Source organism: Lactuca sativa, chromosome 4 (assembly GCF_002870075.4).
Source record: "Lactuca sativa cultivar Salinas chromosome 4, Lsat_Salinas_v11, whole genome shotgun sequence".
In the NCBI taxonomy this organism is placed as follows: domain Eukaryota; kingdom Viridiplantae; phylum Streptophyta; class Magnoliopsida; order Asterales; family Asteraceae; genus Lactuca; species Lactuca sativa.
In genome coordinates, this window is record NC_056626.2 from 267,711,638 (window position 1) to 267,783,726 (window position 72,089).

General features: G+C 37.9%; 2 protein-coding genes across 2 annotated transcripts; one reads left to right on the plus strand and one right to left on the minus strand.

Moving 5' to 3' along the window:
• Window positions 1-32,447: 32,447 nt before the first annotated feature.
• LOC111911702 (peptidyl-prolyl cis-trans isomerase FKBP43) lies at window positions 32,448-36,447 on the plus strand. The gene is made up of 8 exons (XM_042901906.2): window positions 32,448-32,813; window positions 32,923-33,005; window positions 33,091-33,335; window positions 33,416-33,495; window positions 33,639-33,735; window positions 33,839-33,985; window positions 35,972-36,081; window positions 36,225-36,447. The coding sequence occupies exons 1-8, from the start codon at window positions 32,801-32,803 to the stop codon at window positions 36,245-36,247; spliced, it is 798 nt and encodes a 265-aa protein (XP_042757840.2). The 5' UTR covers window positions 32,448-32,800; the 3' UTR covers window positions 36,248-36,447.
• Window positions 36,448-64,457: 28,010 nt separating this feature from the next.
• LOC111911722 (uncharacterized) lies at window positions 64,458-65,036 on the minus strand. The gene has a single exon (XM_023907476.1). The coding sequence runs from the start codon at window positions 65,034-65,036 to the stop codon at window positions 64,458-64,460; it is 579 nt and encodes a 192-aa protein (XP_023763244.1).
• Between the last annotated feature and the right edge of the window lie 7,053 nt (window positions 65,037-72,089).

Consider the following 72,089-nt stretch of genomic DNA (forward strand, 5'->3'; position numbering starts at 1 on the left):
TCGGTCATGTGCCTCGCACAAACTAGACCTACTCCGCGAACTCAGTAACGTACATTCTACTCTTCGTGTCTCGATCGTGAAACCATGCCTTTCCGTTAGGACTCTAGCAAGTCCACTCGTCAAGATCCTCGCCTTCGTATTAGAACCGTAGTGACCCTCGACCGAGAGGTCAAGCGGACGAAGCAACGCCATCGCCAGTTAGTGAAGATTCGTTGGAATGCCAACCGAGAAACCGATTTCACTTAATTGCGCTAGAACCAATTGATTAGGAAGTTTCCCCCTCACGACTCGATCATTCGTACATACTTCCTTGCTTAAACACTAATTTCGGGAAGAAATTCCCTTCAACAGGGGGATGATGTGACAACCCGAAATTTCTATTCTGAACAAACCATATCAAGCCAATAGATGTAGAACAGTTCAATGTAAACTCAGATTTCGAGTATAAGTTTGGCAGTTTTCAGGATTTTACACTTAAGGAGATATTAGGAGAGTGGATGCACTAGGGTTTTGTGCAACACTATTATTCCAAGACTCTAGGACATTAGAGTTCATTCCAGGAATAAAACTATTTTCTGCCAAAAATATTTCAGGACTATAAATAAATTTCTTAACTAAATTCATTCATTATTCACAATTCCAACTAGAGAAAAGCCGTTTTCTCTCTCACGGATCTTCGGGTTTTCATCCCAAATCGTGAGTACACTTCTCTAGTTGTGTTATAATGCTTGTTTTATGCTTATTAACATAGATTATATGTCAAATATATGAGATCCGGGAGTTTACCGCCCAAGAACGTTCTTGGGGAGTAAACTCCAAAATGAAGCTTAATGGCCATCTAGTCCCATCTCCTTGTTAGGTATCTAGCTTAGGATAATATGTATGAACATTTGAGACTAGAAATCAATCAAGAACACCTAGCTTTAGGAGTTTACGGCCCAAGAGTTTCTTGGACCGTAAACACCAATTTCAAGGGCTTAAATGTGCCCTAATCACCCCCCAAAGGCTTAGGTTTTATTATAGACATGTACCCTAAAGTGATTAGAACCTAGAAAACACATGGAAACACAAGTGTTGAAGAGTTTACGGCCAAGAGTAGTTCTTGGGCGGTAAACTCCTATAAAGGGGTCAAAGGACACCCTAACTCCTTCCTTAAGCCAAGAGACCAATTTGGGCATGTACCGAAATGAGTTTTGGACTAGCTAAAACACTTAGAACACCAAGAGTGAGGGATTTTACGGCCCAAAAGGTTCTATGGCTGTAAACTCCATAAACTGGTGCCAAATGATGCCATAAACTCTTCTAAAGCCAAGTACCAAAGCCTAGTTTAGTTCCTAGAAATGTTTGAGACTTGAAAACACCATAAAAACCCTCCCAAGGGAGTTTACGGCCGTAAACTCCAAGGGAATGTGGTCTATGGGCCGTAAACTCCCCAAAGGAGTTAATATGGCACCCAAACACTTGTATAGCCTTGAAACAATTCCCTACTAGAGTTGTAGTAATTCTAAGCTTCAATTAGGGACCCTAAGGAGAGTTTACGGCCAGGAGTTTACTCCCCTGGGCCGTAAAATCCAAAACATATGGTCATTTGACCATAAACTCCCATTAGGGGCATTGCACTCCTTTGTTGCAACCCATTAGCCTCCGAGCACTTGACCAAAAGTGTTTTCCTCACGTTTAAATGTTTATACTTGTATAATTAGTGTTTTAATCACTATTTATTTATAAACATATGTTTTCATATGTAATTAGGATCATTGTGTGTGTCTAAGTCTCCACTTAACACCAAGCACTTGTCCGATCCTTCCGTACGATAACAGTCCATTCAATTCCAGTCACTTACTGCAGGTGAGTTCATACCCCTTAACTAATGTTGTAAACTATTTTTAAATGTTTTATGGGGGGATACAAGTAGAATCATTCTAGTTATTATATCAATCACATGTGATTAATAAGTAGAAATATGCTAGTTATTACATCAATCACATGTGATTAATATGCAGCATTCAAATGATTTACTACACGTTAGCCGTTTTACCGAACAGTTTTCCTTCAAATGATTTTTATAAACATTTTATATGTTTTAAACTCCTTATTACACTGTACCTTGTACTCAGTATACTACAATTCAAACTTATTTACAATTGTGTTTCAAACAAATGTTTCCTTATACTAAACTGTTTTATCAAACTTATGCCTTCGAATTGTTTTATAGATTGACATCAAGTCGATCTTTTCTTAAAATAATAATTATGTTTCAAAAGTCTTACAAAACTTATTTATGCTTTTGTATTATAAGTTGCATGCCTCTATATGTATAGTTATATAAGAAATGTTTAAAAGACTTAGGAAGGCTATCCACCCTATTTCCTTTTCGCGCTTGAGATGTGGTCTGGTGGGATATCGGGTACTCATCCGAAAGTCGTTTAAATATTAGTTATATGTCATGTATATATATAGTCATTAAAGGTCCTTCCAGTTCATCCTATGCCCTTGGGTAGCAAGGGTATACATCCATGTCCATACGTACCACTTAGATTACTAGTAAGCTACCATATGGGTAGTTTAGGAAGATACTAGAACACGATATCATACAATGAGTCAGTTCATTCATGAGTCAATACTTTCTAGAACATTACAGTACATTACTATACTTTCTAGGTATAGAGCACGTACATTACAGATAGAACAGTTCGTTACATTACACTTACATTAATACGCCAATAAAATTGTGATCCACTGTATGGAAGCATGCCTTAATTGTCATGCCCTGGGTTGTAGCCAGAGTCTCTTGCAGGGAGAGCGTGAGTTTGCGTATAGATCTATACTGGATTGACTATCCTACACCTTGATGCTAGCTACAGCAGGACCGGCAGGTCTGCAGGTGCCAAACGTCATACCTTATTTTCGACTATACGTTGTCGTTGTTACCAGTCTATAGTATGGTGCAATTTATCACATAATGCCTTAATATAAATCCGGTTTAAGGTAGTTAGTACGACTGTAGTTCTTATAGCACTACACCATAGTACTAGTTCATTTTCCCATTTCATTCACATCGTGAACATTCACACGACGCACGGTAATGTAGAGACTATATTTTTGTTAATGATAGTTATACTTGGGAAAATACATACTCTTACACGAGACACACATCCAGACACTAGATGCCTTGGTAGAAGGCTACATTCAGAACAGTTAGGTCTTGGTAGAAGACACCTTCATGTACTAGTAGGAATCATAGGGATTTCTAGGGTTTTTCAAACACTTACAGTTCATATACACTTTCAATACATATACTTACAAATTCTTACATACAAATACTTACATACAAATTGAGACACTAAATACTTATGATCTCACCAGCGTCAAAGCTGATACTCGCTTTCAAAATTACTTGAATCCTCAGGTCATCATAGACAGGTACCGATGCAAGGAGAAAGGAAGATGGAGCTTGTTCAAGACTTATCTTTCATTTTGATTTACGCTTTAGTGTTTATCAAAATTTAACAGAACACATTTGTATAATAATTATATTATTAATGCAATGGATGATGTTGTTGCTTGTTTACTACTTTACATTGTTGTTGATATTATACATGACGTCCTCCGCCCCATAACGTTTCCGCCGTTCTTGGTTTTGGGGTGTGACACTTAGCTTTTCTCTTTACCATTTGGTCAACCGAGTTGACTATGGCCGATCCCTTTCCATTGGGAAGAGAATGCTTTCTTGGATTTCCTATGTCACTATTGTCGATGTCCATCAAGTTTTAAGGAAGTTGATCTGAACAAATAGATAAGATCATTAAGGGTCTTGTCATAGTCTGTTTCATAGGTGTCCCAAAGGAACTCACTATGTGACTTAGAAATTGATTGAACCACCAACTTTCTCAAGACTTTGACACCCAACTCTCCCGGCTTGTCAATATGTGACTACATCTCCAAGATGTGATCATACCTAAACCTTGCCTTGCCAATAGGGCTTGAGTGACCTTAACCTTTTCAAGAACTTGTGGGTTAGGGAGAATAATTGGAGGAGGTGAATGAAGTATGATTTCCATCGGACATCATCTTCATTTAGGAAAGCTTGGTTCAAGAGATTTGGGAAGATCATAAATGTCTAAACCAGACATCTTTTGGGAGATATTCAAGATAGTTGATCTTAAGTCCTTAATATGACACCCAATATGAAATATTAAGGCTAGGACCCAACAAACTATTTTATAACTTAGAAGAGGTATGCCGTAATCCAAGCTATAAAATATTTGAAGGTAGGTGAATGCCGATTCACCAATTTCCACCAAGATAAACAAAATGTATTATTAGGTTTTAATTGTTTTTTGAAACTCCTAGACCTTTGAGATTCATTGAACTGTTCAATGGCATGTTTCAATCTCGAGTGTGCCCTTCAGGTTTTGTGACTGGGATGCTGAGGATCACAAAACAAGGTGTGAAGTAACCATGCAAATTACTTGGTACCCTTAAGTGTTTACCCCTCAATCGATGGGCCGGTTAACCACACACGCTCCATCAATACTATGATAAAACATTAAGTTACCCTTTGCCTACCTTGTTAAATACGAGTTAGTGTGCTGGTTAACCACACACGCTCCACTAACCGACTTAAACAAAGTGCAAAGTGTAATTTCATGGATTAGCACCTTATTCACATTTTCCTAAGTAACTAATATTGGGTATTATTAAGAGTTTAGTTACTTAGTATTTATCATTAATACTTTTAATGAAGGGAGAATTATAGTCCTGTCAAACCTGTTCGGCTAACGACCCTCCACTAGTCAAGCAAGCGGTGGGTGAGAGTGGACACCCATTAAGTTGCCATTTTATAGGCAACAACCTTATACCCACCTTATAGACCGGCTTCGTGAATGAGGTGTACTAGCGGTAAGACTGACTTTACTCTTATATATATATATATATATATATATATATATATATATATATATATATATATATATATATATATATTATTAACTTATAATATTATAAAGTATAAGGGTTGAATTTTAACTCTTTAAAACACTAAGGGCTAACTTGGAATTAAAGTATTCATAAGTGAAAACTTTACAAATTCCAAAACTTGAGGGCAATTTTTGAAACTATACACAACTAACTAATTTCATAACTTATTTGTTTAAAGTAGTTTTAATCCAAAAACTCTTCAAGTTCCATAACTTGAGGAAAAGTTATGGAAGACTTTAAACTAATAAAAGAATTAACTTTTCTTTATCTTATAACTTATGGAATTAATTAATGTTACACTTTTTTTATTTATTTATTATTTAATGAAGAGACTCTTGGTCCTCCATAGCTTGAGGACAAGTTATGAAGTCATAAAACCATTTAATTAGAACTAGACTCTTCATTTTTGTAACCTTTGCCAACTTTTATGAGTTTTATGAAACTTAAATGTGACTTTTCATATAACTTGAGGACAAGTTACACAAACACATTTTAGAATCAACTCTTAGATTAGTTTGGATTGAAACCAACTATTTCACTCAACTTTTCTATTAATCTAAGCAACTCATAAGAACAAGATAATTCAAATCAAACTTTTTCATGTAATTAGTCTAAACCTTAAACTAATACAAAACATGAATCTATTGACAATTATCTTTGAAATTGGATTAGCATGAACATTACCACATCAAAAACAAGTTTATAAGTTCAAAAACATCTTAGGGTAATGTTCCTAGTCCAATTCCAGCCAAAAAAGTCGAATTTATGTTGTCTGGGGGTCCAACTCGTCGAGTACACGAACCAACTCGGCGAATTGGATTCTTTTTGCCTTGGACTCGGCGAGTCTGCTAGGCAGACAGCATCAAAACTCGATTTTTCAGTTTTTTTTGCAAGTATAACAAGAAAACAAGCCTAGGCTCTGATACCACTGTTGGGTTTTGAGCATTCTAACACTCCTAAGTGTACATGCAAACCTAAATACCTTGGATCTATGTTTTCTCTATTATACATGCAAATAAGAACTTCCAAGGTATTATCCTAATCTAGCATACAAAACAATGAGTGTAACAAGATAGAATACATACCTCTTTGATGTAGAAAGTCTTCATGAAGCTTGAGTGCCTAGTGCCCCAAGTGTGACACCTCAAATGGTTCACACAACACCAAATACACTTGGAATAACTTGAGAGAAATCTACACTTCATGAAAATCGGCTAGCCCTCTCTAGAATCATACTGGTGGCCGATTTTGTCAAGAATAAGATCTTTATATAGTGTTACAATTAGGGTAAACCCTAATTGTCATGACTTTCCATTTCATTGGATCCATGGGTTCCAATACACCATGGAGCATCCATGGACCATCCTATGGGTTTTAGCCCAACTTGATTATCCACGGAGAATTAGCCCACTATACAAGTATCGATGATTTACACAATCAACCCATATATTTAATTAGTCTTCTTTTAATCACTTAATTAATCCTAGATTAATTCTTGATCAATACTAATTAAATAATCTTATAATTCTTATTATTAATATAGTAGAACTTATAATATATTAATAACCATAAGTGTCTTATTTCTCTCATTATAGTCTATCCAAGTGCATTATGCCATGCAACCCAAATGGACCATGTCGGGTCGGGTCAAGTCTTACCAATTATAGTTATGGACTTAGACATTAATCCAACATCAATATTCTGCTCTCTCACCTTCAGCTGATGATATCCTGACCTAAGATCGATCTTTGAAAAGTAGCTCGAACCTTGCAGCTGATCGAATAGGTCATCAATCCTCGGCAAGGGATACTTGTTCTTCACCGTTGCCTTATTCAGCTCTCGGTAGTCTATACACATTATCATACTTCCGTCCTTTTTCTTCACGAATAACACCGGAGCTCCCCAGGGTGATGAACTAGGTCGAATGAAACCGTTGTCCAACAACTCCTGAAGTTGCGTCATAAGCTCCTTCATCTTCGTCGGTGCTAATCGGTAAGGTGCCTTTGCTATCGGTGTTGTACCTGGTAACAAGTCTATTCGGAACTCTACTTGTCTATCAGGTGGTAATCCGGGAAGATCTTTGGGAAAGACTTCCGGATAATCACACACAACCGATATATTCTGCACCTCTTTCTTTTCGTTCTTAGCATCGATTATGAATGCCAAGTACGATGCATATCCTTTGGACAAACATTTCCTGGCTTTCATCATGGAGATGATTCCAGAATTTACTCTGCGTTTGTCCCCGTACACCATAAATGATTCCTTTCCGGGTGGGTTTACCCTTACTATCTTTTTTCAGCATTGAATCTCAGCATCATTCGCGCTAAGCTAATCCATACCAAAACGATGTCGAAACCATTTAACTCTATGGGTAATAGCTCTTCGTGGAATTCGTTTCCGTTTAGGTCGATGACGAGGTTCCTAATACGGTCACTAACAGATATGAACTTGCCACTGACAACTTCCACAATTAGGGCATCATCAAGTTTTTCTACAGGCAATGCTAATTTCCCACCAAATTTATGCAACACAAAGGAGTAGTTGGCTCTGGAATCAAATAGTATATTTGCAGGCAAACTATTTACAAGAAAGGTACCTGAAGCGATGTCTGCTGCCTCCTTCGCATCCTTGAGCGTCATCTGGAAGGCTTTTGCCTTCGGCTTCGGTGGTATGTTGGGTCTTCCTGCCTCCTTCTTTTTCGGGCAATCCTTCAAAACATGCCCCTCCTCATTACATCCGTAACATGCCTTCTAGGTGAGGATACATTCATTGGCATAGCGCCCATGCTTTCCGCATTTGAAACACGTGACTCCTCTATCATATTTCCCCTGGTGCTTCTTCTTGCACTTGTCACACCACTTCACTTCTGATCCTCCTCCTCTCAAACCAGATTTCGAGAATTTACTCTTCTTGCCGGACCTCGAGGATCTGTCAAATTTCCTTTTCTCTCCCACCTCCGCTCTCTCCAGACCCTTCTCTCGAATCTGGGTCTCCACACTCTTAGCAGCCAAGATGGCGGCTTTCAGAGTGGTAGTTTGCTTGACCATTGGACCAAAGTCCGCTGGTAATCCAAGGGCAAACTTGTTAACCTTGGAGAGTTCAGTTGGGACGAGGTGAGGAACAAGCTTCATTTTCTCAGTAAAGCTTGCAGCGTATTCAGTAACGCTCATTCTTCCCTTCTTCAGATTCTGAAATTCGTTGTTGATCTCCAGAAGATCCTGCTCAGAGCAGTATTGCATCTTCAACTGTACAAGAAAATCCTCCCACGACATCTTGCTTGCTTCACCTTTGGGCATTGAATCAGCTAGTAGCTTCCACCAACTTAGTACTCCTGATTTTAACAGTGGAACCGCGAGAGCGGTCTTCTGCCTGTTGCTACACTCGCAACTCTCAAACATCGTCTCCATCTCAGAGATCCAGTTCATGACTTCCACCGGCGTCGAGCTTCCAGATAGACTCGGTGGTTTGGATGCCATGAAATCCTTGTATTTACATCCACGTCCGTCATTTCCTCTATCCTGGTGGTTTTGCCTAACTATCGATGGGTTAGCTTGACCAACAGTCTCACTGTAGTTTCCTCCTTCTGACTGCCCATCATTCAGTTCAAGCTGTTCAATTGGTACCGTAAGTTCTTCTGAGTTCTATTGAAGTAAACGCCTTGTTTCTTCCATTCGGCGATCCAACATCATCTGGATCATCGCTTGCACTCCGGCCATCTTGGCTCAGGTGCCACTTCTTTGACAACATGTATTTATTGTATCACTAGAGGTTAAGGGGGTTGGTTCCAATTTCCATTTGTGTTTACATTTCTGCTACGGGTCCTTGCCATATTTATTTTAGGATCTTTATTTTAGGATAGACGTTTAAATCATCCATATCTCTCCGAAACGTTTGCATGCTAGTTCTAATATCATACTTGTACGTTTAGAATCCTAAACACATAAGGTTTCCAGATCCGGTCGGCAACAGACCATAGATCCTAACAAATAACAGCATGTCAGGCACAAAGCATTTAGCACATAAAAGCATTTTAGGCAAAATTCCTAAAATAAGCTAGTGCTCACATCTCACAATCATCGCTTAACATTCTAAGTTTAAGTCTAGAAATCCTACAAATTCCTAGTTCGCTTAAACTAATGCTCTGCTACCAACTGTGACATCCCCAAAATCACGGCCAGAAGAGACCAGTTTTATTTATACTTTATTTCAAAATCAGAGTAACCTTTTAATAAAAGAATTGCGGAATTTGTCCCAAAACAATAATATGATAAAGATTTATCAAAAGGATTTCCTTAGAAATGTATTTCATTAAAAGACTTGGGATGTCATGTTCGATACAGATCAAAAGCATAAACAGTACAATATAAGCCTTACTACATTACTTCATATCTACAGGCCTATATCCGTAATCCCTCATCCAACACATCACATCTATGCTCGAGCGCCACTAACAATAATACATGAAACTGAGTGGGTCAGGCTGGGGAGCCTGGTGAGCACATAGGGTTTTCAACCCACAATAAATAAGTTATTTAATTTCATCAATCAAAAATAACCCGATTACCCGTTCCCGTTATCCTCACTTTACGTCCCTAAACACCTATCATAAGGGACCTAGCTTAAGGATCATCATCGGGATGGACACTACTGCTAAGGGGGTTCCTCAGTAATAAATGTCCTAAAGGCAACCATGTGGGGGATGGATGGAGTACACCGGTGAGCACATCGTTCACAAACACCTACAGGTTGCAAGGCTGCTAATGTTCCACTGGACTGTCTAGAAGAGTCTGTGGTCGTCATCTATACTCCGCTAGATGACTAGATCAACAACATCAACATCGAGGCCTCTCATCATTTAATCACACATCACCTATTACATCTACCCATGTTTTATCCCAACATTTTTGTAGATATAAAATACATATATAGTTTAAATCATTGAAAACATGTATAAAAGCGTTCATCCAGCATAGATAGCAAGTATTTAGATAATATGCACACATAGCACGTAATTTATACAAAATATTCATATCTATGTGTAAGCTGAAAGTAACTATGCACTCACCCAAAAAGGTGGTGATTCTGCTCTCGGACAGCACTTCGATACTCTCAAAACAATTTTCCTTCGATAAAACCTAGTATCAATACCACTAGGGTTTAGTCTAACAATAGCCGCGACTATTTAATAGTTTGACTATTATTACTATTATATAAGCATTAAATAACACTCAATATAACTCATAATAATAGCCCAAATAATTATTTTAAGGACCTAATAACATTACTATAATCATTTGAAAGCTATATTAAAAATTGTGTAAGCGTAGCTCACTTACAACGAATTTTAAAGAAAAACCGGGCTTTGCTCGGAGCAGCGTTTCCGAAACCGAAAGACCCTTTTTCTCGGGACTCTGGGAGCCTCTGGGCTTCGTTAGGGTGCTAGGGGATCACCTAGGCTTAGGGGAGGGTTAAAACCCTTAGAGAGAGAAATAAATCTAGAGAGAGAAAGAAAATGGTGTGAAAAATCCGGAGACCCTCACCCCCTTTTATAGCTGCGAGGCCTCGGACTACGCTGGGCGTAATCCTTGGCTACGCTGCGCATAACTTCAGATGAGGCTGCCAGCGATCCTCCAGCTGTCTTGCACTCGGAGCGGATAATAGCGAGGGTACGTGGGGCGTACCAACTTCGGACGCGGGGCGTAGGAGAGGAGCGACGTGTCCGAATCCGAGGCGACCTCTGATCTGCAATGGACGGTCTAGATCACTGTCATGTCATCGATTCTTCACCAGGTCTCGCAATTTCATGCTTCAACTTTAAAAATTCGTAACTTTCGCGTACGAGCTCCGTTTTTGACATTCTTTATATCCACGCGAAGGTGGGAACGTACTCTACAACTTTCATTAAGACTTCGTCGGCTAATTTTGACTTTATTTTAAAAGTTATATTATTAACAGACCCGGACACGATTGATCCGTTAAAAATTCATAACGTCTTCATTCGACGTCCGTTTTCGCCCATCTTTTTCTCGTTACGCTACTCTTAACGAGCTTTTCGATTCTTGTTTAGGTTGTGTTGGCTAAAAAACCGCTCGATCTAATATTCGAACTTCGGGCTGTACACTGTTAAGTCGTAACTTCGAAAAATCATAACTTCTTCATACGAAGTCAGATTTGGGGGTTCTTTTTATGGACGCTCTCGGTTTAACGTATTCTACGACTTTCATTTAGATCGCTAAGGATAAATCTCGCTCTAACGTAAATTCACTATTTACACTTTCCGGTATAGTGTCGGTTTCGTTGCAAAACTTCGACAGGTCATAACTTCTTCGTTATAACTCGGATTTCGGCGTTCTTTATATCCCCGGAATCCTTGTTTTGACCACTACAAATTTATGTAGAGATATCAAGCTTATCTCACACTTTAATTTTGACGCTTATTTTTATTTTTTTTAATTATACATTTATAATTACATAATAAGCACATAAATACATATAATTCACATAAAATTCAAATATTTCATCTTTATTACTTCAAAAAGAGTTACAATAGTTGACCTAGACTATTACATCGTCTAAGATACTTAGCCCCAAAACCCGGTCGTTACAGTTTCTCTCCGATTCATGAAAATGATGGTGAGGAAACACTTCCACCAAGTAGATTTTAAGTAGATAGCAATCTTCGCATTCTCAAAGTCGTTAGTAGAGCACACTAACATGGACTTATGAGAAATAATAAAGGTCAAACAGTTGACACTATGATTACGGCATCCCTTTTCATAGTTCTGAAATTGTTTAGACACACCTGTGAGCTATCTAAGATAAGGTGTATGATTTGTGATAAAGTCTTATCAAAGCAATCAAGTATCAGAAATCTGAACTTTGGTAAGAAAGTCAACAAAGTATTGATTTCTAGAAGTCCAGCTGATTTCTGAGTACATGTCAAAGCTAGTGGGAGCATAAGTGTTATGCTAATAATCATCATGTTAGTGGGAGCACGATAATTATGATAAGTATTGCAAGTTAGCAATGTTAATTATAGAAAATAAAAAGTTTCAATTCGTGAAGTTGCAGGGGTTGGAAAAGTTGTTTTTTTATAATTAAGGGAGAGGAAATTATACTTCATGTCAATTCTAAAAGGCTTAGAGTGAGATTATAAGCTTAGATTGAGATTTTAATCATCTTTAGTCAAGAATATATATATATATATGAATTTCATGTTGGATTGGTTCAACATAAGGAAATTCTATATATTGCGTTCTTGAAATTCGGTTATGATTATGGCATCCCCCTTCATAGTCAAATCTTGAGAAAATGGCAAATAAAAAGAATATTGTAGCAAAAGACTGGTTTAGAATCATGTCTTTATGTGAGACATCATGAATCGTGTCCCATTTGCTTTGGGTACAGGATCGATTGCATGTGCTATAATAATTATCCTTTCTAATTTTTCCAAATGCCCGGGGCATTAAGAGGGGAAAAGGTCTAGAATTGGATTTGACTAAAGTGATTAAACAATTATCGAGGACAATCTAAGGTTTTACCAAGGATTGGTTGCTCAAGGACAGCTGGAAGTATAGTCTTAACTTTGGAAGGACCATATTGACCTAATATGAAAAGAGGTAACTCTTGTTTAGAAGGGGTAGTCAAAATGGGATTATGGAATTGTCCCCATAGGTGGAAGTTATTTGTGTAAGATTAGGAAACTTAATGCAAGAAGAATGTTCAAAGGCAATGGACTTTGAATATGAGACTACGGTTCCATGGAGTTGATCTCCATTGGAATACTCTCTAATGTTATGTTGACATGTCTTTGTGACTTTATGCATAATCGTTACAAGAGGACCAATGCATATAAGTTTAAAATCTAATAGATTTCGATAAATGATAAGGATTTGGAATTCTTACATTTACAATAAGGATTTGGGAGTGTGAAATTACAATCATGGTTCAATTGGTTTATTTTACAAAGTAAGGATCATAGACAAACATAAAGTGCATACTTGGTGTATGGAAAAGCTATTGTTTAGAAAAACATAGTGTACATGCTCGGAGCATGGGAAAACTATTGTTTTAATTCAAGAATAAAGTTGATAGCTGAAACAGTATGCAATGAATAATGTGTAATCATATGGTGATAAATAAAAGGTGTTTTATTTATATTCATAAGTTCTGAGACCATATTGGATTCAATTATTCTTGTGTTTCATTTTGCATGTTTTGACTTCCAGAATAACTAGGTCGTTATTCCTGGATGACTAAGTTATTCAAACTATCCACAGTCGGTCATATCTTGGAAGTAGATATGAATCAAGACTGTCATGAGTTGGGCTTGTAGAGGTCTAAGATGTTGGACAAGGTGGTGCTACAACACTCATGAGTGCTCATAAGTTCTGAGTATTGGATTCAACCCGCGCTTATTGGAATCACTTCATGGATTTTATCACGAGTGATCATGAGACGATAATATCTTATATTCTTCAAACCTGGATATATGAGTTGTTACTATAAGTTGGTTGTACATTGATTGCACGAAAACACGTTGGTAACTCGATGTTATAAAACGTGCATTTATGTATGATTCAACAAGTAGTAGACAAGCCATATGAATCGAAGTTTATCCACTCCTTTTACCTTCAGGATAAAAGCGATATCTGTGGGCCCCTCGATGATTTAATGATGATACATGTGAGTGCTTGGCCAAGCCAGGACTGATTTGATTTGTTAAATCAGTCAGTCATCATGAATCGGAAATCGACAAACAACAGATGGACAGAGAAAATGATTAATAATCCATGTCCCAGTCCATATGATATCTAGAATGGAGGAATATATGATCCCTTATCTAATGGACAAGTCATTGACAAAGGTCAGAGATCATTGGCAAGGTCAGAGTTCGACGGAAGCTTTTGAGAGCTACGATTGTGTAACGCCTGTGTTTCTGGGCTTGCCATTTTTAGCAATGTAATACTCTAGGTTAACCTTTGTAACCCGTTTTGAAATAATAAGAATGTATTATTTGAGTATTATGTGTTTTGTGCTTAATTGCTTAATTATGTGGTTTGATTAATTAAGAATAAAAGTAAGCGTCAAAATTTAAGTGTAAAATGAACTTAATATCTTTGGTTAATGTTGTAGTAGTTGAAACGAGGTTTCCGAATATATATAGAACGCCCAAATCTGACTGCGTATGAGGAAGTTATGATTTATCGAAGTTTCGACTTAGCGGTATGCAACCTAAAATACTCGATTTGAGATCGAGCGGTTTTTAGCCGAAACAATCTAAACGAGGATCGAAGGTCTCGTTGTTGGTATCGAAGCGATAAAAAGTTAGGCGAGAACGGACGTCAAACGAAGAAGTTATGAATTTATAACGAAGTTTTTCTGTCGCGGCCTATTAAAAATAAATAATAAAAATAAAGTCAAAATTAGCCGACGAAGTCTAAACGAAAGTTGTAGAGCGTAGTCTCACCTTTCCGTGGATATAAAGAACGTCGAAAACGGAGTTCGTATGAAGAAGATATGAATTTCCGAAGTTTGATAAATAATTTGTATTTATTTTTAATTGAAAAATCCGGCATTATCCGAAGGGGGAGTCAGCAGTCCGATCCGACGTACGCCCCGCGTACTCCGAAGAGTGTCGACACTTCGGATGACGCATGCCGTGAAGGCTCCAGCCTCCTATAAATAGGATGCGAGGGCAGCCGGCTATTTTGCAAATTTCCTCTCTTATCTCTCCCGTTTTGCATCGTTTTGCATGCCAGAAATACCCCGAAGCCCCGGTATTATTCTCGAGCCCCGAGGCAAGTCCCAAGATCCCGAGGATCCCGAGAAGTGCGGTTCCCGAGTCGAAGCTCTGCCCGCGAGAAGTTCGATTTTTGTGGAGATCTTCCAGATCTGCTGTGGATTACTACTTCTGCAAGTCGTAGTGTTATCCGATCATCTTCTGATCAAGTGAGTGTATACTACCTTTCATAAACAAGATAATAATACAAGTACGGTTTGAGTGTATTAAGTAAATTGTGGTTTATATGTGTGAGGGTGTAGTTACTTTCTTCTAACGAGTAACTATGAAGTATTTTATACGATATACTTGTTATGTGTATATTTTGTGATTGTATGCGTGAATGGATATTCACTTTATTCTATCTCATAGATGTGAATTGTTTTCTATGGAATACGTGTTATGTGGTATGCCTCATCTGTTATGTGGAATATATATTGAATGAAAATGATATACAGGTTTTAAACTATGTATGAAAATATATATTTTTATCTACTAATATGTTGGGTAGAACATGGGTAGATAGTTGGTGTGTAATAAACAAATGAGAGGCCTCGATGTTGTTGTTGTTGTTGATCTAGTTATTCAACGGAGTATGGATAACGACCACGGACTCTTTCTAGACAGTCCAGTGGAACGCTAGCAGGTTCATAACCTGTAGGTGTTGTGAACGATGTGTTCACCGGTGTACTCTATCCCCCTCATGGTTGCCTTTAGGATATCTATTGTTGAGGAAACCCCTTAGCAGTGATGTTCGTCCCGATGAAAATCCTAGATTAGGTCCCTTGAGATAAATGTTGTTTTAGGGACGTAAAGTGAGGATAACGGGAATGGGTAATCGAGATAGTGATTGGTTGGTGAAATTAAATATAACTTATTTATTGTGGGTTGAAAACCCTATATGCTCACCAGGCTCCCAAGCCTGACCCACTCAGTTTTAATTGTATTACAGGTAGTGGCGCGAGGGCATAAGATGGTTGAATCATCAAGTTGTTTTGTTTACAAGTCTGTATATGTATATATTTGTTGAATGACTTGTAATGTTATCGTTTATGCTTTATGGTCTGTATCGGAACATGACATCCCGAGTTTTGATTATATAATGAAAATGCATCTCTTGATGAAATGCTTTGATAAATATTATTTTATCATGTTTTGTTTGGAAGCAAATTCCGCAACTCTTTCAAATCAAAAGGATTTACTCTGAAATTATTTAAAAGCATAAATGAAAATCGGTCTTTTCTGGCCGAGATTTTGGGGATGTCACAGATTGCCAGTCGGTTCTTGAAGTCATATGCAATAATAGTTTTAGACTTATCCAAGTGGGAGACTGTTGGATTAATGTCTAAGTCCATAACTATAATTGGTAAGACTTGACCCGACCCGGCATGGTCCATTTAGGTTGCATGGCACGGGACAATTGGATAGACATGATGAGGAAAAAAGGATATTAGTGATATATATTAATATATTATAAGTTCTAATATATTAATATATGATCATATTATTTAATTAGTATTGATCAAGAATTAATTTATAATTAATTAAGTGATCAAAAGGAACTAATTAAATATGGACTCTTAGATATATATATATATATATATATATATATATATATATATATATATATATATGTGTGTGTGTGTGTGTGTGTGTGGTGGGCCAAGTTCATTTAGGTTGGGCTAAGCTTTCATGGATAGTCCATGGAGTGTTCAATCCATGGATCATATGAAATGAAAGGTCATGGGTTTAACCCTAGTCTCCACACTATATAAAGATGTCCTTGGTTGGTGAAATTGGCACTAGTGTGGGTACACTAAGAGGGCTAGCCGATTTCACTAGAGAAAAACCAAAGTATCCTTATTCTCAAGGTTATTCCAAGTGTTCATGGTGTTGTGTGAACCATTTGAGGTGTCACACTTGGGACACTAGGCACTCAAGCTTCATGAAGACAAGTTACAACAACAAGGTATGTATTCTAACTTGTTTTATTACCCAAGTATCATAGATTTTATGCTAGATAGGGTAATATCTTGGAATATTCATATTTGCATATATAATAGAGAAAACATAGATCCAAGGTATTCAGGGTTGCATGTACACTTAGGATTGTTAGAATGCTCAAAACCCAACAACCGGTTGAAAGAGACCAAAGGGGTAGGCCAGTACCCCGATATGCTAGGCAAGACCGGTTGAAAGATACCGAAGGGGTACGCCAGTACCCGGATATGCTAGGCAATATGTTTATCGTATGGTATGTGGTACGATGGGGGAATTCACTAAGCTTCGTGTTTACGGTTTTCAGTTTTGGTTTTAGGTACTTCTACTTCGAAAGGAAAGGAGCCGACATGATTTCAGCGCATCACACTATGATTTTCCGCATATGGGATCTTTGGGATTTGTACTCTGATGTTGTTTTACTATGACATCTTTTGGTTATTGAGATATTGGTTTTGATTATGATATGGGATGACACTATTGATGTTTTCAGACTACTGGTTTTTATAATTACGTAATTAAAAAATGAATTTTTTGGTCATGAATTTTAGGATGTTACATTAACCCCATCATGTGCCTCCCACATAAGGGTATCTTTGTCTTTTCAACTTTTAGGGGCCATTTTGCAGATGGAATGTCAACACATAATTTAATCTTTACCCCTCATTTACAATCCCAAAGACACGGGAACTCCCCATCTCCCTCAATCTTCCTTCTGCTCCATTATAACCTGCAAAAAACCCTCTTTAAAAACCCTAATCTAAGAAACAAACAGAAGGTGATTTCATACGTTAAAGTCAAAATGTTGTATGTAATGTGGCAGGTTAGACTAAAAAACAAAATTTTGGACGTATCATCCATGTATGGTAAGTTGATCGGTTTTCTTTAACTTCTTATAAATCATTTTCCCCTTGATTTTCATACTCTAAAACGTATAATTTGGACTCTGTATTCATGCAAAGTTTTAACTTGTAGTGGGTGCACCCACATGGTTTAGTATTAAGCTACATCACAGAAGGAAGTTTACTATGTTACCTGATATAAAGTATATTGGAGGTGAAGTGTGTTATATTGATTATGTGGACATACATGATTTATACGTACATGAACTTGATGCCATAATGCTTGACCTAGGTTACCCAGACTCATGGATGACTGAAGTAGTTGATTTCTCAGACTCCCCAGTTATATACTACCATTTTAAGATACCTAATGCTAACGGTCAATTTGGTCTTAGAGCTTTAGGTAATGATCAAGATGTTATCAATCTATCTAAATACATTCCACATACCAAGTTGATCGAGGTGTACGTAGTGTTGGGATTTGGTATAATACAACATCCTATGGTGCACATACAACCCTAAATACCTTGGATCTATGTTTTCACTAATTATACATGAAAATGGTTTCCAAGGCATTAAACCTATAACTAGCATTCATTTGACATAAACCATATAATATACTAGTTAGGGAAACATACCTTTTATGTGGCTTGAAATCTTGATGTATTTGGCCTTAATAGCTTAGCACCAATAGCATGAAATGCCTCAAATGGAATCACAACACACCTAGGACAAAGGTGGCTCTTGAGAGAGAATTCCATGCACCAAAACACCTCTATATTTCTCTAAGAAAAGAAGTGGTGATTTTGGCTATGGAGTAACCTATTTATATGTAGGATTCCAAGGGTCATGGGTATAACCCATAATCCATACCGATGGATTTTATGATCCATGGTTCATGTGGCCCAACTCTTCATGTATCCATACATAAAATTGGTCCAACATGGATCATAAGCCCAACACATATAATATATATAATTATCATAATTAGTCCCCATAGATTTAATTAGTCTCTTTTGATCACTAAATTAATTCCAAATGAATTCTTGATCGATACTAATTAAAACATATGATTTCATATTAATATATTATAACTTATAATATATTAATAAACCATAAATAACCTTCTCTCAAAAGTCCATCCTAACAAATTATCCTGATGATATGCAACCCAAATGGACCATGCTACTCTCGGGTCAAGTACATACCAATAATAGTTATGGGCTTAGACATCTAATCCAACAGTCTCCCACTTGGATAAGTCTAAAACTATTATTGCAAGTACAACTTCATAACCCAACTAGCAATCGTAGCTCTTAAAGTCGCTGTCGAACTCTGAACAAATCAATGACGCGTCCATTAGATAAGGGATCATATATTCCTCCATTCTAGATATCATATGGACTGAGACATAGATTATAATCATTCTCTCTGTCCATTTGTTGTTTCCCGATTTTCGATTTATGACGACTGACTAATTGAACAAATCAAATCAGTCCTGGCCCGGCCGAGCACTTCCATTTGTCCTCATCAAATCATCGAGGGGCCCACAGATATCGCTTTTATCCCGAAGGTAAAAGGAATGGATAAACTTCGACTCATATGGCTTGTTCTACTACTTGTTGAATCATACACAAAGGCACGTTTTATAACATCGAGTTACCAATGCATTTTCATGCAATCAATGTATAACCAACTCATAGTAACAACTCATATCTCTAGGTTTGAAGAATATAAGATATTATCGTCTCATGATCACTCGTGATAAAATCCATGAAGTGATTCCAATGAGCGCGGGTTGAATCCAATACTCAGAACTTATGAGCACTCATGGGTGTTGTAGCACCACCTTGTCCAACATCTTAGACCTCTACAAACCCAACCCATGACAGTCTTGATTCATATCTACTTCTAACATATGACCGACTGTGGATGGTTTGAATAACTTAGTCATTCAGAACAATGACCTAGTTATTCTGGAAGTCAAAACATGCAAAGTGAAACACAATAATAATCGAATCCAATATGGTCTCAGAACTTATGAATATAACTAAAATACCTTTTATTTATCACCATATGATTACACGTTATTCATTGTATACTATTTCAGCTATTAACTTTATTCTTGAATTAAAACAATAGTTGTCCCATGCTCCAAGCATATGCACTATGTTTTTCTAAACACTAGTCATGCCACACACCAAGTATGCATACTATGTTTGTCTATGATCTTTACTTTGTGAAATAGATCAATTGAACATAACTCCAATGATTCTCATTTAACAGTCCCAAATCTTACTACAAATGTAAGAATTCCAAATTCATGCCATTTACTGAAATCTGTTAGATTCTAAACTTATATGCATTGATCCTCTTGTAATGATTATGCACAAATTCACAAAGACTTGGTAACAATCATTACAGAGTATTCCAAAGGAGATCAACTCCTTGGAAACATCCTTCTTGCATTAAGTTTCCTAATCATATAGATTGAATACTTTCTAACTTTGAAGCATTTCCATATTCCGTTTTGACTATCACTTCTGAACAAGAGTTGCCTCCTAACAGATTATGTCAATATGGTCTTTCCAGAATTAATACTATACTTCCAACTGTCCTTGAGCAACCAATCTTTGGTAAACCTTAGATTATCCTCAACAATTGCTTAATCATTTTAGTCATATCAATTTCTAGACCTTTTTCCCTTCTTCATGCCCCAGGCATTTGGAAAAACTTAGAAAGAGTGAATATAGCACATGTAATCGATCCTATATCCGAAGCATATGGGACACGATTCATGATGTCTCACATAAAGACTAAACCAGTCTTTTGCTATAATATTTCCATTTCTATTTGCCAAGTTCTCCTAATTCAGATTATGAAAAGGGATGTTGTAATCATAATCGAACTTTAGAACGCAAATAATGAACCCATATATAGAATTTCCTTATGTTGAGCCATCCCAACATGAAATTCATATATATATTGTTGACAAAATACGATTAAGACCTCAATCTAAGCATTTAGATTTGAGATGAAGTATAATTTCCTCTCCCTTAATTATAGCAAAACAACTTTTTCAACCCCTGTAACCTCACAAATTGAAACTTTTGTTTTCTATAATTAACATTGATAACTTGCAATACCTATCATAATTATCATGCTCTCACCAACATGATGATTATTATCATAACACTTATGCTCCCACTAGCTTTGACATGTACCCAGATATCAATTGAACTTCTAGAAATCAATACTTTATTGACTTTCTTACCAAAGTTCAGATTTCTGATACTAGATTGCCTATATAAGACTTTATCAATATCATACACCTCTCTTAGATAGCTCACATGTGTGTCTAAACAATTATGAAGAGGGATGTCGTAATCATAATGTTTAGACCTTTTGTCATTCCCACAATTGCTATCTACTCAAAATCTACTTAGTGAAAGAGTTTCCTTACCATCATTTTCATGAATCGAAGAGAAACCTTATAACACTTAGATTTAATGGTGTATGTGTTCTTATCCATGTGAATTGTCAAAACCATAGTCACAAGAGAAGGATAATGACAAATCCAAACTCATATGGATTGAACTTGTGCAATCTTAATTTCTTGCCACCTGGTAGCTCAAGGGCCTGCCATTGCTTCCAAGTAGTTATGCAAACAATTGAGAACATGTAGAACTCAAATGTATAGCCAACTTAACTGGAATGGGCACAGAAATGTCAGCATGATAGGTTATAAACCTCTACTTGTGTGCTAGCGATGAAATACAGGTTTTATTCTTGATTACTTCTTGAAACCTTTTTCAGGATCTTTTAGACTCCCACTGTCTCCTTGATCTATATGACTTTCTTGCCAAATATTCAAGAGATAGTGTGGATTCTAATCAAGACAGACACTTAACACAATTAGCCTTAGTTGGTCTTTGTTTTATCCAAAACATCACAACTTACCAATTTCAAATGTACGAGAGTAGAAAACTTTTACTCTTACATTTGACAAGTGTTTTAAACCTTCTTTAAGACATGTCACTCAAGTTACAATCTTAGAGTATAACTCTATGAATTGTTTTGGAATGAAGTATGAATCATCTTCTTGATTTAACCACTTCAACAATTCATAACTCCTCTTCTTAACTATCAGAATGTACCTAGAGGATGAATTGTGATAAGGTCTCAAAATCATTAAGATGACCTTAAAACATGATACTAAAGTACTCTCCCATCTTTTCAGATTTGAGAAACTTTTATCCTTCTGCCTAATTTGATTCTTCTTATTCGTTCTGTCATACATTGAAAATTTTCTAATGTTTCAAAATTATACTTAAGCTTGTAAGTATAATCATATTTACTAAACCTTAGTAAATCATGACGAATAGTCTTATCCATCTTTTGTGGTGGACTTTGACAAGTGCACAAGAAAGTGTACTTGATCCCTTAGTCCTTCTCTTGACTCACACATCCATGTGAACAAGTAGTTAGTCTTAATTTTTCCAATGCTCGAAAGTTCTCATTCATCATACTATACAACTTGCATGATTCCAAGTTTCGGTCCAATTGAAACGTGGGTGATGAGAATCTTTCCTTATTTGGTAAATTTAGACACTACCACAAATGAACGAATCAAATTCATATTTCCAATATTGCTATAAACATACAAACATCAAGTTTTCATGAATACCATTGTAAGGAGATAAAAATAAAGTAAAACAAACTTTTATTTATTTTAAAATGCAGAAAAAACTTTTTCCTTACAATGTAACTTGAAATGAAAACTATGCTATTACTTGTTTCCTTGCAATGTATCATAACTCCTAAGAGTAGCTCAAGAATCCAATTTTCAATCAAGCGATAGAAATCCATATTCGCGATCAGATTCAACATACTCTTTCTTTAAGTTTCCTTCACTTTTCCTTTGATTCTTAAACATCAACATGTGACCCAGTCACATCTTGTAATAAGAATCACAGAATAGAAACTTAACCGAGTTAGATAGTGGACCTTACCTGAAATAGAGTCAAACTTATTGACTTTACTAGCCTTATGATCTTTCAGGTAAAATTGACAGCTTCGCAACCAATGCCCTTTCCTTTTGGCAATAGGACCATATGGACCCTTAGGTAATAGTACATGGGACTATCTCAGACTTAGCCTTTCTCTTTACCATTTGGTCAACCGAGTTAACTATGGTCGATCCCTTTCCATTGGGAAGAGAATGCTTTTCTGGATTTCCTGTGTCACTATTGTCCTTGTCCATAAAGTTTTGGGAGGTTGATCTCCTAATCAAATTTGCTTTACTTGTACACTAAATCATTTCTGATTTAGCAGCACCAAGCAAATAGATAAGATCATTAAGGGTCTTGTCGTAGTTTGTTTCATAGGAGTCCCAAGGAACTCACTATTTGACTTAGAAAGTGATTGAACCACTAACTTTCTTAAGACTTTGACACCCAACTCTCCCGGCTTGTCAGTATGTGACTTCATCTCCAATATGTGGTCACACCTAGACCTTTCCTTGCCAATAGGGCTTTAGTGACCTTGAACTTGTGGGTTAGGGAGAATAATTGGAGGAGGTGGATGAAGTGAAGTTCCAAGATATTTGGGAAGATCATAGATGTCTGAACTAGACATCTTTTGGGAGATATTCAAGATAGTTGATTTAAAGTCTTTAATATAACACCCAATATGAAATATTAAGGCTAAGACCCAACAAACTATTTTATAACTTGGAAGAGGGATGCCGTAATCCAAGCTATAGAATATTTGAAGGTAGGTGAATGACGATTCACCAATTTACACCATGAAAAACGAAATAATTTATTAGGTTTTAATTGGATTTGAAACTCCTAGATCTTTTGAGATTCATTGAACTTTTCAAAGGGATGTTTCAATCTCGAGTGTGCCCTTCAGGTTTTGTCACTGGGATGCTAAGGATCACAAAACAAGGTGTGAAGTAACCATGCAAATTACTTGGCACCCTTAAGTGTTTACCCCTCAATCGATGTGCCGGTTAACCACACATGCTCCATCGATACTATGATAAACATTAAGTTACCCTTTGCCTACCTTGTTAAATACGAGTTAGTGTGCCGGTTAACCACACACGCTCCACTAACCGACTTAAACAAAGTGCAAAGTGTAATTTCATGGATTAGCACCTTATTCACATTTTCCTAAGTAACTAAGATTGGGTATTTATAAAAGGTTTAGTTACTTAGTATTTATCATTAATACTTTTAATGAAAGGAGAATTATAGTCCTTGTCCTACCCGTTCGGCTAACGACCCTCCACCGGTCAAGGAAGCGGTGGGTGAGAGTGGACACCCATTAAACTGCCATTTTATAGGCAGTAACCTTATACCCCCCTTATAGACCGGCTTCGTGAATGAGGCCTACTAACGGTAAGACTGACTTTACTCTTACACATATATATAAATATTATTAACTTATAATATTATAAAGTATAAGGGTTGAATTTTAACTTTTAAAATTCTAAGGTCTAGTTTGGAATTAAAGTATACATGGGGGGTAACTTTACAAATTCCAAAACTTGAGGACAAGTTTTGAAACCTTTCAAAACTCTTGGCTTTTTCATAACTTATGAGTTTAATTAAGGTTTAATGAAAAAAAAATCAAGTTCCATAACTTGAGGACAAGTTATGGAAGACATTAAATCATTTAATGATGACATTAAAAGTAGAGACTCTTCTATTTTCATAACCTATGAAACTTAATGACACTTTAAGAAGAAAAACTCTTCACTTTCCATAACTTGAGGACAAGTTATGGAGTTCATAAAAACCATTAAGATCAAATATTCCAATTAACATAATAATCAAATAATTTTTCTATGATCTAGATTAAACTCATACGTAAAGATAATTCACATCAACAATTTTCAAGAAATTAGATCATCATATAAACTAATACAAATCTTGAAACTTTGACAATTATCCTTTGAAGACTCTTGGACTTCATAACCTAAAGAGTTAATAAATGATACATTTCACATCCATAACTTATGGAAGTTTCAAAACTCTTAAGATCATAACTTTAAAAAAACTTTTGAGTTCCAAAATTTTATGACAAAATTTGTAACTCCTTAAAACCACTTAGATCAAACTTTTAAAACAAATAAAATAATCATATCATTCTATCTTTTAATAAATTGACCTAATTCAACTCTTATAGTAAAGTGACTCAAATTTTACAAATAATTAGTTTTTCATAAAATCAAGTAATTATCATAAAATTTGACAAAATTCATGTTTTTTTTTCTTTTTTTTTTCATCAACTTGAAAAAAATACATTTGCATCAAATATAGTAGAAAACAACTCATGGCTCTGATACCACTGTTGGGATTTGGTATAATACAACATCCTATGGTGCACATACAACCCTAAATACCTTGGATCTATGTTTTCACTAATTATACATGCAAATGGTTTCCAAGGCATTAAACCTATAACTAGCATGCATTTGACATAAACCATATAATATACTAGTTAGGGAAACATACCTTTTATGTGGCTTGAAGTCTTGATGTATTTGGCCTTAATAGCTTAGCACCAATAGTATGAAATGCCTCAAATGGAATCACAACACACCTAGGATGTAACGCCCGCAAATCCGGGCTAGTCAAATTAGAGGCAATAGGGGTCAAAAACGACTTTTCAACAAAATATTACTTATAATATATAATCTTAACCAAGTTGTAGTATATGTCACGAGGTTTCCGTACATATAAAGAACGCCGAAATCCGAGTTATAACGAAGAAGTTATGACCCGTCGAAGTTTCGCGACAGAACCGACACCATACCGGAAAGCGTAAATAGTGAATTTACGATAGAGCGAGATTTAGCCTTAGCGATCTAAATAGAAGTCGTAGAATATGTTAAACTAAGAACATCGATAAAAAGAACGCCCAAATCTGACTTCGTATGAAGAAGTTATGATTTTTCGAAGTTTCGGACTAGCAGTGTATAGCCCGAAATTCGAATATTTGATCGAGCGGTTTTTTAGCCGACACGACCTAAACGAGAATCAAAGATCTCGTTAAGAGTAGCGTAACGAGAAAAATATGGGCGAAAACGGATGTCGGATGAAGAAGTTATGAGGATTTAACGGACCAATCGTGTCCCGACCCGTTAATAATATAAAATTTAAAATCGAGCCAAAATTAGCCAACGAAGTCTAAACGAAAGTTGTAGAGTACGTTCCCACCTTCGCTTGGATATAAAGAACGTCAAAACGGAGATCGCATGCGAAAGATACGAATTTTTAAAGTTTGTAGTGAAATTTGCGAAGTCTAATGCAAAAATGATGACGTGGCATGATCTAGGCCGTTCCTTGTTGCCCACGACTTGCTTCGGATGGATGACAGCTGGCTCGCTATGCAGCGCGTACAAGAAAGGAACGCTCCGCGTTCGGAATCACTTGGCTTCGGAAGATCCACGTAGCCTCGCACTACGCCCTGCGTCCGAGATTAGTACGCCCAGCGTACCTTCGCTTCCTATCCGACTGGTATGCGAGACAGCTGGAACCGAGGTGTCGCCCTTATCCGATGGTTACGCCCCGCGTAGGTCCGAGGTACGCCCAGCATACCGAGGCCTCGCAGGGCTATAAAAGGGGGCCGATTATCCTTCATTTTTCACACCTTTCTTCACTCTCTCTCTAACTTCTTTCTCTCTCTAAGTGTTCTAAACACCCCCAAACCCTAGGGAACCTCCCTAGCACCCTAGGGAAGCCCCGAGGCTCCCGGAGTCCCGAGAAAAAGGAGTTTTTCGGTTTCGAAACGTTGCTCCAATTAAGTTCCGGTTTTCGATAAAATTCGTTGTAAGTGTGCTACGCTTATGCAATTTTTTATATAGCTTTCAAATAATTATAGGAATCTTATTAGGTCCTTAAAATAATTATTTGGGATATTATTATGAGTTATATTGAGCGTTATTAATGCTTAATAATAGTCGGACTAATGAATTTGTCGCGGTTATCGTTAAACTAAACCCTAGTGGTATCGATACTAGGTTTTATCGAAGAAATATCGTTTTGAGAGTATCGAAGCGCTGTCCGAGTGCTGAGTCACCACCTACTCAAGTGAGTGCATAGTTACTTTCAGCTTACACATAGATATGAAGTATTTTATATAAATTACGTGTTGTGTGTGTATATTATCTGTATACTTGCTATCTATGCTGGATGAACGTTTTATACATGTTTTCAATGATTTAAACTATATATGTATTTTATATCTACAAAATGTGTTGGGTAAAACATGGGTAGATGTAATAGTTGCTGTGTGACAAAATAAAATAATGAGAGACCTCTTTATAGCTGTTCTTGATGATCTAGTCATCTAGCGGAGTATAGATGACGACCACGGACTATTCTAGACAGTCCAGTGGAACACTAGCAGGCTCGCAACCTGTAGGTGTTTATTCGAACTGTGTGTTTAACCGAACTGTGTGCTTATTCGAACTGTGTGTTTATTCGAACTGTGTGAACTGTGTGCTCACCAGGTATACTCCATCCCAATGATAATCCTTTGACTAGGTCCCTTGTGTTAGATGTTTTAGGGACGTAATGTGAGGATAACGGGAATGGGTAATTGGGTTGATTGTTTGATGTTTAAAAATAATAATTATATTATTGTGGGTTGAAAACCCTATGTGCTCACCAGGTTTCCCAACCTGACCCACTCAGTTTATTTATATCACAGGTGTTGATACGAAGTGACATTACACTGAGAGATTTAAAGAGATGTAGACCACTAGTGTAAATAATTGTAAGTTCTGTTTATGCTTATGTTTCTGTATTAACGATGACATCCCAAACGTTTTAAAATGAAATAAATACGTTTCTTCGAAAATGTTTTAATAACGTATTTACCATGTTTTTCTGGGAACAAATTCCGCAACATTTTTATAAAATGAAGTACTCTGATTTTTATAAAGCATAAACAAACCGGTCTTTTCTGGCCGTGATTTTGGGGATGTCACATAGGACAAAGGTGGCTCTTGAGAGAGAATTCCATGCACCAAAACACCTCTATATTTCTCTAAGAAAAGAAGTGGTGATTTTGGCTATGAAGTAACCTATTTATATGTAGGATTCCAAGGCTCATGGGTATAACCCATAATCCATACCCATGGGTTTTATGATCCATGGTTCATGTGGCCCAACTCTTTATGTATCCATACATAAACTTGGTCCAACATGGATCATAAGCCCAACACATATAAATATAACTAATTATCATAATTAGTCCCCATAGATTTAATTAGTCTCTTTTGATCACTAAATTAATTCCAAATGAATTCTTGATCGATACTAATTAAAACATATGATTTCATATTAATATATTATAACTTATAATATATTAATAAACCATAAATAACCTTCTCTCAAAAGTCCATCCTAACAAATTGTCCTGATGATATGCAACCCAAATGGACCATGCTACTCTCGGGTCAAGTACATACCAATAATAGTTATGGGCTTAGACATCTAATCCAACACATAGAACATGGGAAGACAAATTTATGGACTTACTTCATGTCCCCAAATGCAAAGGGTAAAGTTGTGATTGAAGAAGTACCTGAAAATGATGATCAAAAGGCTGAAGTTCATGTGGAATATTCATTGAGAAATATGAACCATGTTAATGATGAGCCTATTGGTGAGTAAAATTAATGCTTTCTCGCCATAATATAGAAGGGGTAGAGTTGGGAACTCCAAAAAAAGTGAAGGTTCTTGTATTAAGAGACTTAATTTAGATTATATTGATGAATTAAAGGAAAAGACTACTTATCAGGATGCTACATGTGTTATGGATAATGTTGGGGATGAGATGACTGGTGTTCAACATGCTACAACTATTGATCAAGGATGCTACAAGCCAGGTACTTCAAATCTTGATATTATTGGTGATGAAATGAATGTTGTTCAGGATGCTACAACTATGGATCAAGGATGCTACAACACCCCCTCTTAATGATGATGAACAATTTAATGAGTTGTTTGATAATCTTATGGAAAAATTAACTAGAAGTGAAGAGGATGATGCAGAGTATGAAGATCTGGTTTCAAACTCTGAAGATGTTGATGTTCCAGAGAAAGTGAAACACTCTAAATATGAAGATAAAGTGGACTACATAATAGATGAGGACAAAAATATCCAAGATATAAATATGGACATGGCAAACTTCATTCTCAATGTTCACAGTGATATGGAAGGAGGATGTGTTAATGATGTGCATGTTGGTGATGAACCTGAAGACATGGAAGTTATAAACAATGAGGAGTTTGATTCGTTAGATGAAGGATCAGACCAAGACAGACAAAGAAGAGCTCTTATAAAAAATTTAGGAAAAGAAAAAAGGTGCGGCCTTAGGAAAATACACAATTTATCTTTCGCAATTGGTCAAAAATTTAAAAGTAAAAAAGAATTGAAGGAGCAAATTAATATCCATGCACTAGAAACAAGGAGGAATCTTTTCTTTTAAAAAATGACAACCTAAGGCTACGGGCTCAGTGTAGAGGACTTGTCCGTGTCAACAATAAAGGCCAAGTGAGTAGTCAGGCTACCAATTCTAAAAGCAAGGGCAAAGGAGTAAATACAACAAAAGTTAAATGTGGTTGGTATATACATGCTTATAGGTTAAACCCTGAGTCTGACTAGTTTATGAGGACCTTAAATCAGACTCACACATGCTTAAAAACAAGGAAACTTAGGCCTTGAACTATTGCGTTAATTTCCAATAGAATCATAGATCAATTAGAGGCAAATCCACAGATTCCTTTGAGAGTTATACACGATCACTTTCAAAAGACATACCAGGGGGTGTTTCGATGGATAAGGTGTTTCACGCAAAAGATTTGGCAAGAAAACATGTAACTAGTGACTACACAAAAGAGTATGAACTGTTGAGGAACTATGCTCTTGAACTTAAAGCTACTAACCCAGACACCATTTTGAAGATAGATGTATGTTCTAAGGCTAACCCTGGTTCCCCTACTAGGCAATTTAGAAGGATTTATGTTTGCTTGGGTCCACTCAAAAAAGTTTCAAGGCATGAATTAGGGACTTAGTAGGTTTGGATGGTGCCTTCATGAAAGGCCTATTCCCTCTTCAGGTTTTTTCAATAGTAGGTTTGAATTCCAACAATGGAATTTATCCTTTAGCCTATGCAATTGTTGAGTCTGAAACCACAGGTAGCTGGAAGTGGTTTTTAGAACACTTTATGGATGACTTGGAGCTTGGAATAAACTTAAATTATACTTTCATAAGTCACAGACAAAAGGTAAGGCATACTTATATATTTTTTTTGTTTTCAATGTATGTTTTTAATTCTAAATATTAAGTTTGATCATGTGGGGTTTACAGACTGCAATTTGTGAATTGTTTCCCAATGTTGAGCATAGATATTGTATCAGACATATTCATGACAATATGAGAAATATGTGGGGACAAACTGAGTATATGGACCACTTACGGAGGTGTGCATCAGCACCCACCATTCCTAAATTTGAGCATTTGATGAGGTAGTTTAGCCAGTATGATAAGGAGGCATGTGAGTGGTTAAAGCAGATTCCTCCTGCACATTAGGCAAGGAGTCATTTTTCAGGTAATTCTATATGTTTCAATATTCTCATTATATTGTACAATTATTTATAATTGTATTAATTATTTGTTATTGTCATGTACAATAGGAAGAGCTATTTCTGATGTGTTGATTTCAAACATGTGTGAGGTGTTTAATGGGAAGATAGAGAAAGAAAAGGACAAACCGATGATGTCTAGAGTACATTAGGGAATACCTAATGAAGAGGATATGCAATGTCATGAAGGAAATTAAAAAGGCTAAAGGTCCATTTACACTAATATAAAAAAAACATCGTAGATGCCCGAAAAGCAGTTGCTTCATAATATACCGCTCGGTGGAATATGGGAGACAAGTAGTAGGTAACTAGAGCTTTGCTAGATCAGCATGTTGTGAATGTTAGTAAGAAAACTTATAGTTGAAGAAAATGGGAATTAATTGGAATTCCTTGCAGACATGTAATTGCAACTCTCAATCAAATGAGCAAAGACTCAGAGGATGAGCTTGACATTTACAAATGGGTACACAAGGTCTACTGGCTAGAAACATGGAAAAAATCATATTCATTTAAGGTGGAGCCAATTAAGGGGAGAGCCATGTTGCCCAAAAGTGATTGTCCAGTAAAGCTAATTCCTCCCCTAAATCACGCTCAGGTGGGAACGCCTAAGAAAAAGAGAAGACAAAGTAAGGGTGAAAGGTTTAGCAAAAAACAGAGGGGAATTCAAGGTGATGGATTCAAGGCTACACAAGAAGAAGGATCCCATAGACCAACAAATGATGGAGTGCAAAAGCTATCAAGGAAGCATATTAGTGTTACTTGTAGCAAATACAAGAATAAGGGACACAAATCTAGGGCATGTAAAGGGCAAAGTGGGAATCAGTCCAAGAAGCAAGTTTTGATGAAGTTGGTATGATTTCATGCAAGTGTTTTCTGTGATTTTGGTTATATGTTGTTGAAAAATTGGTTGTTAGTGTAAGACTTATATGTATGGTGCAATGTCACTTTGATTGTATTCTGATTGTTATGTTTAGACTCTTAGGTATGGTTTCATGATTTGCTTGTGTATGGTGGAATGACACATTTATGCTTAACTTGGTAATATTTTTTGGTTCTACTGATGTAGTTAATGAAATGTGCATTTTGGTTAAATTCTGATACATATTTTGGTAATGTACTTTTGGTCTATTAATGTGCTTATTTTTATACATTTTGGTCATACTTTGATACCATTTATGGTATATTGGTATACAAACCTGTTCATTACATATATATCATACTTTCATACATACCATACATATCATTAACAACATAATTCATTACAAGCATGATCAAATCAACTTACAACAAAAGAATCCCATTTTTTACTAATACCCTTCATCTCAACACCCCCTCCCACCACCCATTTGTCTAACCCTAATCCCTATATATACCAAATACCAAAGATAACAATAAAAATAACAACTTCCAAATAGATAGATTTTCATCTTCAAAGATTCATCCTTCAACGCATTTCAATTTGCCACAAAGATGTTGTTCCTGGTTATCAGTCCATTGCACTGTTCCTCTAGCATGTTGACACTTCTAACAAATTGATTGCACCGTTCTTGCACTGAGTTCAAATTTATTAGCATACCAGGTATGACGACTTTAGCCTTAGCACACATTGGCGAGTCAAGCCACCCAATAAACCCACAAACAGAATCGTTCATAGGGCATACAAAAAATCTCCTTTCAGGAGGATTCAGTGGGGTCCATGACGTTTCCACCACAACAAACTTTCCCCAAAAACAAAGCACCATTGTTTTTGTAAGAGCTCAAGAAAAAGAAGGGGAAGAAAAGAGAAGTTGGGGAAGATAGCAAGAATGGGAAACATTTAAAGGGTATAAGACTTTTTCCATTGCAAAAATGGTCTCTAAAGTTGAAAAGACAAAAAGACCTTCACATGGAAGACACATGATGGAGTTAATAACAACAATTTAACGGGAGTTAAGTCGGTAAACCATTTCTACATACAAACCAGGTCAAAAAGACTATGATATCAAAAAAATTGAGGTTTGAACCAAACCTCGGAAAAAACCTCGAAAAACATGCATACCATATAAATTTTTTGCAGTTTTGTCTAACAAAATGTGTCATGAATTGTAAGTAATAAATAATAGAAACAATTATTTTTGGGGCATTATTTTAGCATCTCAATGGACTGGCTTGCGTCTAACCAAGGAAATGATATACATAGGTAAAAAAAAGATATACATGTACTAATCAGTACAATATATACATAGCAAGTATATGCACTAATCTCGGCAATAGGTTTGAACTTTGAACAACAAAGGTAATTTAACTTCATACGTGCAGGGCGCCCTATTCATTTGGGTTATGACATTTCCGCTATGCCCATCAATCCGTACGCCTTTCAACACTTGCTGTTTCTTCCCTTTCTTGGATTTGATTTGTTGCGAGTTCCCGAGGGCATTGAGACAAAACAGGGAGAGAAAGGGTTGGACTTCACATTTCTTTCTCTTCCCGCCAAAAAAATACTCATTTCAAATTGATTCCCAGAACCAGTTCCACACTCAACCACTGAAATGGCGTTCTGGGGTATGTTATCTTCTTATTTTCAATCTTATCCTCTCTTAATCTTTATAATTTCGATGCACCAATATCACTAATCGTTTATACTCGTCGTTCTCTTTACAAAATTGAGAAGGGGTTTATCTCAAGCCCAACGAACCCTACACTCTACACTATGATGATGATGATACTGTTCCGAAGAGACTTCGCATTACTCAGGTAAGAATCTCATGCCCAATATGCTTTTTTTTTCTATCTCGTGGGTTTGGGTTTGAATACGCTAGTCTCATTCACCGTTCAACAGGCTACACTCGGAGATGCTACACGTAATTCACCGGCGAGGAGCATAGTAAGATGTTCGATAGGAGATAAACCTACAATCGTTATATGTTCGTTGTCTGTAAAAGAGATGACTTGTTGTCAACTAGATCTTGAGTTCGAGGAGCCCCAGACTGTTATCTTATCCGTCATGGGTCCTCGCGGTGTTTATCTTGCTGGTTATTTGATCGTTCCTCCTCCTCATCCTCCCACTTCCCATCACCATGCACTGTAAGTCCCTTAGATTCAATCTTGAAACCCCAAAAACATGGATGATCAACTAAATATGTCATTGCAAACTCAATTTTTAGTTGCCATGAAGGGAAAGAGAAAGCACTCATGGAGAACGCTGGTTGTCGTGATGCTCATGAACTTGATTCTAACAAGACAGGTATGTTTCTTGCCTACATAATTGTATTTTGTGTTCAGGGGAGATAAATAAGGGAAAGATTTGTGTTTGCGTGTGTGTCTCATGTCTTTTTGTATTTATATCTCCTGACTTTTGCATTCAATTTTTATCATATCCCATTAAAGATTCAACCACAGTTGAAATCAGAGACATTAACCATTGTGATAAAAACTTGAAAGGCGGGAAACGTTTTCTAAAATGTTACTCAAACAAAGAAATTGGGTATGTTTTTTCATCTTTTCACCTTTCAGTTCTTGGTAACCAGTTATAATGAGTCAAAAATGTACTTTTTGAATCTACAATTTTGTTTGAATTATGGGAGCAGAAAGGATGATAATCAAGATTCTAGTTTTGGTAGTCACAAGAAGTACATAACTAGGCAGCAGGTGCCCCGCAGTTCTGATGAAGATGGAGAGAACTCCAGTGCTTTGAAATCATTTTCAGTGTTTGCCAGATTACTAGAAGAGAAAAGGTATTTAGTTCGATTTCTTGACCATCAATATATATGGTTTTGACTGAAAGTACTAGGGGTGGAATTGGTACGGTAACAAATCATTTTTCTCTAAACCGTGTATCGTACCAACTATAATTGGTATAAAACAATTTCTACCGGTACCGTACCAAGTATACTTGGTACCAATTTATTTGGCTACCAACATGTTTGGTTGGTACAAATTGATAATGGTATATACCAACTTCTTTTATTTTCTATTGTAACATTTAAAAATAAGCAAAGACATCAAGATTTTGATGTTTAGTATAGACATTAGTTATGTAGTTCTTTTTGTTTACAAAAGAATTCTACTAAAATAAAGACATCGAGATTTTAATGTTTAGTATAGAAATTAGTTACGTAGTTCTTTTTGTTTACAAAAGAATTATACTAAAGTAACGTTTTAATTTTGTGCTTTAATGTGATAATAACTATTGACTAATACAATCAAATGACTAATATAATTTTATTAAAACTGTAAACACTAAACACAATTAATAGTTGAAATATACGATTTCATTTATATATATATATATATATATATATATATATATATATATATATATATATATATATATATATATATATATATAATAAATTGGTTGGTACGGTATTAACATGGTATTCAAATTTTTGTACCATTACCGTACAAACATTGATCAGTTGGTACGGTACTACCAACCAAACATGTTGGCTACCAAATAGATTGGCTACCAAGTTTATTGGTTCGGTTGGTAACATGTTGGTTGGTTTTCCGTGATACAATTTTGTCAGCCCTAAAAAGTACACATATGGTCCAAGTGATACTGGCAAATGTCTTTCTAGTTTTTTTTTTTTTTTTTTTTTTTTTGGACAGAGAAAGAAAAAAAAATTCAGATCAAAATATTGTCTTATAAATGATGGTTAAAAGTTAAATAATCAAAAATCTCCGGTAGACTCATAATATCTTAGCACAATTTATCAAAAAATCTAAAAATAAGTTTTATTTATGGAAAAGTATAGAATACCGGTTAAAATTTCAAAATTTTTTTTTGAACAATTTTGGTATCTTTTTTTTGATAATTTGATCTAAGTATTGTGACTTTTTTTTATTAACAAATAATTTATAAATATAACACATTTTGATATGCATCGTTGTCACTGTCTTAGTTCGATGCACTATGTAGATATTTCTCTCAAGTTGGTGTACCTCTTATGTTTTTTAACCTAATTATCACCTAACGTCTATACTTTATCTCGTAACAACTATCGGCTAATATATGTCTATCAAAAGTGAAAAGTGAGCCTTGAACGACAGATCAAATGGAAACGAGTGAAAAGTAATTATCTCTTTAAACTTTCACTTTTCACTATGTTACGTTTAATTTAAGGGTAATCTTCAAAAAAGTCAAAATATTTTGGTTATTGGTTAAAATTAGAATAATTTTCAGAAAAATCTTGATATTTTGACCAAATTAACGTAAAAACAATATATATATATATATATATATTGAAAGGTGGGCAAACTATTATTAAAACAAGAGAAACAACAGAAAGGCACAAGCGAGAAACAGTTATATATATATATATATATATATATATATATATATATATATATATATATATATATATATATATATATATATATATATATATATATATATAATTGTTTCTTTCAAACACCGATTTAGTTTTTGTAGATGTTATTTTGTTTGGGCAGATTATGATGTTTTGATAAAGTAAGATATGAATTCTTCTGTTTTTCCTATGTTCTAATAAAATGTCGTACGGAAAACAATATATAGGAAAGATGGCAAACTCTAGAAATGGTAAGAAAAAGTTAAACAAAGACAGAATTTGTTAAAAGCTATGACTAAATAGAAAAACCCATTTTTTTTTCTAAACCTCTTATCAAGTTGTTTTTAATTTATTAAAAAGGAAAACATTCATATATATCTTGCCAGAACTCATGTTTTCATTAAGCAGGGATGCTATTGAAAAGAAGAAAAAGAAGAGGAATATGAAAAGGAAAATGAGAATCCCTGACAATACCAAGGAGAGGGAAAAGAAACATAAAAGGAGAAGTTCAATGTCAAGTAAGTTGTCACACCTTTTTTTCTAATGTTTTTATGAAACAAATTGAGAAGTAATTATTTATTTTCAACATAAGCTAAAAATGTGTTTTTTAAATGTGTATGTTTTTAGTGCTAATATCAAAGAACTTGCTTTTTATGGTCAGGGACGATTCTTGCGGGAAGATGAAGTTAAAGGAAAAGGGAGGGAAATAAGCAAGATAATTAGTTAGCTTAAAGGGTTAGTGAGGCAAGGCAATTAGAATTTTGTGCTAAGTTTTACATTGCCTTCGTATAGTTCGAAAAATACTATTGCCATGCCTAGTTTTTGTGTTTAAAGATACATGGTTTTTTTTTTCCAAAAAAAGAGTTTCACATGGGTTTTAACTACTTTTGTTTTGAAAAAGCCAAGTTGAGCCTAGATCTGTTTAGTGCAGCTTGCACTTGCAGTCTTGGACTTGTGACTTCTCCGGATTTTAATCTTTTACCGATTTGATTTATTTTTAAAAGCAAGTCTTAATAATATTTAAATATTATTAATTCATAAACATTATTAGTAAACTATGAACAAAAATATGTATGAATTTATAAAAAAGAAAAATTTACAAACATAATAAATCATAAAATAAAATCCGCATCCTTTACATTTATCGTTATAATTTTATAAATCATGATTTGAGTTATAAACAAACAAACCAATATGATAAATACGATTCTGAAGTTATTTTAATGAAAGTGTAAACTAAATGGTTACAGAAATGCTAAAGTTGAATTATTAATTTATAAACTTACAACGCATTATAAAAATTACAAAAAAGAAAAAGCATTGTGAACTTACAAGCCATGGCCTGAATAATTGTGATCACATTACATTGCATTACAAATAGACAAAATGAAGAAAGCAATTAGGCAAAAAGTCATTTCAGTATAAGAAGGAAATTGAACCAAATTATTTTTGTTCCAACTTACTCAACATATCGCTTCTAAATTCTTTCATATGTTGGATCCAACTTACTCAACATAACCCTGATTTCTGACTTCTTTCATGTGTTGGAAAAAATATATCTTGACGACTTGACAACAAAAAAAAATGTCAATAATTCGGGTGATACACCACCAAAAGCCCAAACCTGTAATCCACAAAATCAAGGGTAACCCAACAATGATAACAAAACAGAGAGGGTGTATAAATCAAGTAGATAAAAATATCCTACAAAACCAAATAAACAAAATAGCAATAAACAACCAAAGTAGACACATGATTTAATCTGGTTCCACAATGGTGATATGATACACATCCACGTGGAGAAATGACATCTTGTATTCTACTCAAGCAAAGAAGGATAAAAACACCGGAATAGTGTACACATGATTGAAAAATTAAATGTAACGGTGGATTTCCTCCTAATCCTTTTAATCTACTCTTATATCAGTTTTTTTTTTTTTTTTTTTTTTTTTTTTTTTTTTTTTTTTTTTTTTTTTTTTTTTTTCTCGCAACCTAGAACACATAAAAACCCTATTTTCCAACACACTCAACCCATTCAATTTTTAATTGTAAAATAAACATAAAAGTAATAAAAATCATACAAAACTAATTCACAAACTAATTTAAAAACATACAAAACTATTTCGATATAAGCCTTAAACCAAAAAGTACAACTAATCAATGCTTGATCTAACAACTAATTATTGCATGATCTAAAATTGTTTGAACGACTTAGATAAACTGTAAATCACCCCACATTCTTTAACTCATTGCAACCCACTGAAGAAAGTATCATATCTCGGAGGTACCAGTGGTACCCCTGCCCCCCAACACGACTTCGTTCTCATTAATGGAACATCCATTATATGGTAGTTTGAAATGACATTTATTTAGCTCTTTTAAAGATAAAAAAACTATCTTTTAGTAATGCGGAAGTCCTAAATTCCCTAAAATTTTAACACAAAGTATAAATTATTGAAAAGTATAGAAGGGATAATCACAATATTATCATCAACAAAGATAAAATCCTATTGTCTGACGATTTTAGAGAACTCTTGATCATTGACTCCTACGTCTCCTCTGGTGGGTTCAAACACCGGTAGGAGTATACTCTAGTGGTATCATTATACGATTACAGCCTAAAGAACTATTATCATTGGCCTGTGATGGTTGGAAACGAGAAACTGTAGAAGGCAAAGCATGGGAAGCATAGTATTAGGAGTGTGGACAAACTTTTGGTGGCTTATTATGTCATGAATTTTCCTCCCGATGTTGATGGAAAAGATCATTAGAAGGTTTATGAGAAAGTGGGGGTGGTCTCGAATGTGTATGTTGCTAGGAAACTCTCTAAAATTGATAAGCGATAAGCTTTTGTCCATTTAATTAAGGTTCATGATGAAAAAGCTCTTGAACTGAAACTTAGGGATATTTGGATGGGTCAGTATCATCTTTTCGTATCATTAGCTAGATTTCGTAGGGGTGATGTAACGCCCCAAAAATTCAAATACCAATATTAACTTAACATTGTCTCAAAACTTCTAAAATTCGAAAATTCAAATACTAGTATCATTGTAACATCCCAAAAATACGAGCTAAAAATTTCATTTTTAAAACATGTACTTAGCAAAACGTTAGGAATAAAACGTTCAACGATCATATCATTTCACAAAAGATATTGCATGTCTGGAAAACATTTTTATAAAACATAAAAGTGTCAGAGTACAAATCCTCAGGTGATATCATAATGCGGAATATAAAGCATGTGTGTGATGTACCGCTACCGCGCCAGCTCCTTCCCCTTCGAAGAAGAGGTACCTGAAACCCAAACTGAAAACTGTAAGCACGAAGCTTAGTGAGTTCCCCCATAATACCTCATACCATACAAACATACAATGAATAGCTGTGAGATACGAGCCTCGCCCACACTCATGAAGATACAGGCCTCGCCCACACTCCGCTAGCTGGGAGATACGGGCCTCGCCCACACTCCACTATCTGGCAGATACGGGCCTCGCCCACACTCCACTCTCAGAGAGATACGGGCCTCACCCACACTCAGCTGCTAACCCATAATATACAAGTATCACATAGACAACGAGTATAGACAACTCTATCATACTGGCATATATCATAATCAACTCAACCAAGAGATACGGGCTCGGCCCACACTCTAATACTAACATCTCGTCTATACGGGCCGGCCTTGGTGCCTTAGACCCGTTACTACTGGAAGGAAACTCACCTCAAAGTAACTGTTGATCTGTGTGGGAACTGACTGTCTACTGCTGCTGCCGCTCCGGAAATCCTCCGGCTATAATTCCCACAAAACCCTTAGTCAAATACTGCTAACCGACTTCAGGGTAAAATGACCATTCACCCTTTACAAATCAAGAGTCAAGTCAAAGTCAACTGTCAGTTGGCCCGACTCGCCAAGTTGACTTGTCAACTCGCCGAGTCCCTATCCCTTTGTCCGACCCTAAACCCGTCTCTACTCGTCGAGTTAAGCATTGACTCGACAAGTTCTCCTTCTAAACTAAAAGCCAATAGTCCTTCATCCTACTCGCCGAGTTGTATGAACAACTCGCCGAGTTGGTCTTCATCCGAAGAACACTCTAAGTTGTGACTCGCCGAGTTGTATGAACAACTCGCCGAGTTGTTCTTGAGGCAAGAAGATTGCCTTGAACTTGCCGAGTCATGGCACTGACTCGCCGAGTTACTTCTCGAGTGAGTCTAGCTTCCGACTCGCTGAGTCCTATCCCACGACTCACCACTCCACCCCATAAGCACGAAAAGGGGGAAACTCGGGGACTCGCGACTCGACTCGCCGAGTCAGATGAACGACTCGCTGAGTCAGCCACATGCAAATACTATACACGCGATTCTGCTTGAATCCAGCTCATGCTATTCATAGATCTGGGTTCCTAGGGCATGAATAACACGTAAAGTTTCCAACTTTACGTGTAAATATTCACCAATGAAGGTTTTAGGGCTCAAAATGCACCAAAAGAGTAGATCTAGGGCTTTCATGCAATATGGCTCCATAAAGGTAGTAGATCTAAGCTCCTGGAGCTCGATCCCACCTAGATCTAGAGGCTAACAACTTATTACAAACCATAAGGCACAATCAAGCTTGGGGAAAAACTCAAGAAGGACTTCCATGGAGCTAAAAAGGGACTATAAGCATGAAAATAGAGGGAAATCGAGTTATACCTCAAGGAAAACACTGAGATAGCTCAAAGATGCCTGGTCTCCTCCTCTTCTTCTTGATCTACACTCCTTCCCTCTCCAAATCTTCAAGAAAACACACTAAAATGCTTCAAACTCACAATGAACAAGGCTTGAACGAAGTATAGAGCTCTGAGGGTGAAGGGGGCGAGCTTGGGGGCGGATAAGAGGGTTTAAATAAGGTGCAAACCCTTGAAATTTAGGGTTTCATTAGACAGCGGAGACTCGCCGAGTCCAGAATATGGACTCGCCGAGTCGCCAACTTAAAAGTGTTCCGAGTCCCATCTCTACTCGGCGAGTCGGACCTACAACTCGCTGAGTCCAAGGCTAAAAAAATGAAAAACACTAAGATAAATTTTACGTACCAGGAACCAGGTGCTACAAATCTCCCCCACTTATTTTAGACTTCGTCCTCGAAGTCTGCTGCTCGATCCTGAAACAGCTCGGGGTAATGCTTCATCATTTCTTCCACCGGCTCCCAAGTCCACTCGGACCCCTTTCGGTGCTGCCACTGCACCTTCACTAACTCCACCCTCTTGTTCCTTAGATCCTTCGACTTCAGGTCGAGGATTGCGACTGGGCGCTCAATGTAATTCAGGTTGTCATCAACCTGTATATCCTCTAACGGCACCACCGCTGAATCATCCACGAGACACTTCCGCAGCTGGGAGACATGGAAGGTGCTGTGGATCTGGCTGAGCTCGGCTGGCAGATCTAGCCTATATGCCACCTTGCCCACCCGGGCTACAACCCTGAACGGTCTAATGTACCTCGGGCCCAACTTGTCCCGCTTCCTGAATCGAATGACGCCTTTCCAAGGCGACACTTTCAGGAGAACCATATCCCTGACCTGGAACTCCAGGTCTGATCGACGCTTGTCGGCATAACTTTTCTGCCGACTCTGCGCAGACTGAAGCCTGCTCCGAACCTGCTGGATCCTCTCGGTCGTCTTGAGCACCACCTCGGTGCTCCCCATGACCCTCTGGCCAACTTCACCCCAACATATCGGGGTTCTGCACCTCCGACCGTACAACATCTCGAATGGAGGACGGTTAATACTCGTGTGGTAGCTGTTGTTGTACGAGAACTGTGCCAAGGGAAGATAGGTATCCCAGCTACCACCGAAGTCTAGCACGCATGCCCGCAACATATCCTCCAAAGTCTGGATGGTCCGCTCGCTCTGACCATCCGTCTGCGGGTGAAAGGCGGTGCTAAAGTGCAGACGAGTGCCCAACTCATCATGAAACGTCTTCCAAAACCTGGAAGTGAACCGCACATCCCGATCTGATATCACTGATACTGGCACCCCGTGCCGCGCCACTATCTCCCTGATGTAGATATCGGCCAACTTTTCAGCCGAGATACTTTCCTAAATCGGAATAAAATGGGCGCTCTTGGTTAATCGATCCACGATGACCCAAATCGAATCCACTCCTCGCGCCATCCGGGGATGCTTTGTGATAAAATCCATCGTAATATCCTCCCATTTCCACAACGGGATGTCCAACGGCTGCATCTTGCCGTGCGGTCACTGATGCTCGGCCTTGACCTTCCTGCAGGTCAAACACCGCTCAACGTACCACGCCACATCCCGCTTCATGCAGGGCCACCAATAGTCTAGACAAAGATCCCTATACATCTTCGTCGCCCCTGGATGAATGGAGAATCGGGATTTGTGCGCCTCCTCCATCAAGATCTGGTGCACGCCTCCATGATACGGCACCAACACCCTACGATGTAGTGTCAATAACCCCCAGTTATCATAATCGAAGGAGGTGACTTGACCCACTATTCACTCACTCTTTCGATGTTCCTCCTTCATAGCCTTCTGTTGAGCCTCCCAAATCTGCTCCAACAGGGGAGTCACCACAGTCATCCTCATGCAAATATCCCTTATCGGCGCCGCCTTGCGGCTAAGCGCATCGGCCACCACATTGGCCTTCCCCGGGTGGTAAAGGATCTCGCAATCATAATCCTTCACCATGTCCAACCACTGACGCTGCCTCATGTTCAAATTCGACTGATCCATGAGGCACCTCAAACTCTTGTGGTCCGTGTAAATGGTACATTGAACCCCGTAGAGGTAATGCCGCCAAATCTTGAGGGCGAAAACCACCGCCCCCAACTCTAAATCATGTGTCGGGTAGTTAGCCTCGTGTGGCTTCAGCTGCCTCGAAGCATAAGCAATGACATGCCCCCTCTACATCAATACTGCGCCCAAACCTGAGATCGACGCATCACAGTATACCACAAAATCCTCTACGCCCTCAGGCAGGGCTAAGATTGGCGCCTCGCACAATCTCTGCCTCAGAATCTCGAACGCTGCCTGCTGCTCAGGCCCCCATCGAAAGACCACGACTTTCCTAGTCAACCGTGTCAGGGGTACGACTATCTTGGAGAAATCCCGAATGAATCTCTGATAGTAGCCTACCAATCCTAGGAAACTACGAATTTCGGATGGAGACTTCGGAACCTCCCACCTCATCACGGCTGTGACAACCCGAAATTTCCATTCTGTACAAACTATACCACTTCAATAGAAGTTATAGTAGTCACAGTTAATTTTCAGACTTTTTTGTGTAAGTTTGAGTAATTCAGGGTTTACACTTCAGGAAATATCAGGAGAGTGGGTGCACTAGAGTAGTTTTGTGCAACACTATTATTCCAACACTCTATTATATTAGAGATCATTTCAGGAATAAAAATATTTTCTGCCAAAAATATCTCAGGACTATAAATAGAATTCTGAACCAAATTCATTCATTATTCGCATTTCCAACTAGAGAAAAGCCATTTTCTATCTCACGGATTTTTGGGTTTTTATCCCAAATCGTGAGTACCTCTTTCTAGTAGTGTTAGAAATCTTTATATGTGTTAATAACATGATTTAGAAGACTAAATCACTAGATTTAGGAGTTTACTCCCCAAGGTGTTCTTGGGCGGTAAACTCCCGAAATGAAGCCTAGACTGTCCCCCGTGATATACAACTGCCTTGGACTTGTATAGGAGTGTGTTAGGGACATGAAATCAAGCAAAAATCACCCAAGTTTGGGAGTTCACGGCCCAAGAGTTTCTTAGGCCGTAAACTCCAAAATCATACTCAAAATGGTGCTTTCAAGGCACCTAAGGCCTTAGGCTTTTACCTAGACTTGTTCCCAATAAATCAAGGGCCTTAAACACATAAGAATCACCTTGCAAAGTGAGTTTACGGCCATGACATGGTTCATGGGCCGTAAACTCATTAAAGGGGCACCAAAGTGTGCCTAATGCCTTCATATGCTTTAGGTAAAAGTCTAGAACCTATCCTTCATATGCAAGAGACTTGAAAACAACAAAAACACCATTCCAAGGGAGTTTACAGCCGTAAACTCCAAAGGAAATGACCTTGGGGCCGTAAACTCCTCTAGGGAGTGTTTCTAGGCCTTAAACCCTTCCAAGAATTTAACCACCAAGTTGGAATAATTCTAGGAATCATTTGGAACTTCAAAACACACAAAACACCCATGGTTGGGAGTTTACGGCCGTAAACTCAAGAGTTTGCAACCGTAAACTCCATATGTGTTGGTATATGAGGAGTAAACTCATATATGGGGTCCTTTGGAACCCTAAACACAAGTGCCTTGTCCCACAATAGCTTAGATGCAATCCTTAGGGCTTAAAACACTTATATAAAGTGTTTATTATGTCTAGGATGTCTTAACATTATCAATTAGTAATTAGAGACTAATTGAGTGCATATATGTGTGATTATATGTTCATTAGGATCGTAGTGTGTGTACAAGTCCTCACTTGACACCTAGCAATCCTACACCGTCCAGTTCATCCGAACCACCAACTACAGGTGAGTTCATACCCCTTAATCAATGTTTTAAATGATTTTAAATGCTTTAATGGGGGGGGGGAATACAAGTAGAAAACAGTATGTTATTAAATCAATCTTATGTATTTTTTAACTGTGTTTTCACTCAGTAGATTTCACATATTTCAAAAGGTGTCACATGAAATGGTTTTCTATCTTAAAATACCTTGATAACAAAAGTATTGGTTTTGAAATGTTTATTAAAATGACATCAAGTCATTCTTAATTATTGTTCAAAACTCCTAGATATCTTGCAAAACCATTATTTTTACCTTCTTGAACGAAACTACACTTATACGCATATGCTCTTATATATGTATTGATGTTATAGTTTCCATCCTTCGTTCAGTTTCCCACACCCTGGTGTATCGAGGGTGCATAAATCTACTTGAACAACCAATTACTTTCCAGTTAATTATCATAGGGATAGTTAGAAGAAACAAACATTTATTCCTATTACAAAGAATCACACGAGAGTCAGTTCATTCATGAGTCTATACCAATACCTTACATGATACATGAGTACACGTACTTAGGATTACATGATACATGAATATGTTTACATATACTTACCTGTTACATGAACACACTTACATGAATACCATACAGGAACACTGTTACTTAGGTGCATTATCATGTATTTACTTACCTGGATACTTGTACTTAGAACTACGAGGATGATTTATTAGTATTTACTGTGTAAATTATTTTTCCTATCCCAGTTCAATGGGATAATTCGGCAGGACTTACCATTCCGAACCCCACTGATTAGCACCAGTGGCCGATGAACGTTTACGGATGTCTAAGGTTGTTACTTACTTAGTAGTCAGTGACGGGACTAACCATCCCTCTGTCCAACTGTTGCAACAGTGGATGAGATGTGAATCTTCGGAGGATCATTAGGTTAACGATCGATATTAGGAGATCGATGTCGGGACTAACCCTCCCTCCACCCTACTGCTGCTACAGAGGATGAGGGGACACTCTTCGGATGTCCATAGGGTCTATCTTTCGCTTCGGCGATGTCGTGTTTGTCTTGGTAACCCAAGATAATAACACTTACATGATTATATTTTTCCTGTTTACTTTATTTTGTGATACTTTCACATAAACGAGGAGTTAGACTAAGTACTCTAGTACTAGTCAATAGAAAGGAAAAACTATCATATTACTTACAAAACATTCAGGTCTTGGTAGAAGACTACATAGTCATAACAAAACATTCGGGTCTTGGGAGAAGACTACCTAGTCATAACAAAACATTCGGGTCTTGGTAGAAGACTACATAGTCATAACAAAACATTCGGGTCTAGGTAGAAGACTACATAGTCATAACAAAACATTCGGGTCTTGGTAGAAGACTACACTTCATACTTATAGAAAATAAGGGATTTTCTAGGGTTTTTCATACTTACATCAACATTTTCATTTAAAGGTTTACATGGCCTTCATAATAGATTTTCATAAGCAAGACAATGACACTTAATTACTTATGAATTCACCAGCTTTAAATCTGATACTCTCTTTCAAAATAACTTGTATTCTCAGGTCAACAGTAGACAGGTACGATGGCCAGGTTTTGAGAAGACGGAGCAGACAAGACTCATCTTTTATTTTGATTGTATATTTTTGGTGTCTTACTACAATGAAAGAACACACATGTATTAAAAATCTACTTGTAATGCAATGGATGATGTTGTTGCTTTTTTATTATATTACACTGTTGTGATACCGTACATGACGTCCTCCACCCGTGAACGTTTCTGCCGTTCGTGGTTTTGGGGTGTGACAACGGCCTCCACCTTGGCTGGGTCTACTGAAATCCCGTTCTGGTTGAAGAGGTGCCCAAGAAACTGCACCTCGCGCAACTAAAACTCACATTTGGAGAACTTGGCGTACAATCTCTCCCTCCTCAAGGTCTCCAAAACCTCTCACAGATGCTCCCCGTTCTCCTCCTGCGTCTTGGAATAAACCAAGATGTCATCAATGAAAACTATCACAGACCGATCCAACATTTGTCTACACACACGGTTCATGAGGTCCATGAACGCGGCAGGAACATTGGTGATCCCGAACGGCATCACCACGAACTCATAATGGCCATAGCGCGTCCGAAATGCGGTCTTCTGTACATCCTCTTCTCTGACCCTCATCTGATGATAACCTGAACGCAAATCGATCTTGGAGAACCAAGATGCTCCCTGCAGCTGATCAAAGAGGTCATCAATCCTCGGGATTGGGTAATGGTTCTTCACTGTCACCTTATTCATCTCCTGGTAATCTATACACATCCGATGCGACCCGTCCTTCTTCTTCACAAACAGGATCGGGGCTCCCCAGGGTGAACTGCTCGGTCGAATAAATCCCTTGTCTAGCAGCTCCTGCAGCTGCATAGACAACTCCTGCATCTCGGGAGGAGCCAACCGATAGGGTGCCTTGGCTATTGGAGCCGCACCAGGAACTAGGTCGATTCTGAACTCCACCTGACGCTCCAGAGGTATTCCAGGAAGCTCTTCCGGGAACACATCAGCGTAGTCTCGCACCACTGGAACCTCGCTCACCGTCGCTTTACCCGTCTCCCGGGTATCCATAACATACGCGACATATCCCGCACAACCCTGCTGAAGGTAGCACCTAGCTCTCGCTGCTAAACATACTGCAGGTCCACGCTGTGGCCTCTCACCATGAATCACCAACTCTCCCCCACTCGGGGTCCTGATCCGCACTAGCTGATGTGCGCAATCTATCACCGCCCGATTAGGGCTCAACCAATCCATGCCTATAATCACCTTATTCCCCCGCAACGGGATGGGAACCAAATCCACCAAATAGCACTCCTCAAATAACCTCAGAACACAATCCCTGAACACCGCTGATGCTCGATCATCAGCAATCTCTACCACTAAAGGGCAATCCAACATGCCCGAAGACTTAGTAAACCTCTTGCTAAGCGCAAGGGAAACAAATGGCCGGGTGGCCCCTGAGTCAAACAACACCTGGACAGGAATACCGTTCACATGGAACGATCCTAATGCATATACACAGAGCACATATCAATATCATAACATCATAAAAAAGGGGAAAAAGAATCATACCCGTCACCACATCGGGTGTCGCGCGTGCCTCCTCTGCCGTTAGCTGAAACGCCCGACTCCTCACCATTGGAGCCTCTGCCTTGCCCTGTCGTCCATCTGTAATCCGCAGGGTAGCTGGAGCTGGCGCCTTAACTGGCGCTGATGCTGTCAACTGGGGGCAATTGCCCTTCTCTTGGCCCCTCTGGTTGCAGTGGAAACACAGCAACTCAGTTGTCTGAACAACTAAGACAGGAGTAGTACAATGCCTGCTAAAATGCCCCGCCTTACCGCACTTGTAGCATCCTGATGATCCCAACCTACATGCTCCCTCATGCGACCTGCCGCATTTCCCGCAGCGGCCCGACCCTCCTTGGCCTTTCGGCCTCCCATCTGATCTTTTGGGCTTCTTCCCCGAAGCCCCAGCCACCTGCCCCGCCTTTGCCTTCCTCTTTCGAATGTGCTCTAAATCAATCTCCCTTTCCCTCGCCCTGGCAATCATGGACTCCAGGGTAGGGCAAGCTGAAAAGCTAACATGCTCCCGGATGTCAGCCCGTAGCATGTCATGATAACGGGTCCTCCTCATATCCTCATCTCCTGCATACTGGGGCACCAGCAATGCCCTCTCCCGGAACTTGGCGGTGATCTCCGCCACAGTCTCCGTCGTCTGTCGCATATCCAAGAACTCCCTAGCCAGCTGCTGAAGCTCGATAGCCGGCGCAAACTCCGCCTTGAACCTGATCGCGAAGTCCGACCAAGTCATAGCCTCGACAGCCGAGGCTCCCAACGAGTCCCCCATGGACTCCCACCAATCCCTAGCTCGATCTCGTAAACACCCTGCTGCGAACCTCACCTTCGACCCCTCAGGGCAGAAGCTAATCATATGTGCAGACTCAGTGTCTGCAATCCATCATCTGGCAGTTATGGGGTCCTTCGCCCCGTGAAAATCCGGCACACCACTGCCCCGAAAGTCCTTGAAGGACAGCGTGCAAGATCCCGACTGGCCAGATGCCATGCCGCTCCTGAATGCCCGGAGGCGATCCTCCATCAACTCCAATATCCCTTCCTTGATCGACCCGAAGATAATGGGGGTCGATTCAAGGATGCCTCTGGTGATCTCTGACGCGATGAACTCGCGTAGCCCTTCATCTACTAGCTCGGAACCTGATCCCGAACCCGATCCCTCTCCTATACTGCCAATTGCTGGCCTCGAGCGTAGTACCACCATTCTGAAACACAAACGAAATAACAACTGTTAGCGATACTGATACCTCTGGAGGGATCACACCTACTACAAGTTCCCTGGTCTTATCTTGGCCTTCCTCGATTCGGGTTCGGTTCCTTTGTTTTCAGTAGTATGGGCCCATACTACCTTCCACATCTATCCGTACCTTCTCCAAGGACTGCCTTGACTCCACCAGGTCCCTTTCACTACCGCTGATCTCTGCTACTCTTATCCTAGGCTTACCCTAGGAAACCTCTAACTCCACCCAACACAATCCTCAGCTGCGGAAGGTCTCTTGGTGATGCCAATTAGCTATTACCTGAATACAATCACATGTGACGAGGCTCAGATAATCCTTCGAGTAAGGGACTCATCCCTACAACGGTTAGGACTCAAACAAGAGCTACGCGATAGGGTCAAATCCAACACTCTGAGATTATTCAATCCTGATCACATGTGACCTTAACGTATTCACGTAACAGCTAACTCTCATCACTCAAGGCCCACATAGCACAAAGCAACAACATTTGGATAAAAGGAAACAATCTCAAGCAACCCTATCCTCGTAGAGAAAAACTGAACTAGCATACAATGCTAAGCTAGTACTATCAGGCATAACCTAAACAGGCTATCCTACTGCTATCTACTCAGTTCTAGCATGCAACTTTTCATACACTGAAGCACATAAAGCAGGCACATAAGGCATCACTCCTAGATCCTTAGTCCTATTCTAGCATGTTGTTTTACTGAAACTGATAAACATAACATAAGCTTGTATGGGTACTTTGGGGAATACTTACTTGAGCTCGGCCGGTCGCGCACATCACACACTTTGTTCTTTCTTGAAACTCTTTTAGAAAACATTTTCTTTTTCCATAATCTTTTAATCCCTCGATTTGAGTTCAAACACCCCCGAAGGTGTGTCCGAATCCCTCAAACCAGGGCTCTGATACCAACTTGTAACATCCCAAAAATACGAGCCAAAAATTTCATTTTTAAAACATGTACTTAGCAAAACGTTAGGAATAAAACGTTCAACGATCATATCATTTTACAAAAGATATTGCATGTCTGGAAAACATTTTTATAAAACATAAATGTGACAACCCAAGTTGTTCTGTTACATTTCCCCGTTACCGTTAACGGAATATTCCACTGTATAAAAGTTCCGTTAATTAGAGGGCGTCAATTTAATAAAAATCCCATTGGTTTACATTAATATGCCGTTAAGTCGTGATAAAAGGAAATAAAAACACATAACACACATTTCCATTTAATTGGAAAAAGTTAGTTTTTATTATTACAACCACTAAATCGGGTGCGACCAAAAGCCCCGTATAACGGCAGTATTGGGTAGAATTCCACTGAGCTCCAACTCCCACCCATATATAAAGGGGAGTAAACTCCATTTGAGCTCTTTCCACCCTCTCTCTCTATACTCTCTTACTAGACCCGTTTTCGCCCCAAATCCGCAACCAAACGCTTCCAAATTGTAAGTCCGCTTACCCTAGCTTAATTTAAACATATTGATTTGTGTTTATAGCTAAAAATTCGGACTTAGAAGCTTTTAGAATGGAGTTTACGGCCTAAGCTCCATCTTAGGCCGTAAACCCCTTAAACAAGGCCAAAAGACCCCAAACTTGTCCCTAATGGCTTGGAAATAAATAGAGGAATTAGCCTAGGAGTGTTTGCACATTTAAAACAATCATTTTGGGGCATAAAATAGAGTTTATGGCCCAAGCACTTGCTTAGGCCGTAAACACCTCTAAACCATGTCAAAAAGCCCCAAACACACTCCTAAAACACCCTTAGGCTTCATACATAATTTAGGGACTTAGTACTTTGGGTTTAGCTCAATTAAACACATCAAAATGAAAGGGAAAAAGGAGTTTACGGCCCAGGTTTATACCAAGGCCGTAAACACCCCAAAACATGCCCAAAGTGTGGTTTTTGCCCCCCAAATGGCCTTAGACATTTACCATAAAATACTAGGATTGAAACATGGGCTTAAACACAAGAAATGGAGGGATAAAAAGGAGTTTACGGCCCAAGCAAGTGTCTAGGCCGTAAACTCCCCAAAACACATCCAAATGATAGTTTTAATCCCCCAAAATAGCATCACACTTCATTATAAATTGCTAGCAAGGTATTAGGGGCTTTAAACTTCACAAAACTCTAAGGATGAGAGTTTACGGCCGTAAACTCCCTTAGGAGTTGTCCCTAGGCCGTAAACTCCAATATAATGCCCTTAGAAGCCTTAAACCCACTCATGCCTTTTTGGAAAAGTACTTAGAATAATCCCATGAGCAAGTAGAAGCCTTAAAACACTCTAGAACCCATCACCATGAGTTTACGGCCGTAAACTCATGGTGAGTAGTCCATGGGCCATAAACATTATAGTAAGGGCTTAATCTTGGAGAGTAAACTCCATTCCTAAGTCATACACACCCTTAAACGCTACCCGGGACGCCCAAACACTTAACCAAAGTGTTTTCCGCTCCTGTGAGCGCGTATATTTGTTTAATTAGTATTAAATATACTAATTGTATGTGAACATATGTTATCATATGTTAAATAGGTCATTGTGTGTGTTCAAGTCCTTGCGTGGCACCGAACGCCCAAACGGCACCTTCGTCGGACCTACTTACACCAGGTGAGTTCATACCCCTAAATGAACCTTTTAAATGTTTTTATATGTTTTATAGGGGGGGAATACAAGTTAAACATGCCAGTTATAATATCAATCACATGTGATTGATAACCCGCATACACAAGATTTTACCACTGTACACTGTTTTACCGAGTAGGACACTATAAATGGCTTTCAAAAAGGGTTTTTCACTTGTTCAAGTTCTTACTTTTATTGCTTTATCAAAGTTCCATTTTCAAACTGATTTATGAAAGATTCCCAAAGATTTCTAAAGGTTTTCACACTTATTTTACCAAAGAATACAAATGCGATTTTCCTGAGTATAAAGGTTTTTCCAAGGTTTTCATGTATACTTTTACTTGTTAGTTACTGCTGCTTCACTTACTTATTTTTAAACTCCTACTCAATAACGCTTTCACTTTGTGATGTGTTTATACTTGGTATTGTCTCTATTTCGCTTATACTTGTAGTCGCTTATACTTGATAGACGCTCTTACTTCACTTATCGTCGTTTCCACTTCGTGATACACTTACACTTGGTACACTTATACTTCACGATTCAATTATCCCACTCTGTACGCTTATACTTCACAACTCGGATGCTCCACTATACGCTTATACTTCACGACTCGGATGTTCCACTGTACACTTATACTTCACTGTATGATACCACTTGATACACACTCAAGCGTAGTTAGATGTATGTTTGTGCTTGTATAGATGCATATAAATAATGATTGAAGGACTTAGGAAGGCTTGTCCGCCCTATTTCCTTTTCTTCGTTGAGATGTGGTCTGGTGGGATCGGATGTCCATCCGAAGGTCGTTCGATTCATTAGTTATATATTATGTACACAAACATAGACATACGAGTTTTCTTTAGTCAATTCAGTTAAGAGTCTCTACCTCTAGGTCAGCACTTACATTAGAAACCCATTACCCACTGTTTGGAAGTCATTACCCACTATTTGGGATGCATCTTCGGGACACGGCCTTCTTCGTCGTCTAGTTGGTAACCAGAGTCTCCTGTAGGGAGAGCGGACATTGTGTGTATAGATCTATACGGGATTGACACCCCCGCACCCTGACTGCTAGCTACAGTCCACTCACCAAGCCAAGGGGTGACAAATGTCACATTATATAGACGCTTGTAGGGCGTCTGGTACTCTAGTGTCGGTTAGTATGGTTACGAGTATCCCGGGTTACCTTATAATTCATGGCCTTAAGGTAACGGTATTTTGCCAGCAATTTACACTGTATGCTAGTAAATCAATTTCAGAGTCACACTGTTTTAACCTTACAAGACGTATCTTTCATTTGATACTGTCTGGGGTCTGTCTCCTCTGTTTTAGACCTTGCTAGACATATCTTTCATTTGATATTGTCTGCGGTCTATATTCACTGTTTTGGACCTTACCAGCTGTACCTTTCATTTGGTACCTTTGGGGGTCTGTGTCTCTATTTGTTAGACTGAACCAGGCGTGTCGTTCATTCGATACTCTCCTGGAGTCTATGATCCCTTTGTCTTAGTCAGCAGTCCTCACTGCTGAGGCATATGTTATTTCCCTTTTGTCTCTTGCTTTCTTTAATAATCAAATTCAGTATTTTGATAATGATAGCAGTTAAGGGAAAACCACTTTTTATCACATAACACTGACCAGTCTTGGTAGAAGACTGCTTTGATAAAAGAAAATATAGGATTTTCTGGAAAGAACTCTAATACACAGTAAACACTTAAACTACTACTTTATAAAGTTATTTGGATAAATGTCACTAAATACTTATGAACTCACCAGCATTTGTAAAAATGCTGATACTCTCTTTTCAAATAACTTGTATTCTCAGGTTAGCATTAGACAGGTACATCCTCGGAGCTGTTGATGAAGATACCTTAGTACCGCGTTGTATTTATTCTATTACTTGTATTACTTTGATGTATTAATGTAACCATGTAAAATTATTACTATTAATGCAATGTTTTGTTGTACTTTGATTACTATAATGCATGTGTTGTGATACTTGACATGACGTCATCCACCCCAGAACGTTTCTGCCGTTCCAGTTTTGGGGTGTGACAATAAAAGTGTCAGAGTACAAATCCCCAGGTGATATCATAATGCGGAATATAAAGCATGTGTGTGATGTACCACTACCGCGCCAGCTCCTTCCCATTCGAAGAAGAGGTACCTGAAACCAAAACTGAAAACTGTAAGCACGAAGCTTAGTGAGTTCCCCCATAACACCTCATAACATACAAACATACAATGAACAACTATGAGATACGGGCCTCGCCCACACTCATGAAGATACGGGCCTCGCCCACACTCCGCAAGCTGGGAGATACGGGCCTCGCCCACACTCTACTATCTGGGAGATACGGGCCTCGCCCACACTCCACTCTCAGAGAGATACGGGCCTCGCCCACACTCAGCTGCTAACCCATAATATACAAGTATCACACAGACAACGAGTATAGACAACTCTATCATACTGGCATATATCATAATCAACTCAACCAAGAGATACGGGCTCGACCCACACTCTAATACTAACATCTCGTCTATACGGGCCGGCCTTGGTGCCTTAGACCCATTACTACTGGAAGGAAACTCACCTCAAAGTAACTGCTGATCTGTGTGGGAACTAACTGCCTGCTGCTGCTGCCGCTCCAGAAATCCTCCGGCTATAATTCCCACAAAACCCTTAGTCAAATACTGCTAACCGACTTCAGGGTAAAATGACCATTCACCCTTTACAAATCAAGAGTCAAGTCAAAGTCAACTATCAGTTGGCCCGACTCGGCGAGTTGACTTGTCAACTCGCCGAGTCCCTATCCCTTTGTCCGACCCTAAACCCGTCTCTACTCGTTGAGTTAAGCATTGACTCGACGAGTTCTCCTTCTAAACTAAAAGCCAATAGTCCTTCATCCTACTTGCCGAGTTGTATGAACAACTCGCTGAGTTGGTCTTCATCCGAAGAACACTCTAAGTTGTGGCTCGCCGAGTTGTTCTTGAGGCAAGAAGATTGCCTTGAACTCGCCGAGTCATGGCACTGACTCGCCGAGTTACTTCTCGAGTGAGTCTAGCTTCCGACTCGCTGAGTCCTATCCCACGACTCACCACTCCATCCCACAAGCATGAAAAGGGGGAAACTTGGGGACTCGCGACTCGACTCGCGGAGTCAGATGAACGACTCGCCGAGTCGGCCACATGCAAATACTATACACGCGATTCTGCTTGAATCCAGCTCATGCCATTCATAGATCTGGGTTCCTAGGGCATGAATAACACGTAAAGTTTCCAACTTTACGTGTAAATATTCACCAATGAAGGTTTTAGGGCTCAAAATGCACCAAAAGAGTAGATCTAGGGCTTTCATGCAATATGGCTCCATAAAGGCAGTAGATCTAAGCTCCTGGAGCTCGATCCCACCTAGATCTAGAGGCTAACAACTTATTACAAACCATAAGGCACAATCAAGCTTGGGGAAAAACTCAAGAAGGACTTCCATGGAGCTAAAAAGGGACTATAAGCATGAAAACAGAGGGAAATCGAGTTATACCTCAAGGAAAACACTGAGATAGCTCAAAGATGCCTGGTCTCCTCCTCTTCTTCTTGATCTACTCTCCTTCCCTCTCCAAATCTTCAAGAAAACACACTAAAATGCTTCAAACTCACAATGAACAAGGCTTGAACGAAGTATAGAGCTCTGAGGGTGAAGGGGGTGAGCTTGGGGGCGGATAAGAGGGTTTAAATAGGGTGCAAACCCTTGAATTTAGGGTTTCATCAGACAGCGGAGACTCGCCGAGTCGCCAACTTAAACGTGTTCCGGGTCCCGTCTCTACTCGGCGAGTCGGACCTACAACTCGCCGAGTCCAAGGCTAAAAAAATGAAAAACACTAAGATAAATTTTACGTACCAGGAACCAGGTGCTACAATCATTATTAATAATAATTGCGGAAGCGAATAGAAATTTAAATAAACAATTGGTGCATTACGTCCTCCTAAAGGCTTGTCACCGTCTTCAAGTCTGAGCTTTATCCTTCTCATTCTCGCTGTCACTCGCTACGTTATTTCCTGGGTTGCGTGCAGTTAAAAATTCTAATGGGTAACCCCAGGGCCTAGTGAGTTCGTGGTTTTCATGTATATTGACGTCAATAAAATAAAAACAATGCAACAATCAATCAAATATAATTTTTTTCATTTCTTTCCACCCTTGATGACACATTAGAGGACTATTGTCATTTCCAGGGAACAAGTCCCTCCGTCGGGCACAACAAATCTGCTTACGACTAATTAGTCAGAGCATAAGCTCTTCGCCGCGTACTGACACCTAGTACGTCGGCTAATAATAAGACCTTGTAGTTAATACACATGTTCCCTATTTATATGTCACCCACCATTTTCACCATTTTACATGTAATAGTTCATAAAATTCACACGAATATTCATATGAATAATAACGATAACATGTAATTTGCAAATAAATTAGAATCAACTTTCATGGAAGCAACCACAAAATTCACACGAAACGCACCTCGTTGGCGTTAGGTCTTAATCGAATCTTATCACGTTATTCGTACCCTACACTCCACAATAAATTTTCCTAAGGCAACATTCCTAGAAAAAAAAACATCCTATGTGTGCTCATTTTGGTTCAACTAGTCAGATATCTCATTCGGCCAAATAACATTTATTCACTTATGTTAATTACGATGTTCGTTATAAAATTTTCAGCTTTAAATTTTAATATTCAAATTTAAAGCAATCAAATCTTTTAAATACAAAAACTAAATAAAACCAATAATAATAAGAGAGGGATCAATCAATTTATTAAAACTGTAGGGACCATCTTGTAAAATTTATTCCCAATCCAAAAGTAATCGTTTTTAGCATAAACTATTAAGTTATCAATACTCCAGGGACCATTTATGTAACTTAAAAGTTTGAATTGGTAAACAGAGAATTTTATAATGGAAATTTAATTTAGTGGAGAGAAACTAAGGCATTCTTTTGAAAAAAAAATCGTGTACTTCTTAAAAGGAATGTGCCAGCTTTCCAAGTCTGGCAACCATATATTTAGAGTTAATTTTTTTTTTTCATTTTATTTTATTTATAATAAACATTGTTATACAGCCTTCCATTTTTGTGATCAATTACCCCCATTAGTTCCTATAAAATAATTATTTCATATCTCCACCTTTTCCAACATAAATCCATACTGTTAAGTAAGAGATTAACCCAAAATTCTGAAAATAACATATCAATATAACATTTTGGATTTTCTTCAAATTCATATACTTTATGGCCGAATCAGAAGCTTACTGTTGAACCAAAACATGTAATGCACGATATAAACATACTCAAACAACCTAATCGAGCTTAAATTAGAGATCATACCTCAATTGCCAAAAACAGACTCTGAAAATCCTCAAGAATTTCTAGTTCCTACTTCTTCTTCGATTCTCAGTCGATTTCCAAAATTCTTGTGGGGTTTTCACTCGATTTTTCGTGTTATATATAATGCCTAAGTCCAGAACTAAGGATCCCCTTTCATATGCTCGAATTTACAACCTTATTGAATATGACGGTTTTTGCAATTAATCTCTATAATTCTCTACTAATTACCTCATTATTCCTTGAATTAATCATTTTATTATAATGATAAAATCTAATTACATATATATTTTTACCTCTTAAATTGAAGTTATCACAAACTTCCCCCTTAAAAGAATTTCGTCATCGGAATTTGAATTAATGAAATAAATGAGGGTATTTAGTCTTCATATCTCGCTCGGTTTCCCATGTCGCATCTGAACCTTTATGATACTTCCACTGAACTTTCACCAGTGGTATCTCCACATTCCTTAACTTTCTGACCTTTTGATCTATAATTGCGACAGATTCTTCGCTATATCATAACTTCTCATCGACCTTAATCTCTTGAAGTGGCACTTCCATGGAGGCATCCGCTAGACACTTCTTTAGATTAGATACGTGGAACGTGCTATGAATGCCCTGCATTTCCCTTGGTAGCTCCAATCGATAGGCCAACTCTCCAACTCGTTCCTTAATTATAAACGGTCCAACAAAGTGGAGACTTAACTTCCCTTGCTTGCTAAAACGCACAACACCCTTCCATGGGGACACTTTTAACATAACTTTATCACCAACCTGAAACACTATTGGCTTTCTCCTCTTATCTGCATAACTTTTCTGTCGATCCTGAGTAACCTTAATGTTATCCCTAATCGCCTGGATTTTATCGGTAGTTTGTTGAACAAGATCAGCTCCAACCAATTGTTTCTCCCCCACCTCATTCCAGCATAATGGGGTTCTACACTTCCTACCATATAGATCCTCATATGGTGCGACTTTTATACTTGCGTGATAGCTATTGTTGTATGCAAAATCAATTAGCGACAAATGTGTTTCCCATGACCCTCCAAAATCAATAACACAAGACGGTAACATATCTTCCAAGTTCTGTTACGTCCATTCACTTTTCCCATCTGTTTGCGGATGGTATGTCGTGCTCAACTTCACTCGAGTACCCATTTCTCGTTGGAAGTTACCCCAAAATGTCGACGTAAAGCAATTATCCCGATCCGAAACAATAGACAATGGAACTCCATGCAGTTTCACTATCTCGTCAATGTATAATTTAGCTAGCCTTTCCAACGGGTACATCTCCTTAACCGGAAGGGAGTGCGCCGATTTGGTTAATCTATCCACAACTACCCAAATCGCTTCATAACCTTTTGGTGTCCTTGGTAACTTAGTCACAAAGTCCATTGTGATGTGATCCCATTTCCACACTGGAAAATTGACCGTAAGGCCTTTGGTGTTCATCCTTCACCTTCAAGCACGTCAAACACCTTTCAACAAAACAGGCTATATCCTTTTTCATCCTTGGCCACCTATAAGATCTTCATAGGTCTTGATACATCTTGTTTGTTCCCGGATGGATTGAGTACTTCGACATGTGCGCTTCCTTGAGAAGTAAGTTACCCACATCACCCACTCGTGGTACCCAAACCCTTCCCTGGAAACACTTCAAGCCACAACTATCCTTTTCCAATGATTGTATTACTCCCACCACTCCTTCAGTTTTCCATTTCTCTTCCTTCGAGGCCTCCTCCTGACTCTTTCTCAAATCATCTAGTAAGCTGGTGGTTACATTAATCTTCATCATTCGAATCTTAGGGTGGTTCTCTTCTTTCCTTACGACTTAGTGCATCAGCTACAACATTCATCTTCACCAGATGGTACAATATCTCACAATCATAATCTTTTAATATCTCCATCCACCATTGTTGTCTCATGTTCAAATATTTCTGATCAAACAAGTATTTAAGACTCTTGTAATCAATGAAGATTTAACACCTTGTCCCATACAAATAATTTCTCCTAATCTTTAAAGAGAACAATACTACAACCAAATCCATATCATGTGGTAGGTATTTACGCTTGTGAACCTTCAACTGTCGTGAGGCATAGCAATCACCTTGCCGTTTTGCATCAAAACACACCCCAAACCTAACTTGGATGCATCACTATAAACAACAAAGCCATCATTTTCTTCTGGTAATGATAATACTGGTGTACTGGTAAGCTTTTTTTTAAGACGTTAAAGGCATTATCTTGCTCTAGCTTCCATTCAAACTTTACATTTTTCCTTGTCAGGGTAGTTAACGATGCTGCTATACGCGAGAAGTCTTGTATAAACCTTCGATAGTATCCTGCCAACCCAAGAAAACTTCGAACTTCTAATGGGGTCCTTGGTGGTTCCTATTTTTCAATTGCTTCAATCTTTGTTGGGTCCACCTTGATACCATGTTCGTTTACAACATGTCCTAAAAATTGGACTACCCGAAGCCAAAACTCGCACTTTGAAAATTTGGAAAATAATTTTTCTTTCCTCAATAAACTAAGTGTTAGCCGTAGATGTTGCTCATGGTCTGCCTTACTTTTAGAGTATATCAAGATGTCATCGATAAATACAATTACAAACTTGTCTAGGTATGGCTTGTTGTCACACCCCCAAACCAAGGATGGCGGAAACGTCCGAGGGTGGAGGACTTCATGTATATTATCACAACAACGAGTATAATAGTGCTCAAAGTAAATACAACCATCATAAATATAATTGAAAAAGTTACATCATAGTAAGTTTACATGTTTCAAAATCAATTATATTATGATAACAAAATGAACTGTTTGACGATTTAACGTCCCATCCTCAAAATGCTGTTGTTTTCCTGTTTCACTGATTTCCTAAGAATACAAGTAGTTTTGAAAGAGTGTCAACAAATTAAGTTGGTGAGTTCATAAGAGTTTTGATTGAGGAAGAAGCCGTTTTCCTTATAAAAGCGACAGAGTATGATTCCAGAAAATCCAATATTTTCTTTATTAAGTGTAAAGTGAATGCTCCTATGTTATGCGATAATGTACACAAGAAAGACCCGTAGATTCCTTCTATAATCACCCATTGTATATAAGTTATATAAAATTTAAATTAAATAAACTGTCGAATATAATGGGTATGCCCTAGGTCCACAACCAAACAAGGAACATGAGGTAAGGCGGACCCACCAATTCTAAGTCGATTATGAATAGATTCTTATATAACTCCAGCATATACGCTTAGCAATTATAGCTAAAGCCTAACAATTCTAGATGAATGTAGTTTTAGCAGAACTATGTTTCCAAAGAAAATCCAATATTTTCCTTATAAAAGTCATGTAATCTTAAGTGTCAAGACCGAAATGTACAAGTATTTTTCCATACATAAAGTAATTTATGCAAGTTTAAATCGACATAAACTCGTTTAATTTAAAAGTAAAAACCCGTAAATCTCATGTTTTGTTAATACCACATGTGAGTTATTATAACCATACTATGACTCAGACGGCCTCGTAATACGACGTTCTTCAGGCGTCGCAAGTTAAATGACACTTGTCACCTCAGACCTGCCGGTCTAGCTGTTGCATGCAGCTCAGGTGTGGGTTTGTCAGACCCAATATAGATCTATACACAACTATTACGTTCTCCTTACAAGAGACTTAGGTTACAATTATCAGGACTTTTGATTTCGTTACTTGGATGTAGCACGAAGGGAATGTCTCACAAATTTATTCATTAACAGATTTACTTGAACTGAACTAAAAACCTTTGGTAAATGAGTTTGAAATGTAAATGATACATAAACTATACCTATTATAGTTTATCCAAAACATTTGTAATGTAAAAGAACCCCTTTTATGAAAATACATTAGTGTTATGAGTCCATAAACTATTACTATTATGTAGTATATGAAAAACCCATTTGTTTTGAGAGTGAAACCTCTCTCATGTAGTAAAAATCCATAAATTATGCTTATTATAGTTTATTACATGTGTTCGTAATGAATGAAGAATCCTTATCATAAATGACTAAATTTCAGTTTATGATGATAACTAACAACAAAATACATTCAATATTTAGAATTTATTGTTATACACTTTGCTCAACATAATACAAAGTGTTATGAAAGCTATAAGTTGTTAACTAGTTTTTAACTGTTCTGCACTGTTTTGGATAAATCATGCAAAAATCATACGAAGTCAAAAACTGAATCCGTAAATTCTGAGAGTTTATAAAATGTGTCTAGTTTATTCATAATTTTTATTATGATTTTTGTAAGTCTTTAACTTGTGTTAAAATGTTCATATTCACAGACTGGTCCGAATTCGTTTCATAATGATAGGTAGTTTTGTAAAAATTCACCATAAATTGTAGCAAAATCGTATGGAGATGTGCAAGTAGTAATTTTAAAGGTATGAACCTGAACTATTTGCACCTAATACAGTTTTGAAAACTAAAATGTTTAAGTTGACCAAAACAGTCTGTGAATGGAGTTGAACTTTTCTGATGAAAGTTGTTGGATGAGTTTAGTTGTGTTCTTGGTGTTTTAACTTGTATTCCCCCCCCCCCCTTAAAACTTAGGGTATGAACTCACCTTATGTGTTCTTAGTGGGTGAATGTTGAAGAAAAGAAGTGTTCTACTCAGGAACACTAAGAAGATGCCTTAAAGATTTCGAGAATCTAACACAAATATGATGGCGTTTGTGTAAGAAAACTATGATTGGAGTAGAAGGAAGTGAAACAATTATATGGAGGATGAATTTACTTACCAAAAGTGGAAGAAAAGCTTGGAAGAAGGCCCTTGAATCTCGAATTTTAGTGAGAGAATTGAGAGAGAAAATGTGTTTGATCTTTGGTGGAAGAATGAGAAAATTAGAGAGTGTTAGGAGAGAGGATAGATTTCAGCCTTAGACAAAGAATGGGGTTGTGAAATGATGGGAAAAGGATGATCAATGACCAGGTATGGTGGGGGGTGTGGGCTGGTCATGGAGTGGGTGTGGGTGGTTGCTTGTGTCATAAACTAAAGTGAAGTCAACACTCCACCTCAAGTACTTCATCCACTCTTCTTGGATACAATTTACACCCAAAAACGGAGGAAATAATGAAATATGGCGCTTTAAATGTTAAAATATAATTTTGGGTGAAAATCTCGTGTTAAAATAATTTAAAACGGACCTAAAACGAAGTCGTAGTCGAAAACTGGGTGAATTGGGCCTTTCTGCGAGACCTCTCGGTATTGGGCCGAGGTTCGGTCCCTTCTGGTCATGGACCGAAGGCGAAATGGGCCGAAAGGGGTTAGAAGCGAAGGAGAAGGTAGGGTTTGGTCTTAGAGGACCTTCGGGTTCGGTCTATGCGAGGTTCGGGCCCGAAGACTTCGGGTTCGGTTCATGGCAGCTTTGGTTCCTATGGGGACCTTCGGTTCTTAGGAGGGTTCGCTCCTTAAGAGAGGGTTTTGGATCCTAAAGGCTATTTTACACATTTTTACCCCGTTTTAAGCGGGTTTTGACCCGGTTAAGGGTCGGCATGACCCGAATGATTTCAAAAAGTTAAAGGAACTTTTGAGAGAGATTTGGGATAGATTTTTAATAGAGAGAGATAAAGTGAAAGAGATTGGGAGAGGCTTCTTTTGTGACCTTTTTGAGTACTTGGCTTCGCAACACAAGGTCCCCTAGCCCCGTTAAGCCATGTTTAAGGATCTTACACACTCCCGATGAGTATGCAACATTGTTTTATCGGTTTGGTTCATTACTTACCACAGTTTTAGGTTAAGGAAATCTAGATATACGAACTTTTCAATTGATGATTTTTGTCATTAGAATAACGAGTTGTATAGTAATTACCTAACGTAAGCCCTAGTACACAAGGGTTAATTGAGTCGACCGATTTGACTTGTTGACTTTAGCTGACTTTGACTTGACCGCAAATTGACAGTTGCCACATCATCCCCGCGTTAGAGGGAATTTCGTCCCGAAATTAGCACTTTGACCGGGACTTCGAGAGTTGGGGAAGGATGGGGTACTTTTCGGAGTACAACAAATTGATATGGCGGGGACCAATCCGCCTGATGATAAATGATGACCTTGGAATTTCTTATTGTAACTTGAGCTAAGTCGATTTAAAGGAGTTATTGTTTTGGTATGATAGTGTATTCTACGCATGCCTTTATACTCTCCGTTTTATTCTTGTTATTACCACTACGAATATTTCAGGTTGTAGTTAGTGAGTATCAGCACTATAAGGGCTTTGACAATTAATGACAAAGTTGGTAGTATTAGCCCTACCAATTCTTTTATAATCGCTTGGTGTAAACTAGTCATATATCATTAAGGTTGCAAGGGCAGTCGAATGAGTGAATCCGCCTTAAGCCCACAACCAAACAAGGAACAGGAAATAAGGTGGAATTATACATTCTAAGTCCTTAGAATCTTAATGATATATGACCATAATGTTTACACTAGCCATCATAGATTCGTTAGTAAAAACCGAGTGTTTTTATATATGTGATAAGACTTACTTGGATTTGTCATCTTCTCTAGATCTATGGTTGATAAACCCTAAGTCGACACTAGTCTCAGCAAGGATTTAAAACCTACATGTGCCGGTTAGAAGCACGTACCGCTATCCACGGGTGGTTCCAGGGGAGTTTATCCTGCGGTGATCATAAGCACCCTTCCACCGTCACCAGCATTCCTTGCCCTTGGACAGTCTCTCTTAAAGTGTCCTGCTTCACCGCACTCGTAACAAGTTGGGCTGGCTCCAATGTCGGGGACCTGGTTGATGGGTTCGCTCCTTAAGAGAGGGTTTTGGCTCCTAAAGGCTATTTTACTCATTTTTACCCCGTTTTAAGCGGTTTTTGACCCGGTTAAGGGTCGGGATGACCCGAATGATTTCAAAAAGTTAAAGGAACTTTTGAGAGAGATTTGGGAGAGATTTTTAATAGAGAGAGATAGAGTGAAAAAGATTGGGAGAGGCTTCTTTTGTGACCTTTTTGAGTACCTGGCTTTGCAACGCAAGGTCCATAAGCCCCTTTAAGCCATGTTTAAGGATCTTACACACTCCCGATGAGTATGCAACATTGTTTTATCGGTTTGGTTCGTTACTTACCACAGTTTTAGGTTAAGGAGATCTAGATATACGAACTTTTCAATTGATGATTTCTCATTAGAATAGCGAGTTGTATAGTAATTACCTAACGTAAGCCCTAGTACACAAGGGTTAATTGAGTCAATTGGTTTGACTTGTTGACTTTAGTTGACTTTGACTTGACCGAAAATTGACAATTGCCACACTTGTACACCTGGTTCATCAGATCCATGAATGCAGCTAGTGCATTGGTCAAACCAAATGGCATTACTAGAAACTCATAATGACCATACCTAGTTTGAAAGGTTGTCTCTGACACATCTTCTTCCATGACTTTCAATTGGTGATACCCCAACCGCAAATCAGTCTTTGAGAAGAAACTTGCCCCCTGGAGTTGATCAAACAGAACATCAATTCTCGGTAAAGGATACCGATTCTTTATAGTCACCTTGTTTAACTCCCTGTAGTCAATGCACATTCGCATTGTCACATCCTTCTTCTTAACAAACAATACTGGTGCACCCCACGGTGAGGTACTGGGCCGAATAGAACCCTTGTCGAGCAGATCTTGCAACTAAGCCATCAACTCCTTCATTTCGGTTGGTGCTAACCGATGGGGCGCACTAGCTATTGGTGCTACTCCTGTGGTAAGATCGATTCGAAACCAACTTGCCTATCCGGTGGCAAGCTAGTTAGGTCATCAGGGAACACATCTTGGAACTCCCGTACAACTGGTATATGTGCTATTTCAGGCTTGTCCTGCTTGCTATCGAGAACATATGGCCAATAACTTTGACACCCTTTCTTTAGATAACGAGTTGCCTTATTCACTGATATCAAAATAGAGTCCTTAACTCGCCGATCACCATAAATATTTACCATTCCTTTTTCTGACACCTAAACTTGAACAATCCTATTTTCACAATCTATGATCGCTTGGTTTGCCAACAACCAATCCATCCATATAACGATATCAAAATCACCTAGGGCTATAAGCAATAATTTTAACGATACTACACCACCTTCTATTTCGATAGAGCAATCATCATATTCCTCTCTTACTACTACCCAATGATCGTCAACAGTTTCAATTTCTAAGGCATGTTCTAGAGTCTTTGCATTTCTACCCATGTTTTTGCAAAAAGTAGTAGACACAAAAGATCTATTTACACTAGAATCAAATAATACCCTAGCATGAATTGAGTTTACTAGGAAAGTACCTGTCACCACATTCGGGGTCTCCTGAGCCTCCTGAGCCGTCATGCGAAAAGCTCTAGCTTTTAGTCTACCAATGTCAGCCTTTTTATCCGCTGACCAATTGTCTGTTATCCTACCTTGATTGTTGTTACCTTTATTCTGGGGACATTCCGACTTAATGTGGTTAGGGGATCCACACCCGTAACATACCCTTCCTGTCTTACATTTTGTGGCTATGTGCCCTGGCTTCCCACACTTGTAGCAAACTTTTTGATTCATGTTACACTCCCCCTTATGATAACGGTTGCATTTCGGACATTGCTTTACTCCGGACCCTTGATCAGTCTTGCGTTCTTAACCTGAAGTCTTGCTTTTCTTGGAATCATTATTCATACCATCCCATTTTCGTTTCCTTAGAGCCCTATCTTCACCTTGACGATTCTTCTCACGTTCGCTAGCTTTTGTAGCATATACAGCAGACCGGAAAGTACCCGGTTTATGAATTTGCACAAATTCACGGATAGTTGTTCTCAATCCCCAAATATAGCATTCCACCCTTCTTTCTACTGTAGATACGTAAAATTCGGCAAACTTAGCCTTCTCCATGAACTTTGTGGTTTACTCCCTCACAGTCATATTCCCCTGTTCCAACCTCAAGAATTCTTCCTCTAACTGCTTAACCGCTGTTCGCGGGCAAAACTTTTCTTTAAAGATTATTAGAAACTCATCCCATGACATGTTCTTAGCCGCCTCACGCCCCCTGCCTTCCTTCACCATGCCCCACCAATGTATTGCTTCCCCTTTTAGAATTGTCGCAACATAAATCACCTTATCCTCATCAGCACACTTTCTAGTATCAAATGTTCCCTCAATCTCCATAATCCATGTTGATGACAAAACAAGATCAATTTTGCTGTTAAAAACGGGTGGCTTACAATTCATGAACGTATTGATTGTGGTTTTCATGATGCCTTAAGGGTTGTGCAATACTTGGTTCCTGATTCATAATTGGTGTACTGTACTCATAGTCTTCTTCACCTCCACCCAAGTTACCTTCATACTCACCCATTATAGCTTCTCATGCCTGAGCAACTACATTGGGCAAAGTGGCTTGAATTGCCCAAGCAATCTCATCATCCAAATCTTCTCTGGTGATCGTGTTTGCCGTACGACCCCCTTCCGCGACCTCGACCTTGACCGCGGTGGGATCCGGAGCTGACATGGGCTGATTGTATAGGTATCGGTGTTGTAACAGCTCCTCGGCCTCTTCATCTACCCCTACCTCTTCCTTGGCCTCATTCACGACTAGCATTTGGGATCAGTGGGGTTTCTGGTATATCTCCTGGTGCTCTAACATAAGCTCCAATTGGGATGCGTTCTTCCTCCAGGTGACCCTAGTGAACCTCCCAGATGTTCGTGAAGACATATTAACTACATATTTATGTTATAAGTATAACAAACATAAATTTTATTCCAAATTAACAAAACTTCAAAAAGAGACATATGTCTTGTTCACATCAAGTCACTTAAGCCAACAACCAAGAGAAATAAAAAAAACAAATCATTGCACTCCTACTTTCTACTTTTTAAACATGATGTCATCATATTTCAATATTCGATTTCCCTCCTTCAAGTACTTCCTTATCTTTTTAGCTTTTCGATCTCCAGGACCACTTTGAATGACCAACACCTTAGCATGAGGTGGGTTTCTTCCAACCACCTTATCTAGGAATCCATAAGTCACGGCCTTGGCTTGTTTTGCCTGAGCCACAAACCCTTCCCACAACTTAGTGATAGTGGGTTTCCTTAGCTCCAACACCTCCTGTTCCAACCTTCGTATCTTGCGCTTACTTTTCTCAGCAACCTCAACCCGTATTTAGTTCTCCTGTATGATCTATGACCTATGCTCATCTATCTCTTCAATCTTTCTTTTCAAATTATGAATCTCGAGCTGTGCCTGTGGCATTTCATCTTTATAAAGTCGCTCCCAATAGGTACCAGGACTAGTTGGCGTATACTCCACATAGGGCATATGGAACGTTTCGTATCACTGTTCCACATGGTACTCCATGTGATTTCCATCGGGTTCCTCATCGGGGTCTTCTTTGGGTTCCTTATCAGGGTCTTCTTCGGGCTCCTCCTCCGGATCTTCGTCGGGTTCCACCTCAGATTCTACATCCTCGTCTTCTTCATCCCGCTCAGAGAGGTTGAGTGGAGTCGTTGGTTCCAGGCTGCCTTCCGAATCAGAGAGCTCTAACTTGACTTTCAACTTCTCGCGACGAAGTAGCCCACTCGTACCCTCACCTGACACCCCACTATCGACGATTGCCTTTCCACGATCCATAATACCTACAAACGAGACGCAGTCCAAATTAGGCGATGTACCGCTCCTCCCGTTTAAGCTTAGGCATTTAAACAATGACTAATCCGCTTGAACATCGCTCTGATACCAACTTGGAACGCCCCAAAAATTCAAATACAAATATTAACTTAACATGGTCACAAAACTTCTAAAATTCAAAAATTCAAATACTAGTATCATTATTAATAATAATTGCGGAAGCGAATAGAAATTTAAATAAGCAATTGGTGCATTACGTTCTCCTCAAGGCTTGTCACCATCTTCAAGTCTGGGCTTTATCCTTCCCATTCCCGCAACCACTCGCTACGTTATTTCCTGGGTTGCGTGCATTAAAAGATTCTAATGGGTAAGCCTAGGGCCTAGTGAGTTCGTGGTTTTCATGCATATTGACGTCAATAAAATAAAAACAATGCAACAATCAATCAAATATAATTTTCTTCATTTCTTTCCATCCTTGGTGACACATTAGGGAACTACTGTCATTTCCAGGAAACAAGTCCCTCCGTCGGGCACAACAAATATGCTTACGGCTAATTAATCAGAGCATAAGCTATCCGCTGCGTACAGACACCCTCTACGTCGGCTAATAATAAGATTGTGTAGTTAATACACATGTTCCCTATTTATATGTCACCCACCATTTTCACCCTTTTACATGTAATAGTTCATAAAATCTACACGAATATTCATATCAATAATAACGATAAACATGTAATTTGGAAATAAATTAGAATCAACTTTCATGGAAGCAACCACAAAATTCACACGAAACTCGCCTTGTTGGCGTTAGGTCTTAATTGAATCTTGTCACGTTATTCGTACCCTACATTCCACAATAAAATTTCCTAAATCTTGTCACGCTATTCGTACCCTACATTCCACAATAAATTTTCCTAAGGCAACATTCCTAGGAAAAAAAATCCTATCTGTGCTCATTTTGGTTCAACTAGTTAGATATCTCATTCGGCCAAATAACAGTCATTCACTTACGTTAATTATGATGTTCGTTATAAAATTTTCAGTTTTAAATTTTAATATTCAAAGTTCAAAGCATTCAAATCTTTTAAATACAAAACTAAATAAAACCAATAATAATAAGAGAGGGATCAATCAATTTATTAAAACTGTAGGGACCATCTTGTAAAATTTATTTCCAATCCAAAAGTAATCATTTTTAAAATAAACTATTAAGTTATCAATACTCCAGGGACCATTTATGTAACTTAAAAGTTTGAACTCGTAAACAGAGAATTTTATAATGGAAATTTAATTTAGTGGGAGAAACTAAGGCATTCTTTTGCAAAAAAAATAAAAATAAAAAATAAAAATAAAATAAAAATAAATCGTGTACCTCTTAAAAGGAATGTGCCAGCTTTTTGACAACCATATATTTAGAGTTTAATTTTTTTCATTTTATTTTATTTATAATAAACATTGTTATACAGCCTTCCATCCGGACCCGATTTTTACCTTCTTCGTTACCCGAAAATATCTACAATTTTCTGTCATTTCTAAGTGCTGAAAGCTCCCATTTTTGTGATCAATTACCCCCATTAGTTCCTATAAAATAATTATTTCATATCTCCACCTTTTCCAACATAAATCCATACTTTTAAGTAAGAGATTAACCCAAAATTCTGAAAATTAAATATCAAGATAACATTTTGGGTTTTCTTCAAATTCATATACTTTATGGCCGAATCAGAAGCTTACTGTTGAACCAAAACATGTAATGCACGATATAAACATACTCAAACAACCTTATCGAGCTTAAATTAGAGATCATATCTCAATTGCCAAAAAAAACTCTGAAAATCCTCAAGAACTTCTAGTTCCTACTTCTTCTTCGATTCTCAGTCGATTTCCAAAATTCTTATGGGGTTTTCACTCGATTTTTCGTGTTATATATAATGCCTAAGTCCATAACTGAGGAACCCCTTTCATATGCTCGAATTTACAGCCCTATTGAAGATGACAATTTTTGCCATTAATCTCCATAATTCTTTACTAATGACCTCATTATTCCTTGAATTATTCATTTTATGATAATGATAAAATCTAATTACATATATATTTTTACCTCTTAAATTTAAGTTATCACAGGTGATTCCAAGTAGGCTAATGATAGACCTTGTGATCATAATGGGCATAATTTGGGAACCATGCATGCTGCTCAGAAGGGTTCATATGCAAATGTTGTTAAGGGTGGGGTTGTATGACCTATTTCTTCTGGTAAAGATGTGATTACATGCTCTTTACAGGTAAGGGGGATTTCTAATATGTTTTCATCACAAGCGTCTTTATTTGGAAAAGTATGAGATATAAGACTAATTCCGAAACTTCTAGTCTTATTACGTGAAAAGGGTTTCCCTGATTATCAACATGTTGGTGGTGATTGGGTCTATATTTCTTTTGATACAGAATTGGTTTGTTCTAGCTTTAAGAAAGCTAAGGGTATTCGACCTTATTTTTCCACTTTTAGACCGGTAGTTGAAGTTGCAATAAAATTGAGATTGAATAACGAGATCAGAGTTAAGTTTGATTGATGAACACAAGATGTAAATATAATCTGTTTGGCTCAAATTAGCCAGAGAGATTAGACAAGTTTACACGAATGAGCAAAAGGCAAAGTTCTTATCTACTCTAGTATACTTCCCTATTTATAGGAAAGATGAAAGCAAACAAAAAATACAAGGGACTATAACACTAGACTCCGTACATTAAGATGCCCTTGCAATAAGATTACAATCTAATGAAACTATTAATAAGATTCGAAACCTCACAACAAAACTTGACCTCTACATTCTCCCCCTTTGTGAGCAGTGACGAATCAATCCATTAATATCTTCGCAGACTGATGAATAACTCTTCTGATATGAGCATACCAATTCACAATCTGTTGAATTTTAGTTTTTTCCTTCTCATTATTCTTTGTACAACTATTCATACGAATCGGCAGATTTGTGTAATGAGGTATTGTAAGCTTTTCAACATCACACACATGGAACAAAAACTTCGAATTATTTCCTTTTGTATTCTTCCCAACGAACACAATCCCCAGTGGCTTTAAACAGATTTCACCATCTTCGAATTTGTTTAGACTAGCCTTATTCACATGAACAGTTTGAGGAACGGATATTTCTCTATCTACAGCCTTGGCCAGTTCAATATGTGTTAAAGCTAAAGCTCCATAATACCCATCAATGAAAGTTTTCAAATGAGCAAAACCAATTAAAAAATCTTCTTTGCTCGTAACTTCAAGCTTCGAAACATCAACATTCTTCATTATCATGGCCACCACTATCAAATCATGAAGATTCATAATGGGAAAATCTGCAATCGAGAAGTCGAACAGAACATTGTTTGCTCAGACTGCATAATAGCGATAATTTTGTAACATACCCTCGAACAAAATGTCTTTGGATATGCCAAGAACTCAAACTATTTTGACTAAAGACCATACATCCTCCTCCTTTTTCCCAATTACAACATGAAAATGAAACTTTAGTTGTTTATATTCAGTCTTATCCTTGTACTTGTCAACAAGTTCGAACTGCTCATCAAGGAACATCATTCTACTCGGCGAGTCCATGGTGGTACTCGGCGAGTTCGAGCGTCAGAAAGAGGGGATTTCGGGATTTCTTGCTGTTTTTCTCATGGATACTTGCCTTATCTGTTTTAGATCATTAAAATCCGATTTTATACATATTTATGAGTATATCCTTGATTAAACAAAAGATAATTACCAATTGATTAGATAATAACTTCCTTATATGATTAAAGTTGGATTATTTGTATTAATTGGGTAACTTATTTTGCAAGAAATTGAAATTAGGTCAAATATAGATGATGATGAAATTAATTGTTTCATTTATATTATTTGTTATTTGATCCTCGTATTATGAAAAGTTTCAATTTTCCCCCTTTAGGTTTTATAGTTTAAATTTGAACTCAAAAGTTTTGTTTTGAAATTTAAATAGTTGAAACCTAATGTTTTGAAAAGGTTTCAAAACTTGCCCTCAAGTTTTGGAATTTAAATTTTGATTAAAAGTTTAATTTTGATGTATATTTAAATTCTAAACCCTAATGTTTTGAAATGTTTCAAAACTTGCCCTCAAGTTTTGGAATTTAAAAGTTGATTAAAAGTTTAATTTAGGAATTTTAAATTCTAAAACCCTAGTGATGTTTTGAAAAGTTCATATCACACCCTAATATTTTAATTAAATTAAGGTGTATAATTAAAAGAGGTTTAATAAATCCATAAAGTTTTGGTTTACAATTTAATTAAATTAAAAGTATAATTGTTAAATTTGACCACATAATATTTAAAAGTGTAAAATACACCCTATACTATATATATATAACATTAAAAGTCTAACATTATATATATATATGTATGAGTAAAAGTCAGTCTTACCGTTAGTAGGCCTCATTCACGAAGCTAGTCTATAAGGGGTGTTTAAGGAAATTACCTATAAAATGGCGATTGAATGGGTATCCACTCTTACCCACCGCACTCTTGACTAGTGGAGGGTCGTTAGCCGAACGGGTAGGATAGGACAGAACCTTCCATTATAAGTATAATGAAGTACAAAAGTAACTAAATGTTTTACAAATTCCCATTCTTAGTTACTTAGGCAAAAGTGAATTGATGCAATTCCATGAAATTACACTTTGTGCCCTTGCGAAGAAGTTAGTGGAGCGTGTGTGGTTTACCGGCACACTAAATGGTTCTAAGTAAAGGTAGCAAAGGGTGACTCAATGTGTGTCATAGTTCGGTGGAGCGTGTGTGGTTTACCGACACATCGAATAGGTGATTGTAACATGTGAGGGCACCATGTAAGTTTGCATGGTTATTCACACCCGCTTTGTGATCCTCGGCATCCCAGTCACAAACTAGAGGGGCATATCGAGATTTAAACATGCCATTGAAATGTTCAATGAATCTCATAGGATCTAGGAATTTTCAT

Coding starts and splice junctions, on each gene's coding strand:
- LOC111911702 (XM_042901906.2), top strand. Junction 33,006..33,090: donor AGAGACTTCGCATTACTCAG/GTAAGAATCTCA, acceptor ACCGTTCAACAG/GCTACACTCGGAGATGCTAC. Junction 36,082..36,224: donor AAGGAGAAGTTCAATGTCAA/GTAAGTTGTCAC, acceptor TTTTATGGTCAG/GGACGATTCTTGCGGGAAGA.
- LOC111911722 (XM_023907476.1), bottom strand. CDS start 65,036: ATGAATCAAAAAGTTTGCTACAAGTGTGGGAAGCCAGGGCACATAGCC.